The following is a 55,539-nucleotide window of genomic DNA, read 5'->3' on the forward strand; positions in this document are numbered from 1 at the left end:
CTGCCACTGTTGGGGAGGCATAAAGCAACCAGATCCTTAAGTGTTTTATAATAGGAAGGACCTTTTTGCCCAGTCAATGTCCTGGGTCTCCACTGTTCTGATGCCAGTCAGTCATTTTCTACCGCTTATTCCATAGTGGGTCGCGGGGGAGCTGGTGCCTATCTCCAGCAGTCTATGGGCGAGAGGCAGGGTACACCCTGGACAGGTCGCCAGTCCATTGCAGGGCAACACACAAACAACCACGCACACACTCATTCATACACCTAAGGACAATTTAGAGAGACCAGTTAACCTAACAGGCATGTCTTTGGACTGTGGGAGGAAGCCGGAGTACCTGGTGAGATCCCACGCATGCACGGGGAGAACATACAAACTCCATGCAGAAAGAACCCTGGCCGGGAATTGAACCCAGGACCTTCTTGCTGCAAGGCAACAGTGCTACCAACTGCGCCACCTGTTCTGATGCAAAAGTCTGGTTCTAATTAATAATGTTGGGAAGCGTGGTTTTTTTTGTATAGCAAAGCTTTTTGAAAGCAGTTATGGGTTTGTATGAACTGGGAAGGATTTTGTTTTCCAAAGAATGAGTAAACATAGGGTTCAAATTATGACAAAACTGCTTCTAAAATTCACATCTAAATCCATCAGAACCAGCTGCTTTCCTAAGAGCATTTAGTGCCTGTTTAGTGCCCCTTCTGGAAAGAATATGTTCACTAATATTGTGGCATTCTCTGGTTGCTCAGACTTGGCAAACTTTTTATTCATCTTTTTAGAAACAGATCTTGAACCATTTAGAATCTGAGATGGTAACACTACTGTGAAAATCTCCCCTCTTAACAAGATTTGCCTGGTTTATCACCTGACACCTACAGTCTCTGCAAAATTAAGAAAATGTTGTCCTTAAGCAGCAATGTTTTTGGAGAAGTGGCAGTTGCTGAAGCAAATCAGGACTGGGTTTAGACATCAATTGTTTCTCTAAATCAGCCAGACTAGATTCAGGGGAACTAAATCTGTTCCTTTTTATTTTATGCTTTAAATGTTTTTTATTTTTATATTGTCAATGGAACATGTTTCCAGCTTTGATCTGTACTACAACCCCCTTCAGTTTAATGTGGTTCACTTGTTTTTTTTTTCCCACAACAACAAAAGGTCACTTTCATGATGATTGTAGCTTTGCTTTTTTCAGTTGTCTGGATTCAGGGGACGAACTATTGTCTCTATGATAATCTTCCAGCAATATTTTACTAATCGGTTTTAATGCTGGACAAATGAATCACTGATGCCTCTTTAGGTGTGTAGGTAATAAATGTACAGTAAACACAGGTGATGACTGTTTAGTTCAGGGTATTCTGATGTGTATAGATAAGGTAAGTAGAACACAACACTATCTTTCCTCAGTTAAGTTTCACTTTTATTTGACCAGCTGGGGCAGATAAAGCACAGCTCAGTGGATTATATGAGATCATACTGTTGGAGTAGAGTTACAGCCAAGTCCTTGTCATTTATCTTTATGGTTTTTTGTTTTTTTTTCTTAATATCAGAATTCAGCAGTTTGTTGGGAGTTCTCTTAAAGTTGGTGATATGTACAACTAAAACTTTTAATACCAATAAATGTTTTGTAAGGTAAAACTGAATTTGACAAATGAGTATCAGCAGGAAACAGTTTGCTTGTGTCTGAATCTTCCAATAAAATTTTTTTAAAAGTAAAGTTTTTTCCCCCTTTTTGTTCACAGTACAGAGTTGTGGTAAAAAAAAATATACAAGACAATATGCTAACATTCCTGTGACTAAATGTTTGCATACACCCTGAAAAGGTTAATATAAGTGGTGTGACTAATGTGGATAGTGGCGTGATCACTGTTATCAGTGTCTCTGCCCACACCCTCATCACATCCCTGACCTTTGTGTTAAAAACTCAGCAAACACAGGACTTTTACTCCTTTCTTACTCAGACAGCAGCTATTTAATTGGACAGGTGTTCTTTATGGGTTTTTCTTCCTCAGTAACGTTTTACACAACTGAAGGTTCACTACATTGCATCTGAAAACGGGGGAAACATTTGTTTCTTACACAAGCCTAATAGCTACATTTAGTGCTTTATTCACAGCATGTCTGGTAAGCAGCTGACTGGCTATCAGAGCAGATAACCTGACTATTTAAGCAGCTAATATTCTGCACAAGAGTCTTATTTACCTAAAACGACTACATTTTATTTATTCTAGTTTATGGCATTAATTTTATAGAAAGGCAGCTGTAGGAATAATTGTATGTGTTTCATACTCTGAAACTGTGGGGTATGTGCTGAAAGTTGTCATATAATGTGAGGATCTCATAGTGACCCATGTCAACTTCACATGCGCCCCCCTGGAAAAAATAGGTTCAGGGCTGCAGTGCATGTGTGAGCATCTCTTAAAGCAGTGTATGTCATGAATGAGCATAAATGTGTAATAGTTGGTCCGTCTCACCTTCTTAACAAACGTCTGTTGCCAAAGCTGCCGAGTTTATTAAAATCACTAAAAATGACAGGTGGTTTCAGAGGGAATGTTTTAATGGTAGATCATTTCAACAAGACAACAAGGTCAGATTTGCTCAACCTTAGCCAGCCGTCTCAAGGTTTTAGGATATATGAATTTGAACATTTTTCTCTGCACATTTCTACCATTCTTGTAACACTTTTCCATGTAAGAAAATACAGCATTTTAAAACATATTTGGCAATACAGAAGCAAACCCAGTGAGTTTTCCTCCACGAAGAATTTTAATAAACAATTTTCACTGACATGAATCCCTCCAGCCCCTCCACTTTTTTGTTTGTTTTTTACTAAAATAACTCAGTGTTAACAGTCTATACAGCTAAAGGGCAAAATTAATGACTGAACAAAATTACAATCTCATTTGAACAGAGTATTCCTTTGGAACAAACCAGTCTGATCTAGACAAAACCAGGAGAATTACATGGTGGTATTTAGGAATATTAAAACAAACAGTGATTTGACAGGGTACCCAGTCTGGTAATTGGTGAACACATTTGTTATTTTTACTGGCTATTAAATCTTTGGGAATTTCCAATTTCTGTGATTCCATCCTTAGGAAGGCAAGCAGAAGTGCCTGGTGCAGTTCTTACAAGGCTGTTACTGTTGCTTGTCTTTGGCTCAAGGCCAGGTGATCAAACAGAAGGCACATTTGTTGGCATTAGAGATGCAACTAACATGGCAGTTATACTTCAGGGCCTAAATAAATATAAGAATGGAAAATTGATCGCTCTGACATCAGATAATCCAACGACAAAGCGATCTTTTATGCTTCACATTCCTGAATTCATTTCCTCAAAGTCACTTCAAAGACTTAAGTGTAGTGGCTACACACTGCAAGGTCTATGTATACCCCACCAGACCCATATCTGGTTGGAACCAGGAAGAACCTGGCAGCTTAATGTCAGTTTGATTTGGGTTGAGAAAAAGACAGATTTTCTGAAAAAGGAAAACTTTGGACACTTTGATGAGCTCATTCCTTATGAGGATGGAAATGGTTTTACAAACGATGTTCACATAACAAGCAGCAAAAGCAAACTGATGTCAACCTAGAACTATTCTTTTCCAGGCAGCTATTGGTTCCCATACATTTCTGTATGACATGAAAAAGCTGCAAATACATCACAATGTGTCCCAGACACTGCAAAATAGAGATTCTATAAGCAGGCGTGGGCTGGTTATCAGCATCAAGATTTTAAAAAGTTATAATTTTAAAAGTGCTCAAACTTGACATCACACCATTCCTACAGTTTAAAGCCCTTTTACTCCCATACCAGAGACAGTGTCAGAATGGCCCAAATTGTCTCCAGCTGTCTGGGGTATAAACAGACACATCAATCCCCTCCCACACATGTTGCAGTGCACTGCTAGTCAGTTAGCTGAGAGAAGGCTACTATATATCCCTCAATTACAAGAAAGACACATTTAATTTGTTATATTAATTTGGAACCACTTCAAGTTGCAAAATAACGCAGGCAGTCATGGTGTGGTAACTAATCACTCTAAGTAGACGCTTTAAAAAAAAAAAAAAACAGCTGTTGAGCTATGGGCAACTATGCTGCAACTGTGGGCTGGCTACCAGAGCAGATAGCCTGACTAATTAAAAAGCTAATAACTTGTTTTACTTCCAGTGTATAGTGCCCCTGCTATTCATATGACATTTCCAAGTAATTTTATAGATATCTAGACATTTGAGAAAAACCCTTTCACCTAGTTCAATTTAATCTTCTTTTTCCCTCATAAATTATCATAAATCATGAAACAAAGTGCTGAAGCTAGCTTCTGATTTGGCAGCGTGGTAAAGGGCTATTTCCCTATTTTCTTGGCCTCTGGACAGTTAAAATAAATAATACAGAAAAATCAAAATTGGTGATCCTAAATTTAAATCCTTTAAAATCAGTTAGGGATTAGTAACACCTTTATTTAAAAAAAATCTAAACATAAATTGATGTAGATGCCAAAAATTGTGAAATTGCCCTTTTTGATTTTTAAATGTCTGTTTTATCTGGTAATAAAAAAAGACAGTTTTTCATCCTTTTCCAGACTTGGGAAAGGATAAAAATCATATATATAATCGTGTATACTATACTTTTTAAAACTGCTCAAGACACCTGAATAAATAATGTTAATAAACTTTGGTAATAGTAAAATTTACGTTTTAATTTAGAATGTGCTCGTTTGAAGTCAAAGCAACTAAATTATGTTATCTATTGTTTGTTAGGATTTTGGTCTAATTACTGATATTACCATCAGAAACCTATAGCAGCCCGTGCCTTTTCAAAACTAATGATTATGGTCTGCAGAGAAACAAATGTCTGCCTGGAATGTAAAGGAGGAAAATTAGGACTAAAACACATGGTTTGCCTTAGAAAATGGTCAACAATGCAGTGACACAAGCAGTGGGAAGGGGTTCCAACATACCATGACAGATGCATAAGGTATCAACTTAATTCCAGTAGTTTCACAAGTCATCTCTAGAAGCACATCACTGAAAGCATGGTTCAACACTTATCAGCACTCCCTTCATTTACAACAGGAGGATGCAAATTGTACTAAAAAAGGGAACCACAGGCGAGATGGTTTATTACCACAGATTAATCACACCATTACATTTATTACAGTGACTGTTACAGAGCTTTGAAAGTGTAAGACTGTGTTATGGCCATATGAAGAAAAATAATGAATTCTGGATGGAAGAAAACAAATCTCTAAAAGCTACATCTGCTTTCTCCATAAATCAGTCTGGTTTTGCTTTGGCCCGACTGTTAGATCTAAAACCTGGTGCGTTCAAAAACAACAGTGAGGGACTCTGTTGTCTTCTCACAACAAAACACAGAAAACAATCCACAAACGGCTTAACGCAACATTTAGTTCTTTACTAAATCTAACTCCTTGGTTCACATGTGCAGTTCACATCAACAGTGCACTAGTTTGTTTTTTTCCCCCACATGTAACTCATGATCCCTGCGAACGTTCAACCAACACCAAACGTATGCAAAAGCCAGGTGACATGTAGTGTAACCGTGAGTCTAAAGACTCCTCAGCCAGCAGGCCGCTCCACCGCTTGGACAGACAATCACAGTGTAGCAGCCTTTTGCTACCTCGTGAGAAGAGGGAGAAACACTTCTGTGGTATCTTCCAGGCATGGACCGGTTGCCGGGACCAAGGTATACCAGCGTTTTATAAACTCGATTCAATTTCATTTTAAAGTCTTTAATTGCTTAAAGTCCTTGTAATGAGATGTGAGAGAAAGTTCTGATTTGATTGTTTTCCAACCTAGGCTAATGCACGGCGGCTGCGCATTGCCAATCAGCTACCATAAAAAGACAAATTTGGTTGTCTGGAAATATTTCTGGTTGAGAAGAACATGGACAGAGTCGGCGTGGAAGCTAAAGAAGAGGTGAGGAGGAGGGAAGACTTGGCGAGCTATAAGCGGCATTTCTGCCCAGCTGGAACAAGTTTTGTCGTTTCACACAAGAAAAAACGTTTAGCAGCTCTCAGTTGACTGTGGAAAAATAAGGAAGCTGCCAAAACTATGAGAGCGCCGGGCTGCAGCCCTCGCATGCGCCGCCATCTTACCTTATCTACCGCCTCACTAACCAGCTAAAGTCAACTTGCTATACTTGTGTTGTTCTTTAAAGAGCAGAACATCAAAAATGTTTAATGAGCTGCAGAACCTTCTGAAGTAAAACTCAAACCTCATGTCATTCCCATCCTAGGGTCCTATCAATGAGATGCTAGACAAAGTGTCAAGGTGACCAGTTTTCCCTGGCTGTATGGAGGGATGCAGTACTGTTCCTCCCTCACCTGTTGCTGCGCACTGCCAGTCAGCAAGCTGAAAGAAGTCTACTAAACTTGTTAACAAGAAAGACATCTGTTTCAGACAGCCATGGCATTAAGACTAAAGTACCCCAGCCCATAAACCTTAAGATAACACTGTTTAATTCTACAAAACTACGAGTGGTATTTCTGTTTGGAAGCTGACTACACATGGTCTAAAAGGAATCAGAACTGCTAAAGGGGATCATATCATATGCCACAAACACTGCAGAAAGGATGATGCTGTGGTATTTTTAGATGAGGCTGACAGACCGTAAGAATCTTACACCGGCCCATGCCTGGATCTTTCATTAATAAAAAGAGAATAAAGCAATGTTCCCGTGATGATAAAACAATGATGAAAAATTGGTGTCAACATTAAAAAAGTAATTCACCTTAACACTCCTTTAGGCACATAAGTCTCAATGGATCCCACTTGTGTGGTGGTCCGGAATGCTTCTCGCACAACAACAAAAAACAAATAGTAAAAGGTGCCTTTGAGCAAACTGAAAACAATCAGCAGATCTGTGTCTGATGTAATTATTTCCACTTAAAAACAAAGACATCCTTCTGTCTTACATGCTTGAGCAGGTTTATGGAGCAGGAAGAGGTCCCGGGCACATCCACCCAGCCGTGACCTTCCACATCTACTGTCTTCTTCTTACCGCTTATGCTTTGTATGTTGGGTTTCATTTTTGTGTCGACATTTATCACACAATCTAGCCAGTAATATTGCCCGGCAGCTATTTACAGAATTGCAAAAAAACAAAAACAAAAATCTGACTGATCTACACACATTATTTCACATCGTCCCATGTTTATTTTAGTGGTCCTCGTCCAAAAAAAAAAAAAAAAAGACGTAGTACAAAGTGTAAACATGGAAGAAACAAAACAATTGATCCTTTATAAAACAGTAATCATTGCATCATCCTCTTCTCAACCTGCTGTAAAAACTTTTTCTGCTGACTACACGGTATCCAAATGGGCGTTTTGTTTTGACTTGGGGACCGTTTCTCAGCAGTTTTAGTACAGATGATCTCTACACCATTTAATGTCCCATCTCTTCTTCCTCTCTGCGATCCATTTTTGTTCAGATCAATACTGTCCTCCACTGGCGTGTCTTGTGTGGGCCTCCACCTCGACCAGCTAGGGGTGTTGTGTTTCCCATCCAAGCAAACACAGGCAGCTGAGCCCATATGTGAGAGGTTAAACAGGAAGGGGGGGGGGGGTGTGGATTAAAAGAACAAAAACCATCTTTCACTTACAAATCCTTCAGTGTTTGCAAGCATTATTGAGATGTCAGGCCCAACATTTAAGTTAGATTTCTTCATTTTTTTTTTAAAACACACAGCAGAATAAACATTGTTTGGAAGCAAGGTCTTCTGGTGGCAAGTCAAATGTTCAGAGGTCACATTTCTTTTTTTGTTTCGTTGTTGTCATCAGGTTTGTTTATTTTTTTCTTTAATCGTGCCCCTCTCGGCAGCTCAGTCCTGCTTGGCCTGAAGCTGCTGCTTCCAGGCCTCATTCAAGTAAACCAGTCGCTTGTAGTTGAGAACAAAGAGAATGAAGTTCAGCGCATATGTGGTGATGCAGATGATGCAGAAGTCCTTTAGGACAAAGTAGAGGATGTAGCCCAGGTAGAGCGAACCCACCACCGACAAGATGGACGTCGTCATGAGAAAAAGGGCGGCCATTGCGCTGACTGTCATTCCTACGGCGAGAAACACAAACCGAAGCTTAGCCGAGCAGAAAAAGACAACTGTGCAAGCCACAAGCAAAGCTGATGAGTGCGCTTTTTGCCGAGGCTTCAGGCTAAGACAGTTCTCCTTTTATACCGAGCGCCTCCTCGTGATGACATTCACCTTTTACTGCTCAGCAGACTGGTCATGTTATTCTGTTGTCATATGGACTGCAGTCACAGACTTCAGAGAGTTATTGTTTGGGCTTGTAGCAATCATGCAATAGTCTAGTCATTTGCTATATAACCCTGAAGTAAACACTGGTTAGGTGATTTCACTGAAAATGTTCTGGACTCTGATCAATACTGATGTGAACCATACATATTTACAAAGATCCTTCACAGGAGCGGCATAGTGTCCAATTCACTGACATGATCCATATTTAAAGTCATGCTTTGCACATTTTGAATTCACAGTGCCTTGTAAACATATTCATGGCCCTTGAATAAGAATTATTGGAATGTTAGGTGTTTTATGTGACAAACACAGGGTAGTGCATAATTGTGAAGGTTAATGATGCATGGTTTTCAATATTCTTTACAAATACAAATCTGGAAAGTGTGGTGTGCATTTGTATTTAGCCCACTTTAATTTCCCTAAATAAAATCCAAAGCAACCAACTTCCTGCAGATGTCACGTGCAGTATTTGATAAATAGCTGATTTTGCAGGTTTTCCCACTTGCAAAGCACGTAGAAGTCTTTAGTTTTTAATCATAGATACTCTTCAACTGTGAGTGACGGAATCTAAAACAAAAATCTAGAAAATCACTGTGATTTTTTCAGTAATTAATTTGCATTTTATTGCATGACAAGTATTTGATACATCAGAAAAACAAAACTTAATATTTGGTACAGAAACCTTGTGTGCAATTCCAGATATCAGATGTTTCCTGTAGTTCTTGATGCGGTTTGCACACACTGCAGGAGTGATTCTGGACTCCATATAGCTCTTCTCCAGATCCTTCAGGTTTCAGGGCTGTCATTGGCCACTCCTTAGTTGCCCTGGCTGTGTGCTTCAGGTCGCTGTCATGCTGGAAGACCCAGCCACGACCCATCTTCATGCCCTTACTGAGGGAAGGAGGTTGTTGGCTAAGATCTCCTGATACATGGTCCCATCCATCCTCCCCTCAATACGGTGGAGTCATTATGTCCCCTTTGCAGAAAAACAACGATGTTTCCACCTCCATGCTTCACGGTAGGGATGGTGTTCTTGGGGTTGTAGTCATCCTTCTTCCTCCAAACACGGCGAGTGGAGTTCAGACCAAAAAGCTCAATTTTTGTCTCAGACCACATGACCTTCTCCCATTCCTCCTCTGGATCATCCAGATGGTCATTGGCAAACTTCAGATGGGCCTGGAGATGCGCTGGCTTGAGCAGGGAGACCTTGTGTGCGCTGCAGGATGTTAATCCATGGCAGCGTAGTGTGTTACTAGTGGTCTTCTTTAAGACGGTGGTCCCAGCTCTCTTCGGGTCATTGACTAGGTTCTGCCGTGTAGTTCTGGGCTGATCCCTCACTTTCCTCATGATCATTGGTGCCCCACGAGGTGAGCTCTTGCTTGGAGCCCGAGACTGAGGGAGATTGACCATCATCTTGAACTTCTTCCATTTTCTTATAATTGCTCCAACAGTTGTTGCCTTCTCACCAAGCTGCTTGGCTATTTTCCTGTAGTCCATCCCAGCCTTGTGCAGGTCTACTATTTTATCCCTGATGTCCTCACACAGCTCTCTGGTCTTGGACATTGTGGAGAGGTTGGAGTTTGATTGATTGAATGTGTAGACAGGTGTCTTTTATACAGAAAACGAGTTCAAACAGGTGCAGTTACTACAGGTAATGAGTGGAGAACAGGAAGCCATCTTAAAGAAGAACTAACAAGCCTGTGAGAGACGAGATTCTTACTGGTTGTTAGGTGATCAAATACTTATGCAATAAAATGCAAATTAATTACTTACAAATCACACAATGTGATTTTCTGGATTTTACCTCAGAGTACCTCTGATAAGAAAAAATTAAAGACTTCTACATGCTTTGCAAGTGGGAAAACCTGCAAAATCTGCAGTGTATCAAATGCTTGTTCTACCCTCTGTATTTAGTAACTAGAAGTAATTTAACCTCAGCATTAATCCAGCTGTTCTGTGAAGCCCTGACATGTTTTTTTTAGAGAACAAACAAAGACCAATAAACACAGCAGACATGCCAGGGTTAAGCTTATAGAAATGTTTACAAGTAGTGTTAGATATTAAAACAATCTGACAGCCCAGCCAAAGAGAAATTTATCAGAGAAGCAGCCAAGAGGCCTATGGTATCTCTGGAGGAGCTGCATAGATCCATAGCTCTGATAGGAGAATCCATTGTGCATACCACAAATATGGGCTTTATGGAAAAGTGCCAAAAGAAAACCATAAGTCGTCCTGTTAGCAGTTTGCCACAATGTAGGAAACACAGTAAACACATGAAAGAATTTGTTCTGGTGGGATAACGCCAGTTTTGAAGTTGAGGTTTTTGGCTTAGATGTGAGGCAGAAAACTAACACTGTACATGCTGGGGAGATGCTTTTTGCTCAGCAGGGAAAGGGAAGCAGGTCAGCATCGATGGAAAAATGGATGAAGCTAAACCAGGACAATCCTTGAAAAAAAAAAAACAGATAGCCAGGGCAACAATAGAAGGGTTTATTAGCACATTCCTTTGTAATAATGGTTTAGTCAAAGCCCAGACTAATCTAATTAGGAGTCCGCAGCAATACTTGCTGTTCACAAACACTCTTTTTCAATAGGAGCAAGGGCAAAAATGGCAGCTTCTACATGTAAACATCTGGTAGAGACACACCCAAAAGACTTGCAACTCTAATTACAGAACCTTTCAGAATAAAATGTGTAAAGCCATGCATCATTTTCTCCCCCCTTCACACATATGCACTATTTTGTGGTGGTGTATCACTTAAAAACCTAGTCAAATAAATTGAAGTTTATAGGTCTTACATGACAAGATGTCAAAAGGTTAAAAGGGGTGCTGATGCGTTTCCAAGGGAGTTTTTACCTCCAACTAGTGCTGGTCAGGTCAAAGACATGAGAATAATCAAAGGTTTAAAACCAGCCGGTGCTTCCTTTGTTATGGAAAACTTGAGCCACTGTGACAGCTTGGTCTAACTGGGCTGCTGTTGTGTTAGTCAAATGAAAAGTAACTGATGTGGCTTAAAAAGGAGCTCTTGTTCGTGTCTAGCCCAGGTGGCAGAGCAAGTCTACCAGCATAGGTGAGCGAGCAGCACCATGTGTGTGCTGCAACAGGAGGAAGAACTCTTCAAGTTCAAAGAAGTTGTACATATAAATATAAACATCAATATTTTCCTCTAGAGTCTAACATTACGCTACATTTTAACTATACAGGTCCTTCTCAAAATATTAGCATATTGTGATAAAGTTCATTATTTTCCATAATGTCATGATGAAAATTTAACATTCATATATTTTAGATTCATTGCACACTAACTGAAATATTTCAGGTCTTTTATTGTCTTAATACGGATGATTTTGGCATACAGCTCATGAAAACCCAAAATTCCTATCTCACAAAATTAGCATATCATTAAAAGGGTCTCTAAACGAGCTATGAACCTAATCATCTGAATCAACGAGTTAACTCTAAACACCTGCAAAAGATTCCTGGGGCCTTTAAAACTCTCAGCCTGGTTCATCACTCAAAACCCCAATCATGGGTAAGACTGCCGACCTGACTGCTGTCCAGAAGGCCACTATTGACACCCTCAAGCAAGAGGGTAAGACACAGAAAGATATTTCTGAACGAATAGGCTGTTCCCAGAGTGCTGTATCAAGGCACCTCAGTGGGAAGTCTGTGGGAAGGAAAAAGTGTGGCAGAAAACGCTGCACAACGAGAAGAGGTGACCGGACCCTGAGGAAGATTGTGGAGAAGGGCCGATTCCAGACCTTAGGGGATCTGCGGAAGCAGTGGACTGAGTCTGGAGTAGAAACATCCAGAGCCACCGTGCACAGGCGTGTGCAGGAAATGGGCTACAGGTGCCGCATTCCCCAGACCTGGGCTACAGAGAAGCAGCACTGGACTGTTGCTCAGTGGTCCAAAGTACGTTTTTCAGATGAAAGCAAATTCTGCATGTCATTTGGAAATCAAGGTGCCAGAGTCTGGAGGAAGACTGGGGAGAAGGAAATGCCAAAATGCCAGAAGTCCAGTGTCAAGTACCCACAGTCAGTGATGGTCTGGGGTGCCGTGTCAGCTGCTGGTGTTGGTCCACTGTGTTTTATCAAGGGCAGGGTCAATGCAGCTAGCTATCAGGAGATTTTGGAGCACTTCATGCTTCCATCTGCTGAAAAGCTTTATGGAGATGAAGATTTCATTTTTCAGCACGGCCTGGCACCTGCTCACAGTGCCAAAACCACTGGTAAATGGTTTACTGACCATGGTATCACTGTGCTCAATTGGCCTGCCAACTCTCCTGACCAGAACCCCATAGAGAATCTGTGGGATATTGTGAAGAGAACGTTGAGAGACTCAAGACCCAACACTCTGGATGAGCTAAAGGCTGCTATCGAAGCATCCTGGGCCTCCATAAGACCTCAGCAGTGCTACAGGCTGATTGCCTCCATGCCACGCCGCATTGAAGCAGTCATTTCTGCAAAAGGATTCCCGACCAAGTATTGAGTGCATAACTGTACATGATTATTTGAAGGTTGACGTTTTTTGTATTAAAAACACTTTTCTTTTATTGGTCGGATGAAATATGCTAATTTTGTGAGATAGGAATTTTGGGTTTTCATGAGCTGTATGCCAAAATCATCCGTATTAAGACAATAAAAGACCTGAAATATTTCAGTTAGTGTGCAATGAATCTAAAATATATGAATGTTAAATTTTCATCATGACATTATGGAAAATAATGAACCTTATCACAATATGCTAATATTTTGAGAAGGACCTGTATAGTAACATTTCCATATGGTCACCTTATATTGTTCCAGGGTCATGTTTAGTCAGTTTAGCTGGAACATAAGATGGGTATTTAGCCAAGGCAGTGCCTGGAGCTGGAGTAAAAGCTGTGAATATTAGTCTCCAGAATCTGCAGGACTCACAGGTGACGTCTAGTAAAATAGCACCTTACCTAGTAGGAGCTGAAAGGCATAAAAGAGTATCCCGTAGACACTGTTGGGTTGGTTCAGCACACTATCATTCCCAAAAATTGAGCCCAACAGTCCAAATCCACGACCCCACCTAAACCAGGAAAACACCAGCAAAAAACAGACAATTTTATTTAAAGAAAGCAATCCACCAATTCAAGATTTGACTCCTGAGAAAACTCAGTTAAGACTAAATGAGGCAGTAACAAAATGATAAAACATGTCCTTTCAATCAGGGTATGATATCTTTCCCAGGAATTCTTAGTGAGCAAAACTACCGACAGATTTAGTGCTTGGTTGACTGTAGTGGTATAGATCTCCATCTACCACCTCAGTGTTTAATGCCTGTGCCAAACACTGATGCGGCAGTTAAAAAAATATGTTTTTGTTTCCTCCTTTAAAAGGTGGATTTTTCCACCTCCTTCTCAAGGAATTACAGATAGAACTTGTTTCCTGGAAAACTGGGGAGGCCTTGGGCAAGAATGAGATTTTCAATGTAAAGTTGTGCTACAACATGTTTCCAGGTTCAGCCTGGTAAGCTTTATAACCTTGTTAATCAGCACAGTTTCAACACATGAGCCAAGGTTATTTGATCAACTCAAATACGCTCACAGTCTCTCTGTTCACTGATTTTCATCACAGCATTATTTAAAATGCTGTGATGGGGGGCATGGAGTCTTGATCACTCCAATTTAAACAAGACAAATATAATTTTCAAAAGCAACATCTTGGGACATACAAGGCTCTGTAAGTACCAGCGTAACAGTTTAAAACAGCTGGATCTGGACTTTGTTTTCAGATTTTACATAAATGCTGATTGCCGTTTGGTTGAAATAAGCATTGATTTTATCGGTCCACAGAGAACGACAGCCCTTACTAGACTTTGCAGACTTGTTTCTCCTCTACCCAGAACAACCGAATACAAATTCCCTATCTCCCTTCTTTTGCTAGCAAGTTTTACAGAGACGTTTACCACAGCAGCAAGCATTCATTTCCAGTTCACATTTGTCTCCTTAAGTTTCCACGGGGGTTTCTTAAAATATTCTCCAATGCACTTCTCTTTTAAGGAGTTTCCATCTGGAGCCAAGATCAGAATTAGCTGGAACCACTAATCTGTCAGCTGTCTTGGAGTTAGCTTTGTATCGCAGTTCAGCTTACAATAGTTATGTGGAATGACATCGAACCAAACTCAACTTTATGCCAGCTGCCAGTCAGAAAACCAGTGGGCTTTGCTAATTGTTGTGCAAGGGAATCTGGGCTACCTACCATAAGCAAAAGAAGCCGATAATGAATTTCAGAGGATTTTAGTCGGAGGCTGTGGTCACTCATTTATTAAAATAAAAACCATCACAAGAGTAATTCATTAGTATATAGCTAGGCCAGCATTCACCATTCATCATGTTTACCTTTTAACCCTAAAAGAAGTCTGAGTATCACGAGTAGTACATGTACCATAGTTCAAATCCTAGTCAAAGTACTTTTTATTGCTAAACAACTTCATAAACTAGTTCCTAGAATTTCTCCTAATAGAACATTTTTTTCAATTCCATTTGTTTTGTGTCTCCTTATGCCTTACAATATTGTTCATTTTTATTCATAAGAATAAAATTTCATTGAAAACTTGCAATTTTACATTTTTTTAAAACAGCTTCAACTATACCAGACCCTATTTCACAACACCAACCGCCCAACCAGCTTTATTTCAGTTTAGTATAAAAGTCATCTTCCAAAGTACCAAACTCACTACACGTTAGAAAAAAGGCATAACCAGTTATTGTCTATATAAAACATATGCTACATCCCTATCTGGACATTTAATAATATAGCCACAGCTAACTTTAAATAATTTCCTTATGTAAACTACAGTTATTTATGGGCAGCTTTCTGGTATCAAGGTATACCGCTGTTTTAAAACCATTCCAATTTTCCATCATACCGTTCCTATAAAAGGCCAGAAGTTGTTTTTTTCAGTTGCACATTGTTTGCCAACTGGCTAAAAGAAGGCTACTACACTTACCCTTCGCTTACAGAAAACTTAGATTTGGCTGTTTGAAAATACTTGTCATAAAAAAACTACAGTCAAGTCATTTCACCTAAAGGGGAGCCACCCATTACTTTATTAAGGTAAATCTCTTTTAAACTACAAGCAATGAGTGTCACATCTGTCAAGCATCTGACCGCAGGCTAGTATATAACCCAACTAACTGTAAGGGCCAATATCAGCTAGTCAGACTTACAGTGTTATTCCTTAAAAGGTAAAATCAGAAAAAAGTAATAATATTCTACTTAAGTACATGAAAACTACTGAATTCAGCAGGTGCTTATCTACATTTTAGCTAAATATATGCATAAAAACAAATAAAACACAGTTTTCTATACATTACTTTAATCAGAGGAACAAATTATAGTTGTTTTAAATAAAAGCAATTAGAAATTATATCATGAAATTGTGGTATTTTTATTCAATGTTACCATACCATGGGACTCTCACTCCAGATCATCCCTAATGACTTACTTAGATTGAAGTAGTTTTTAAGAATGCTTGGCTGATAACACCATACTTATAGCTGGCATTTGTTTTAGCCTTAAAAAGGGCAGGACTAATTTGACTCAGTTTGCTATACCATCAAACAAATATTTAACAAGTCTTCAACAGCCTGCATTCCTGAGGCATTGTATTTTTATTCAACAGGCAGGTTTTCCTCATTTCATTCAACACTGGTGTGGCAACTTGAGATTGTTTGGTTAGAGATGGCTCCTGACAGATTCTTTCATATTTTAGATATTTGAGAAACATTTACCACGTGGATTTTTGTCATTTGTATGTTCTGCAAAACAACTGAGAACACAGCGGGAAATCTGGCATTAAAACAGGAACTATGTTGTTGCTGTTTATGCATCAGGATCCACTTACATCAAAACCTATAAAACCAAGACTAGTCAAATCTGGATTGCATTATCCTGATTCTTAGTGTACGATCTGTGATCAGTTTTATTTAAATCCAAAAAGTACCATAGTCAATGCTACATTTGGCATGTAAACGAAAATCATCTTTAAAAACCACTGGTGCAGTTTGGAGTCTAGAGGTTAAAAAAAACAAGAGAGATTACCTTTACAAATGTATTTATGAGTTGTATTGGTCTGGAACTAAAATGATCAATAAGTGGCATATAATAAACTGCAATTGTGATGTGGCAAGTCTGGGACCAAGGACTAGATCCAAGGAAGAGACAGATGTAAATAAACATTCATTTTTCAGTAATTCATATTTATCTTTTTAGATAATGGAACAGGAAATAAGATGTTTATATATGCTCTCAGTGTTTGTTTTTATACTTATTAGGATGTTACAATCATCCTGCCCCATCCTATCAAAAACTGCTTTTTATTTGCTATCGCAGTTTTTAGAAATTGGAACAGAACACTGGTGACGTGAAGACTGTAATCTTAAATTAGACAATAGATTAAACGTTCAAAGTCAATCCACACCAATCAGAAACAAAACAAAGTCCAGTCTAAGCAGCACCCCTATCAGCTGCATGTGTAACTGGCACCAGTGTTATGATATGTTCAGAGACTGTTCAGTGTCCAGGATGTGCGCTTTGACCCGTGGGTCAGACTGATAACTGGGGACAGTAGCACGAATGTGCTTGAGTGCCGTCTATTTAACGAAACCCAGCGAGATAAAAAAAAAAAAAAAAGAAAAAACCACAAGAAATCCTAGTTTTAGTCAGGGGTCTTCCAACAGTAGCAACATTTCAATATGCTCAACTATCTCCTCTCCAGTCTTCCCAAGGAGGTGAAGTTTGCGTTGAATGTGTTGGGTCAGTGAATGTTGGTAAACTATAATTCAGAAGTCAGTTATATGACGTCCTCCTCCTAAAAGAAAGTCGACTAAAAGTAACTTAGCCTGTTTGCTAACAGTTAGCAGTGTTAGCTTTCTCGAGCTACATAGCTAATGTTGTGCTTATTAAATACAGACACTGAGCTTATTTCTAGTGGCTCTTTGCTCAATAAGTATATTTCAGCATCCCTGCAGTAAAAACGCAGTTTTATAGCCAAGCCGCAGTGTTCCAGGGCAGCAGTCAAACATTAGCTGAGTGCATTTGACAGTTTTAAAGCGCGCAACCCTCCCAGATTGCCACAATAGCAGCCAGCTTCATTGAGCGCCACAGAAGGCGCTCTTTGCTGAATTCAAATTACCTGGAGCTGAACACTTTCGAGCAGCTGATGGAGCTGCTGAGGTCGCACATGGCTTTGTAACTCGGGTCCCGGCCCTTCTCCCTCTCCACGTGAAAAGCATACAGGGATAACAATATGCCCAGAAAGCAAACAAGAAGCCGAGCTATTCTCTCCCACCGAGGGGTGGACACTCTCAGGACGGGCGCCGCCATCACTCTCTGGCCTAGCTGGAGACACGCATACACACGCAGCTGGTTCGCCTGTGAGGCAGAGCTGCGACGTGGAAAAACGTCAGGACGTGCACACCATGAGGGGCGGGCCGCTGAGCAGAGCGCATCCTAACAGCCGGTTGACTGTTTATTATAACAGCAACATGGCTCTCAAACTTTTTATAAAAACCGCCTCAGAATATTAGAGTTTTCCGGTTACCACCATAGTGACAGGCATTTTAAAATAGTATTCCAACAGGACTTTTTCCGTTTTTTATTATGTCATTACACAAAACAAAGTCATCGATTGGTGCTGCATTAATGAAAACAACGTAATTATGCGTTTTGCTGTTGGAAAAAATATTTCACAACTCCAACCTCAAAATCTAGTATGGCTGCCTTGCATTGATAACCTCAGAGAAAAAATAAATACATTTTTATCTGCACTTTGGTCGATTTGTCTCCAATTAAACTTTTCACATACACAATCTTATAAAGTCTACTATGGTGAACATGTTGCTGCAGTGTTTGAAACTACAAAGTGCAGAGACATACATTATCAGCCTGTATTGCTAATATTATTTTAACTGTTAAAGTTAGGCTGATCAATTAGCAAACAGCCTTCTTTAGTGGTACCACCATAGTTTGAGAACCATGCATATTGACCAGTGGCTTTTAAAACATTTTATAACAAGTGCCACTGCTGTAAAATCATTACATTGTTCTAAGTGCCACAATATCAACAAGGCTTAGTGCAACAGGATATGGACTTTTTTTAGTTTACCGTGTTGTATCATAAAAGCCAAGCAACATGTTCTCTATTAACAGTGCATGACTGATTTAACAATTTAGTTCAATAGATTGAACTTAGAATCTAGTCATTTGCACCATTTAAAGCACTTATATTAGACTCTTATTCAACCAGCCACACTTACGGTTCTCACCCTTTTATTCACCAATACGCAGATCAGTAAAAAACGTTCATTTAACTGCCTTGCCTAAGGACACATTGGCATGTAGTGGCATTCTTAGCACAGATGTGCTGTCATTAAATAACACACAGTTTGACTGTGTTTATGCATAATTTTCTGAAGGCAACTGGTTGCACTGGATTTTAAATGGGTGTATCAGAGTAGGGGGGACTTAATACAAATGTTTTTTGTTTTCATTTTTCTTTTTAGAAATACAAACTAATAAAATCTAAAATATATTATTTGAACCCTGCATTTATATCCTTGTTATTGTTATTTGCAATTTATTTGTTTATTTACAAAGTATGTTGTCCTATCCAGAGGGCTGTGTGTAGGTTGGTGTTGTTGTGTGTGTCTCTACGTTGTTTGATTGCAGGGTGAGCACGGCAGGTGTGTCTTTAAAGAGGAGCGCATTCCCTGGGGCAGATCCCAGATGCTTCCATGGGTGGTAATCAGGCCTTCTTCCTTTTATTTGGTGTTCCTGTGCTTACCTCTTGTCCTTGTTTCAGGAAACCAGTTTTTCAGTTCAAACTCTGTTCTTGGATTCCAGTACTCTGTCTCCTTCCTCTCAGAGTTCATTGGAGAACTCACCTCAAGACTTCCTCTGTGAATCCTCACCGCTCCTCTGGCTGCTCTCCTGGTTGCTCCTCTGGTTCATGCTGCCAGGAACACTCAACAACAATCCACCATTTTTCACCTACCTGTTCACCCTCCAGGACTTCACCACCTCTCACGTCTCCTACTAGAAGAAAGAACAAGGAAATCATTACCACCACCTTCTGATCTCAGCCTCTGTGGGTTAACTCACCTTTCCCCCTTGTAACACCTCCAACAGTAAGCCAACCATCTCACTGAGAGTTTAAATTTATCTCAGTTTTATTCAGGAGCTATGGTGGTAATTCACAACAAAAGTCCCTTTACAACAAGACAAAAAGCTTCAATACAATTAAAATTTACTGTTTAAAACATCTCATTACAATTGTACGAGATCCGAAGCAAATTATAAAAAGTTCCAGGAATCTATTACAGCTTAATTCCTCTCAGCTTTTATGCAATATAATCAGATTCAGAGGATTATACAATGGCAGTTGGTAAAAGGAAACCGACATATTGCATCAATTCTTCACTTTACTGACCCCCCCAGTAAGTAAAGAGGTGGCTTATTCGCATGAACCCTGTAAGTGTACATTTATCACTTCCGCCTATCCAAGCAGACTAACAGCCTCCACTGGTTCCACAAGAAAGGATTCATGCAAATAAAATTTGAGAAATAATTACAGTGATAATTATAGTGATACAATGCATTTGTAATGTTGCATAATACATTTTGTAGTCCCCTTGCGTAAATTTCGATTAGGTTGTGCTTCCTTAAAATGATCAATTGACAGATTTAGAGATATTAGGAAAAGAACGATTTGCATACTTTATATTAATTTATTATAACAAGTTATGTCCTACCTAATAAAGCAGTTGAGCACAGAGGTTTGTGTTAGAATCATGTGCATGGAGTGCTTCACCACCTAATCTTAAAAGTATTTCATTGGGATTTTATGATACAAAGAACTGCACATTTGTGAAGTGGAAGGTAACATTTTTTATAAATCAAAATCAGAAGTGTGATGGGGATTTTTTTATTTAGCTGAATTTACTCTGATACCCTTAAACCACCTTCAGAAATGCTCTCATTGGTAAAAAGAATTCACGTGTCTCTTATTTAATCTCAGTATAAATATAAGTATAAAAAACAAAAAACAGGTCTATTAGAGAACATTAGAGAACAAGCAGCATAATAAAGACCAAGGAACACAGCAGACAGGTCAGGGAGAAAGCTGTGGAGAAGTTTAAAGCAAGCTTAGGTTATAAAACAATATCCTGAGCTTTGACCGTTCACCTAAACTGACTGGCTGGGCAAGGAGGTCATTAATTAGAGAAGCAGCCAACAGGACCATGGTAACTATGGAGATCCACATCTTGGGTGGGAGAACCTATCAACAGCCCAACTATTAGCTGTGTACTCAACTTTTATAGATGAGACTCGAGAGGAAAGCTCTTGTTAAAAGAAAGTTGAAAGAAGTCTTGTTTCCGTTTCCCACACAGCGAACATATGAAGGCAGGTACTCTGATCAGACCTAAATGTAACTTTCTGGCTTTTGGAGGAAAACTAGCTGTGTACATCACCCTAAACACATCATCCCCACAGTGAAACCTGGTGGTGGTGGCAGCATCATACTGTGGGGATATTTTCATTCAACCAGAAGAAGAAAGCTGGTCAGTTTGATGTTCGTATACACTCTTGGTCCAATATGACAAACCTTGAGCTGTGGTGCAAAGAACAGGCAAACATTTCAGTCTCTAGTTGAGCAAAACTAGGAAAGACAGAAGTCTAAAAGTCAACAGAAAATTATGGATGGATGCAAACTACACTTTTCATTTATTCGTGAATAAAATCACTCTTTGTGCTAGTCTAGAAATTTCAACAAAATACATTGAATTTTATGTTTATTAACAACAAACTGTGAAACAGTTGAGGAGCCTTAAATATTTGTAGAGTCTTAGATGCAATATTTTACAGCTGATCCCTTTTAAAACCCAACAGCTGTTTAAATCCGACTGCATTTCTTTTAAAAACCAATTCGATAAAAGTGCAGCAATCGGATATCACATTTGCACACACCAGTAGTAACTACCACAGAGAACGCAGCGTGGCGTGATGACGTGACTCTACGTATATAAACACAGAGTGACCTCATCTGTTTACTTGCTCCCAGATCCGTCTGCAAAGAAAATAGCCACTGCTCCCCGTCCCCAAATGGCAACAGATATGGAAAGACTGACTTCTTTTGAGGAAGCCTATTACGATCAGTATGACTATTACAACCTGGACGAATACTCCTGCCACGCCGGCGGCAAGGGAAGGACCAAGAGGGAGATCGAGTTGAACACGAACCGCCATATCCCCGCGGGACACGAGAGGAAAATCGCTGAAAAATATCACAACAGCCAGATGAAACGCAGGAGAACCAAGAGCGCGTCTTCGTGATGACCTTTCCTGATGCTTACAGGTGAGACTCATAGTAGAAAACATGACCTCTAACAATCTAAGTCGATGAGTAATGTTTTTCCAAGCGACTAAATTGTGCTGACTAGTCAAGCTGTAGAGACTGCATGGCTGAGCTGACCTCTACAGTCACCCCCATCAGAGAACACAGTTGGCCTTTGTTTTGCCACTTTAAATTCGAATATTTGATATTTAATATGTTGACTTCGTGATTTTATGACCTGTTAGTTAAACAGTTCGCATGTTCTGTGAAAGATCAAATGACACAGATTTAAATATGAAACATCTGAGGATGGGAAAATTCTGGCAACATAACAGCTTGAAAAATAAAAAGGTTTTTATTGTTCATGAACCCTATTTTTCATCCCTGGCCTTCCCCCCCCCTTGCTTAGTTATAACCGTGTGAATTATAGTCTCATTCAAGCATTTATTGATCACTGTTTTCCCATTTTTCTGCAGATCAGTTGGATTTCTCATGTTGACCATGGCGAAGTGTCTCTGCCTTTCCTGATCCAGAAAACGGAGGTTGTGACACTGAGGGTTTGCCTGTTAATCAGTCAAGAGACAACACTCCATTCCTAACCTGACCTGTAACAGGACCCACCTCTCATGTTACAGCTGTGCAAGAATATTTAGTGTTGAGCTATATAGGTCAGTTGTGTGTGCTTGATTAACTTTGCTGTATGAATATGGTCATGTCTGTGGGTGCAGATGTTATTATACTGTATTTTAATTAAATAAAAATTGTCTTAATAAAAAAAAAAAAATTGTTGCTTTATTTTTGTTTTTCAAAGGTGCTGTAAAAGCTTTGAGCTTTATCTCAGCCAGACTGGGTGGAGAGCATCTGTGAACATCAATTTTTAAATCTTGCCTCAGATTCTCAATTGGATCTGAGTCTGAACTAAGGCTGGGCCATTTAACACAAGAAATGTGCTTGTCTTTCCATTTGTGCTGGAAGTCAAACCTCTGCCCCAGTCTCAAGTCCTCTGAAGCATGACAGGTTTTCTTCCAGGATTGCCTTGTCTTTAGCTCTATCGGTCGTCCCATCCTCCTTATGCAGCTTACCTGTGTCCTGAAGGATGTCGTTGTAATGTGAAAAAGTTCTGGGGGTATTAATACTTTTGCAAGATCCTGTAAGACACTGGATGCAGAAGCATTTATATTGAGATGTGTTGTGCCATAAAATAACCTTTCTGACAGGCTTTCAAGACTACATGAGCAGTCCCCTTATTCAGAGAATGGGATCAATTACCTGCATTGACTGCATAGTTTGAAAGATCCAACACCACACATAACCCAGTTGCTTCCACTGTCCCACATATGTATAATCATTAGTTCACATACAGGTCCTTCTCAAAATATTAGCATATTGTGATAAAGTTCATTATTTTCCATAATGTAATGATGAAAATGTAACATTCATATATTTTACATTCATTGCACACTAACTGAAATATTTCAGGTCTTTTATTGTCTTAATACGGATGATTTTGGCATACAGCTCATGAAAACCCAAAATTCCTATCTCACAAAATTAGCATATCATTAAAAGGGTCTCTAAACGAGCTATGAACCTAATCATCTGAATCAACAAGTTAACTCTAAACACCTGCAAAAGATTCCTGAGGCCTTTAAAACTCCCAGCCTGGTTCATCACTCAAAACCCCAATCATGGGTAAGACTGCCGACCTGACTGCTGTCCAGAAGGCCACTATTGACACCCTCAAGCAAGAGGGTAAGACACAGAAAGACATTTCTGAACGAATAGGCTGTTCCCAGAGTGCTGTATCAAGGCACCTCAGTGGGAAGTCTGTGGGAAGGAAAAAGTGTGGCAGAAAACGCTGCACAACGAGAAGAGGTGACCAGACCCTGAGGAAGATTGTGGAGAAGGGCCGATTCCAGACCTTGGGGGACCTGCGGAAGCAGTGGACTGAGTCTGGAGTAGAAACATCCAGAGCCACCGTGCACAGGAGTGTGCAGGAAATGGGCTACAGGTGCCGCATTCCCCAGGTCAAGCCACTTTTGAACCAGAAACAGCGGCAGAAGCGCCTGACCTGGGCTACAGAGAAGCAGCACTGGACTGTTGTGGTCCAAAGTACTTTTTTCAGATGAAAGCAAATTCTGCATGTCATTCAGAAATCAAGGTGCCAGAGTCTGGAGGAAGACTGGGGAGAAGGAAATGCCAAAATGCCAGAAGTCCAGTGTCAAGTACCCACAGTCAGTGATGGTCTGGGGTGCCGTGTCAGCTGCTGGTGTTGGTCCACTGTGTTTTATCAAGGGCAGGGTCAATGCAGCTAGCTATCAGGAGATTTTGGAGCACTTCATGCTTCCATCTGCTGAAAAGCTTTATGGAGATGAAGATTTCATTTTTCAGCACGACCTGGCACCTGCTCACAGTGCCAAAACCACTGGTAAATGGTTTACTGACCATGGTATCACTGTGCTCAATTGGCCTGCCAACTCTCCTGACCTGAACCCCATAGAGAATCTGTGGGATATTGTGAAGAGAACGTTGAGAGACTCAAGACCCAACACTCTGGATGAGCTAAAGGCAGCTATCGAAGCATCCTGGGCCTCCATAAGACCTCAGCAGTGCCACAGGCTGATTGCCTCCATGCCACGCCGCATTGAAGCAGTCATTTCTGCCAAAGGATTCCCGACCAAGTATTGAGTGCATAACTGTACATGATTATTTGAAGGTTGACGTTTTTTGTATTAAAAACACTTTTATTTTATTGGTCGGATGAAATATGCTAATTTTGTAAGATAGGAATTTTGGGTTTTCATGAGCTGTATGCCAAAATCATCCGTATTAAGAGAATAAAAGACCTGAAATATTTCAGTTAGTGTGCAATGAATCTAAAATATATGAATGTTAAATTTTCATCATTACATTATGGAAAATAATGAACTTTATCACAATATGCTAATATTTTGAGAAGGACCTGTAGATTTGTTATTAGCTTGTGTCCAGCAGGAGCTGCAAAATAATGGCCCCAGGCAACCCGTTCTGGGTCCAATGCTCCTATCATATTTAGGAGCTGAACACACACAGCAGGGATTATAATGAGGACAAGTATTTAAATATGAATAACAAGATGTTCAAATGTACTAGAACTGAGTAAGAAGCTCAGTAACATTTTAAGTCAAACACTTTTATTTTTTTCCCTCCAACGGAACTCAATGCTTTTATTGTGAATCTTAACCGGAATTACTATTTATTCGCGGCCAGTGGTCAAACCAAAGCAATAAAGTTCGTATTTTTGTTATCTGAGTTCTGCATGCCGGCCGGAACAATGCAAATATGCAGCGTATGTAGCGAACAGACTCCAAAATACAGATGTCCGAGCTGCAAAATACGATAGTAAGTAAACGCGTTAAAATGCTTACAAGGCTAGTCTATCCCGTGTTAGCTTATTTGTTTAGCAGTAATACATTTAAACTTAGATTATCAGTTATTTATGTTTATGATTATTAGCATATATCTTGTAATATAACTTTACGTTTTTCTGTTAAAGAAAAAAAGAGGCAGTTTGCCACATGTGAGAAAACTAAGGATGACAACAAGGGTAAACGTTAGCTGTGAATGCGGTTTGTAATTTCAAACATATAACCAAACAAACGTTTCGGTATTAATATGTTGGGTCACCGTCATATATGGTTGTTCTTTTTTTTTCTCTACCTGTAATGTTTTATCGTAATGAAAGACAACCTAACACAAAAACGTCAACACATGGGACAGAAGCCTGTTTGGGTCAAACTTAGTTGCTACTAGAAACCCCCCTCCTACCGGCCACTGTGGAACTTCTTTTTCTTTGTTTATTGTTTTCTATTTGAAATTGGTAGACAGGATTCTAATATCAATAATGATTTTGTGTAAAGTGTGTCAGATTTTCCAGATAACTTACTGTTTTCTTTTTTTGGTGTTGTAATCTTTTGTTCAGTTGTTCACTCGGCTGTTACAAGAAGCACAAAGGTAAGGAAGTTAGGTTTTTTTTGTTTTTTGGACTGTGTATTTAAGCCTAATTTTAACAGTTGTCATCATGTATTCATAGACACCTGCCTTCCTATTGAGAAGCCTGCTTCACCAAACCCTGAATCTGAAGATGCTGCTGGATCTGGTAATGATGTTACAGTGTTAATATGGTTCTTATTCTTTGAAATACCCAATAATTATTTATAACAGCCAACAACACACACAAAGTCACAACTACTGTGTGTGGAAAAAATACTTTGGAAAATTACTTTTAATTACAATAAATGTACTACATTATTTTTGCTACATTCACATCCGTTACAGGTACATCTAAAAAATGTGAATATTGGGACAAAGAAAGCACAACTTATATAATATATACATTCATTACACTTAGAGGGCGTGCAATGCCTCTTCTCTCGTCTTCTCTGCGGTCAGATAGAGCCCAGCCCTGCCGACAGGCCGGCTAACCATCCAGGTAACAAACACAACAAAATGTATTTGCTTCCTAAACTTCAGATGAAAAACTTCTCTTGTCTCCGTTTTATCTAAACAGAACAGGCCAATCAATGACATACCTTTACCCGCTATGTCTTCTATGGCCGCCACCAGGCGCCAGGAGATCGTTTACGATTTAACCCTTAGATTAAATTACAAAAGATAAATAAATTCCAATGTATCTCATAGATGTAGTCACTACATTTGCTATTATGGTCCCTGATGACATCTATTTGACTCATGTTTTATAATGGCAAATTCAGTAGACAAGATAAATATTTTGTTTAAATACACATAAGGACATACATTTTGGGGGAGGGTCCCTATTGATGTGACGGTCCCTATTAGCCATTATACATGGCTAATAGGGACCATAATAACTGTCAATATGTGTCAATATTAGGCTGAAATCATGGAAGTGGTTGGAAGAAATACCACGGCTAACATAAAAGTAAAATCAAAGGTTCAAAAGTGAGCACAATTAACCCAATGTGAAGGCCTACCAGCTTCATGGGCGGTTATTTCCAGTCATTGGAAGGCTTCTTTCCATACTGGATCAATGCCAGACCTCAGTTTCTTCTTCTTGTGAAGCCCTCCAGCAGCCGAGATGACATCCTTGTCTATGACTGACGCAGTGCTAGTACTGGCGGCAGGCCCGTGATTTTGCTCCTCGCCATTAGTCACCTGATTTGTACTTAGCAGCTAGAACACGTGATATTACACCGTTTATACCCACCCTTCGAAGCTGACATGATTTTAGAAAGCTTTACCGTTAGGAGTCGCACAGGGTCATAGGGTGAAAGGAAGCTGGAACAGATTCCGCATTTGCTTTAGCCGACATAAAAACCACACGGAGAGGGAGCCCAGATGTCAGTCAAAGGGCCGATACGCTCATAAAAAATTATCGTAGCGTCCTATCTTCAGCATAACAGTGACAACTTTCAGCGTAGCAGAACTTTGTGCAGAACCTAGCTGGCAGTACCGCGGAACTAAACGCCAATAATGAACTAACAATATGAACACCAACGCTCGTATTGTATTCCCAGCACTACTCCTGTCTTATTCACACAAGGTGCTTTTTGTCCACTTGAGCACCTGGAATATTTATTTATAAAATATGTTAAATGTAGTAGTTAATTTAATTAATTAATTTCCCTTTGGGATTAATAAAGTATTTTTGAATTGAATTATGTACAAAAATGATAAGCTAGCTTTCTTCAAAGGCTCATCTAGGTTTAGCAACTCAAGTTTTATTTAGTAGGAGCGAGACTGAAAATGGCTCTTTGGATTGTGAAGGTTTCTGACCTCTGGTCTAAATGTTTGACTCATCTGAGTGGGAACAAGCAGCACTTTTGCTACAGTCAGGGTTCATTTTCCTTCTAAGAGAAGTTTTATAATCATTGTGTCAGCTGACGGGCCTTTTGTTGGGACCAGGTTTCCCGTCAGTCAGCCACTCATTATGGTCGACAAGCGCTCTCGTTTAACCAGACTCATTGAACCACAAATTACTGTGTGATTCTAGACTTTTCCTGTACTTTATCTAAGAAAAGATGTGCCATTAAACACAACAGTATCAGGTCATCTTTTGAGGCAGGTTTTTCATAGCCTACAAAGTACAAAAACTGAACACCCCTCAAGAAGCTGTCAGACTGATGTTAGTGCAATCCTTTTTGCACCAGACAACCAGTGTTTGAATTTATCGATTTGTAATGTTTTGTTCTGTGAATTCCCAGCTGAGCCTTGGAGTGTGGATGATCTTCTGCATGAAGACGACATCATTGACAAAGTGCCACTGCAGAGGCTTCAGTTATTGGGTATTAATCCAGTTTTATATTTCTGTCTTCAGCAGCTGGAGTTCAGAAAGGGTTGGGTTGTCCAGCTTTTTATTTCACCTGTTTTTTCCTACCTACAGGTCAGTCAGCAGAACTGAGAGATCTTCTCTGCAACCCCCACTTGAGACGGTTACTGTGCTCCGTTGACGACGCAGAAAGCAAAGAAGCTGCGATTAAGGCAGCTATGCAAGAACCTTTGTTTGTTGAGTTTGCAGATCAGTGTTTAAAAGTTGTTGAAAATGAAGGCAGTGCATAAACTTCCAATGATTGATTTGTGGTTTTGGATTTCTACTTCGTACATGCCACGCATGCTGCAGTTTGATTTACATCTTGTGCAACAATATGTATTTAATGTTCAAATAAAGATTTTTTGTAAACTAATGATTCTACACAGAACTAAGGATTTAAATTGCACAATTGATTTATTGACATTTAACAGTTTTAATAACAGTTGTCTTACTGTACTGTAAAAGCTGCACAGGTAAGATTCAAAGCTTCTCAGATCCTGATCTATCCTAGCATCATTAAGCTCGGATCTATGTGAATTACAGACGTACTACATCCGTGCAGCTCGTTGCTATGTGACTGGAATTCAAGTTAATATACATGGATTCCTTCTAATCACTGACAAAAACCGCTAGTCGGACTAACTTATACTCACAGGACGATACATTGCCATGAAAAAACAAATTCTACATAGTATGAGCCAAAGCTGTCCCTGAATGTTTTATACTGGTTAAAAACTGGAAAGTGAAATACAGACATAAACCTTTTTCAGACAGAAATCCATAAAAAAAAAGACCATCCATCGTCTATAACCATGCATGCATGGTTGTTTCAAACGGGTCTCATGTAAACAAGATCTTGGATGTCAACCTGTATAATTAAAAGGTTAAATAAAACACTCATACCTAAGTTGACCTAATAGTCATGATTTTGGACTATGAGAGGAAGCTGGAGTATCAAGAGAGAACCCATGCATGCACAGGGAGAACATGCAAACCCCATGTAGAAAGACCCCAGGCTGTGATTTGAACCCAGGGCCTTCTTGCTGTCAGTCAACAATGCTACCCAACTGTGCCACAGTGCATACTTTGGTATATTATGCTGTTGGATATTTAATGGCAGGTCAGGTTTAGTTGCTCTATTATACAACCTATGAACGACTGTTTCCAAGAGCAGCAACATTAACAAACCTGGTAAATTCAGTTTTACTGTTTCAAGCAAGAGCCATACAGTGAATTGTGTTTTCATATCCCTTGAACTTTACTGTATTTAGTCACAATGCAGCAAAATTCTGTGAATTTCTGATAATGATGCATGATTTGAAAAATACAAATTAAAAAGGAGGATGGACATATTTATCTAAACCCATTTACGCTGATACCGCTAAATAAATCCAGTGCAGCCTACTGCCTTCAGAAGTTGCCCAGTAGGGTCCAGAGTGCCACTGAGGTCTACAGCTAAGGTAGAATAATCTACAATATGCTGATGAATGAGAAAAAAAACAACTAAACTGGGGAGAATGCCTGAGATTTCATCTGTCAAAAACGTACAGTTCAGTTTTAAGCGTGATACCCAGTCAGTTTCAAACCAGTTCACACCTTCACAGCACTAACGACATCCTGTCAGGAGAGTGTAATCCACCTGCATGTGAATTTAGATATGCAAAACACCCTGAACAGCTTAAAAGCTTGGAACTGCTCCCTGCCTTGCTCCAAAGAAAGCTCTCCGAATGAAAAGCAAAATGTTTTCAACTACAAGAACTGAAGGGCAGTTTTGCTTTTCAACCTTTTTTTAATCTATTGACAAGCTTTAGTGATGCCCTTCAATGTGAAGAAACGTCACAAGCATGGAAGGGGGACAAGGTCAAGATGTGGAAGAAAAGTGATTCTACATTACTGACCTGGAGTGAAAACAAATACGGGCCATCATTTTCAGATTTTGTTTTGCAAAAAGTATGTAGGAGGTTCCTTTTCAACATACTGCACGTATTTTATTAAAACTGAATTTCATAATGTCTAACAGCTAGAATATCAGACAAATCAAAAAGACTGATATATTATTTAGGTCATTTACTGACTGATCAGGCCTTTTGTTATGTTGGTCAACCTATGAAGGACCATGTTTCTAAAACCAGCAACATCAACAAGCCTGGTAAATGAAATTTAATGTAGGCTTCTTGTTCAGCTCGTTTTGCTGTACATCACCTGCTGTGCACTTTTAATGTGCTGAAATATGAAACACATATTTCCAAATGTTTAATTCCTAACATGATTGCTTATTCTTTAAAATTGAAATTATTAAATTAATAAATATCTGTGACAAGAGCAGCATTTCCAAAAGGCACTCTATAAGGCCTAATGATTCCAGAAATAATCTCATGCAGGCAGCAGTAAGAAAAAACCCTGCAGCTCTTTGACTCTATAAGGTGCTAAAATTGTGCCATCTTCAGTACATCTTAGGTACTGCAATAAGATTTGTTTTTGGAGTCGTGTAAGAAATGCTGCAATAAATATAGTCATGATTAATATATTTTAGATAGGCATGGCACATATAAACACTGCAAGAAAAATTATTTTAAATGCACAGATGATTTTTCATTTAACGCAGCGTTATCTTTCTGGACCATCTGTTCAAGCAGAATCGTACAAAAATTGACCTTTTGGCAAAGAAACGTTGGATTTAGTGTTTAAATTAAGATGCAGAGAAGCATAAAGTAGCAGGTTTTAGTTTTCTTTGTGTGAGATCAAGAAAACAGCTTCTTTACTTTTCCAGATGGTGATATGTTTCCATGAAATCATTCTGCAGAGAGCATGTTTCTATAAAGTCTTCTCTAGCAGGATCTCATTGAACCCGGTCACGTCGCTCTTCAGGTCCGGCTGCATGTCAGCATACAGTAGGGGAGATCGCTGATAGTGCAGCTTGACTGATCCCTGTTTGTGAGAAGAGAAAAACAACCATAATCAAGAATCATGATAAAATTTCTCAGCTGATGAAATCCATTTGAGGAACGAATTGTGTTCTCACCCTGGGTTGAGCACGTATGGAGGCGAGCCCCTGCTTGTACTGGTTGGTCTCCACTTTGTACACTCCTCTCCTGGATGGCAGATTGAGCGAAGTCATTACAGATATCATCTTTTGGAAGCCCGTGGCTGTCAAAGAAACAGTGATAGATGGTGCCGAGGCCAGAGCCAGGCCCATTGGCCACCCGCACACAGGGACAGGCTCCTGGAAGCTGGAAAGCTGCACAGAGCCCCGCTGCGCGACAACAGGCTTCAATGCCGGGGTGTCTTCCTCCACAAGGTCCATTGCATCATCGAGTTCTGATTCAGCCAAGGATTTCAACAGTGCCTACAAGAGTATTAAAACAGTAATTTATGTGCCACGTTCAAGTTTGCATAAAGAAAATGAGAGGAAAACGATGAATGGAAGAGTTAAGTCTGACCCTCCATTTCTTCCAGGCGTTTTGAATCAGTGTGGCTGCTCTGTTCCACCTCTGGATCCGCTTCCTGACTAGCCAGGACCTCACAGCTGCACACAATAAAAAAATCTGTGAACAACTATCTCACTCACTCATTCATGAAGATTAGGGTGTGTGTCATCGTACACAGAAATGTTACACATTCATCTCAGAGTTGCACCCAAAGAACATCTGCCTGTAACACAAACCTAAGTAATGCTATAACATGTGGCGTGCCCTACTTCTAAGAAGACAACCTGTCTGAAAACACCATGTGCAGACACCTCAAGCTGTTCCCCATTCATCAGGTAAGAGCCAGCAGACACACACAGTGGGATCGAGTCCACGTTGCTCTGGCTAATTCCAGTCAGCTTCACCTGTCTGGAGCAGCATCTGCTTACCTGCTTGGATTAAAGTGGCAGACTGTCGGCGTGCGAGGAGTCTGCGCCGCTGATATTGCAGCCAGCAGCACTGAATGGTAAAGGCACATCGACACATGATCTTCTTTCTGAGATCCTCCAGCAAATCTAGCTGTGGGAAGAGTCGGGGCAAGTCAGTTTAAAAGATCTACTAAGACCTGATTGACTCCAAACGTCACAACAACAAAGTCCTGGCAGTAGTTTGTGGTCAATGTATCTCATGTTTGTGGTTACAGTGCCTTAAAAATAGTATTCCCACCACTTGAACCTTTTCATGTTTTATCCTAATACAACCACAAACGTATTTTAAAGTATTTTAAGTGTTAGACCAGCAAAGTAGCACATACTGTAACGTTTTAAGGAAAAGGGTGGTTTTCTTTTTCAATTTTACAAATAAAAATCTGAAAAGTGAGGCATGCATTCAGCTCTCTATTCTGATACACTTAAAAAAAATCTATTGCAAACTGCATAAGAAGTCACCTAATTTGTAAACAGCCAATCTGTTTGCAATTTAATCTCAGTATAAATCCAGCTGTTCTTCACCTTTGTCAGCGCATATACAGCTGTTGATAAACATCACTAACCACTGAAATAATCTGGTGGGAAACATTGAATATAGCAGAAAATATAGTAAAATGTGGAGGACAGTGCCTTGCAAACGTATTCATACCACCTAAATTATTTTGTTTTGTCAGCTTACAACCACAAAATTTTACGTATTTTACTGGGATTTCATGTCATACACCAGCACATTAATTGTTCATTAATTGTCACCTCGTAAACAGAGTTTACTTCTGTGTAATTTAATCTCAATATAAATTCGGACAGGTCAAGGAGGAAGTCGTGAAGATCTTTAAAGCAAGGTTATGGTTTAAAACAATGTCCCAGAGCTTTGAATGTCTCACAGAGCTCTGTTCAATCCATCATCTGAAGATGGAAAGATTTAAACATAACAAACCTAGCAAGACATGGCCGTCCACCTAAACTCACTCACAAGGAGAGCATTAATTAGTGAAGTAGCTGAGAGGAAAGTTGAATGCATATTGATGAGAGTCAGAGAAATAAACCCCTAATATTTTCTATTAAAACAACCCATACCAGCTGCTTCTGGTCACAGGTTGTGGCCCCAAAGAGAGCCCCACAGTGATCCTTTTGAACCTGCACTATTGTGAAGTGTTGATGATTCTGTCCAATGCTGGAGTCCAGTAAACTGTCCTGTTTTGGAGCATTTCTACATAATATGTGAATGTGTTAAAAGCACATGGTGATGTCTGATTATTAACTCTAGGGGAGCTGCAGAGATCAAATTTAGGTCAAATGTAGGGTATACAGCAGCGAAGTAAAGAAGGGAAATTGGTTACCATGGATTTTATTTCAGAGAGTCAGGGTAAAGGTCACACCACACTTTTCAAATTTTCGCTTGTAAAAAAATTGGAATACCATGTATTATGCAGCACTTTGTGTTGGTCTGCTCCAGAAAATCCAAATGAAATAGACTGAAGTTGATTTATGTAACATCACAAAATGTGAATAAGTTCAAGGGACGTGAATACTTTTGCAAGCCACTGTAGTTACTGACCATTGGCCGGGTGAGAAAAACTTTAGTCCTTCCACGGTGCACCAACGACCTGCGTTCATCACAGGACACATGTTGGAGCACCGCACCGAGGAGCCTCTCCACCTCCTGCTGAAGAATGATGGTGCTGTCGGCGTCAGAATCTAAAAAAAAAAAGGAATTAAAATGAGCAGAGATCCGGAGGTTCAGTCCAACAGCCCATCGAACAACTGCACCACGTCTGTGACAGTGTGGGGAATATTGTGAGTTCAGTGAATGCAACCTGATAACATTTAAGTGCTTAAAACTCAGAGCAGTTAGGGGGGTTATGGCAGCATTAAAGGTGAGTAAGAAGGCAAAGTGTCAACAAACATGGCAGACACACTGTGAGGCTGAAACTGCTAATATGATCCCCAAAGATCTGCATTACAAATTCAGCTTAGTTACTGTTCTGGTCAAAAGTTTACATGCACTCTGGTGTAATTCTGGCTGGATATTTGACCACTCAACTAAACTGGATGGTTTCTTTGCACAGACCTGGCTTTTCAGCATAGTCCAAAAAATTTCAGTATTGTTGAGGTCAGGGCTTTGCAAAGGCTTAAGATTAACCTAATGTCCCCCATTCTAGTACTAGTTTTAATTATTGGGTTTGGGGAAGACCCAATTATATCCAGGTTTCAACAATCTGACCTTAACTTTCCCCTCAGGAAGGAAGAAAACTGATTATGATATTCAGTCCAGGAACCACCAGCTAACCCGCCATGAATTGGAAACATCAGTGTTGCCTTCCACATTAAGAGATGTTTGGACAGCATGCTAACAAGTTCATGTGACATTCAGGCCCTTGGTGAATGCATGTTAACATTTGACTGCAACTAGAGCAGTGGAGCCAATCAGTTATCACTCCAAGATTTACCCTTTTTGTTTTAATTTCAAGGAAAAGTTACTTCAGCTGACATCTATGGACTAAATACATTATTATCCTGTAAAATCTTGGAACATACTTTTACTATAACTATATATGCTGAGAAGCACTTGAAGATCTGCAGGAGATTTTTGTGCATTCCTTCCATTATTGTTTTAAAATACCCTTACAGCCAAATGGTGTTAAGCAAAAAGTGAAGAATCAAAAGGTAATGGTCTCATTTGGACGTAATTTGGTACAAATGCAGATCAGGGATGTAAATTTGTAAGGAGCTGTCTTAACAAAAATCTGTTAAAAAACATTCACAGACAAATGTAAGCAAGCATTTTAACCCAAAGATAAAATATAATAAAAAATGAGGTATAGGACACTGTACATTACTGTACAGTACAGTTCCTGTACCATGGGATATGTAAAAGATGCATTAGACCAAGGGTTCCTATGCACTTTTCATGTCAAAATTCAATTAATTTTCCAGACTGAAAGTCTCAATTTAAAAACATAAATTTACTATGAATTTATGGCAAATATTTCTAGAGTGGTCCGGTTTCAAATATTTTCTCCATACTTATGTTTTCTTTTTTCACACTAATCCAAACCTGACAAAGACATCAAACAAACTCCAGTTTGCGCAGGAAGTCAGTAGACAGCATTACCTGCCCTTTGACAAAGGGTTACTGACAGGTGTGCTCTTTACAGCATAGGTGTTAGCATGTGTAAGACGACAGACAACACATGTAGGCGCCCTCGGGAAGCTGCTAGTTCCAACATCGGGCCACTCTGGCCCACATGGCGGATAACTGCATGATGCAACCACCTGGCTTCATGTGAACTTCTCAGCACGGCCTTCTGGGTGTTACCTTGGCATGTGGTCCGTGAGTTTAGAGTAGATTACTGAAATCCACGTCAACGGTAAATTCAATAACAATCGGTGTTAAACTTGTTTGTGTGTTTTGATGTGAAGCACAGAAGTAGCCCGATGCTTTGGAAAACCTCCATTATTATCAAAAGGGTAACATTGTGTAGAAGGCTAAAAGGAGCCAGACAGTTGTTTTAAAATGAATAAAAGTGTGGAACACAACAGCAAAGAGAGGAGGGGGGCATGCAGAGAAGGCTGTGGCAGACTCATGCATTTACCTGTAAAGTTTAGAAGATGTTAAAAAGTCTTTCTCTTAAACACCAAACTGAAAAGTCCCAAGGAGAGTAGATAAATGAGCATCACATTTTACTAAAAGGAAGAAGGAAGGGTAAAGAGAACAAACCTCCAGTTCTAAGTAGAGGAAATTATATCAGTTTGCCTACTAACCAGATTACCAGAAACAGGTTCAACAATAAGACGGACTCACCAACATGGAGACGCCCTGATGTTGAATATTTGGTGATTAGTCCATAACGCTGGAGGAAGCTTTTGAAAGGAATTCTGTGCAACAAAAATCAATTTAAATCAACCTAAAGCAAAGAGAAGTAGAGCTGAAATAAGTGAGTCTCAAGAAGAAGAATGCTGCACCTTATTGGAAAGCCTGCAGCACTGATGTGAATGGTCTCCACGATGCCACAGGCCTCCAACTGTAAAATAACCTGACAGAAGAAAATATAACATGTTCCTTCAGTGGATGTGGACACTGATAAACAAAGCAGCATGATGAATATGTGTGAGCAGATCATCTACCTCCTCCTTGCTGAAGGTCAGCGGCCTACAGTCTGAGTTGGGTTTGATGCAGCGAGTGTAATGAGGAGCTGTGGTCAGGAGGACCTTCATCAGGTTCTCCAGTGAGTTCTACAGTAAATCATATCAATTAATCATCATTTCACTGTACAAGAATCCTGCATAACATTATAACCACTGACAGAGGGTGACGTTGATTGTCCCCTTATTATGGTACCTGTTAGTCAGTGGGATACAGTGGACATTTTGTCGTCAAAGTTCATATGTTAGAAGCAGGAAAAATGGAGAAGAGTAATGATTCGAGCAAATCTGACATTAGCAAAAAAATCCTGTTTGGTCTGATTAAACAGACAAGCTGTTATAAGTGTAATTTGCACCAATTTAACATGTTGATTCTGGTAAACATGTCAGAATACAGTGAGTTTCATAAGAAAACCCACTACAGACCAAATACCTGGATTTATTTTCTTGCATTTCCCAACATTTTGGGAAATTAAGTACCAAGAATTAACCTAGAACCTACCTGAACAGTAGTTGGGTCTTATATTAAAATTGGCTTTATGGGTGTGGTATGAGATCATTTCACTGCTTTTGTCTGTAGTAGCTGTGAGGTTTGTTGAGTATCGGGCTGCACAGCTGCAGATTCAGGATCAATACTTCATTTCCAGATTCCACAGACTTCAATCCTATCAAGCATCTGTGGGATGTGATGGACACACGAGTCCAACCCACAAAGGCCTCGTCTCACAACTTATTGGACTTGGTGCCATACACCAAAGCGCATCTTCAAGGGTCTAATGGGGTCCTAACCTCGACTGATCCGAGGTTGTTTTGGCAGCAAAACAGGGACCATCACCTCCTCAGCTCCCTTTACTATCCTCTGCAGGGCCCTCATGGCTGCCATGTTGCAACCGGAGTAGAAAAGCTGAGATGCAGCATGTCAACACCCACACAGATTTACAGCTCCATGTGTACATCATGAGAACCATAACTAATCTTTTTCAGGAGAAACTATACAAACCACAACAAGCAGACAGACGTAAAACGCTTGGGTTTGCTCCTACCTTAAACTTGGAAACCACGGTAACTTTACTCAGCCCCTTGTTATTTGGGTTCTCAGTTTCCTTGTCGATGAAGATCTCATGAAGGAGGAGATTATCAGATTTCTGAAGCAGGCCGATGAGCTCTGGTGGGACCGGGTCCTGAGGGAGAAAACTCTTGAACATGAACAGATAGATGTCAGGTCAGTCTGCTTGAACATGGGTTGAAAGAACCTCTTACCTTGTTTTTTTCCACCATGCCTTCTATCTGGTAGCTAACTTTGCCCGCATAATGGGTCACAATAAAATGTGGCACCTTGCTGAACTTGTCCCAGACGATGTTGCCATTGCAACCCAGCTCCTTCTCCAAACGAACCCTCAGCATTTTTGAGTCTGAGGCTCGGTTCAGACGACTCTCCTTTAGAAGAAGGACATAAAATTCAACAGAACATTTGTGCACCAGAATACATCCCGTCGGCTGGAGATTTACAAAATGCATTTGCAAACTATACAACCAATAAGGTCATTTGCCTCCTTTCAAAATGGCTTTTATGCAACAAGAATTTGTATACGATAACCTGAGATGCACCGATTAGGTTTTGTTTCATTTTGAATTCTACGAAAACCGAAGGAAAACTCTTCACATGACTGTTATTCTGTGGACTGAGTACATGCCGTTTGTTGATGAGTTTAGTCTAAAACCAGGGGTTCCCAAACATTTGAGCCTATGACCCCCAAAATAACTCCGCCAGAGACTGTCGACCCACTAAAAATACATAAAACTATTTCACTCTATCAGGGGTCACATCACAATGATTTTGAAAATCATCTTGCTACCCCCTACTTGGGTTCTCGCACCCAAGGGGGTTACCAACGCCCACTTTGGGACCCCCTGATCTAAATATTGGTGGCAGCTCTCAGCTTAGAAATAAATAGTAAATTGGGAAAATAATTTGAATTTTTTTTTTTAGATTTAACCTTCTGATCACAGGCCATTAAGCGATAATTGGACACTTCTGATATCTGGCCAGTTGATTGGTTCATCTCTAATTACAAACAAAGAAAGTCTCAGTAGAGCAAAGATAACTGAAACCATACCTCATTAAGGAGAGAAAACACACTGATAGGGTTTCCCTCTAAAAGCTCGAGACAGCTCTGGTTGTCTTCATATTTAACAAAGGACCACTCCATACCTTCCGACACATACTCTTCCTAAGAAAGGAAACAAATAACACTGATCTTTAAATACCAACGTTTCAAAATGCTCGACGAGCTGCTGTCGGTTATCAGATCATATATTTAAACAAAGAATGTCTGAGGCCTACAGATACAGGTCCTTCTCAAAATATTAGCATATTGTGATAAAGTTCATTATTTTCCATAATGTCATGATGAAAATTTAACATTCATATATTTTAGATTCATTGGACACTAACTGAAATATTTCAGGTCTTTTATTGTCTTAATACGGATGATTTTGGCATACAGCTCATGAAAACCCAAAATTCCTATCTCACAAAATTAGCATATCATTAAAAGGGTCTCTAAACGAGCTATGAACCTAATCATCTGAATCAACGAGTTAACTCTAAACACCTGCAAAAGACTCCTGAGGCCTTTAAAACTCCCAGCCTGGTTCATCACTCAAAACCCCAATCATGGGTAAGACTGCCGACCTGACTGCTGTCCAGAAGGCCACTATTGACACCCTCAAGCAAGAGGGTAAGACACAGAAAGACATTTCTGAACGAATAGGCTGTTCCCAGAGTCCTGTATCAAGGCACCTCAGTGCCGCATTCCCCAGGTCAAGCCACTTTTGAACCAGAAACAGCGGCAGAAGCGCCTGACCTGGGCTACAGAGAAGCAGCACTGGACTGTTGCTCAGTGGTCCAAAGTACTTTTTTCGGATGAAAGCAAATTCTGCATGTCATTCAGAAATCAAGGAGCCAGAGTCTGGAGGAAGACTGGGGAGAAGGAAATGCCAAAATGCCAGAAGTCCAGTGTCAAGTACCGACAGTCAGTGATGGTCTGGGTAGCCGTGTCAGCTGCTGGTGTTGGTCCACTGTGTTTTATCAAGGGCAGGGTCAATGCAGCTAGCTATCAGGAGATTTTGGAGCACTTCATGCTTCCATCTGCTGAAAAGCTTTATGGAGATGAAGATTTCATTTTTCAGCACGACCTGGCACCTGCTCACAGTGCCAAAACCACTGGTAAATGGTTTACTGACCATGGTATCACTGTGCTCAATTGGCCTGCCAACTCTCCTGACCTGAACCCCATAGAGAATCTGTGGGATATTGTGAAGAGAACGTTGAGAGACTCAAGACCCAACACTCTGGATGAGCTAAAGGCCGCTATCGAAGCATCCTGGGCCTCCATAAGACCTCAGCAGTGCCACAGGCTGATTGCCTCCATGCCACGCCGCATTGAAGCAGTCATTTCTGTAAAAGGATTCCCGACCAAGTATTGAGTGCATAACTGTACATGATTATTTGAAGGTTGACGTTTTTTGTATTAAAAACACTTTTCTTTTATTGGTCGGATGAAATATGCTAATTTTGTGAGATAGGAATTTTGGGTTTTCATGAGCTGTATGCCAAAATCATCCGTATTAAGACAATAAAAGACCTGAAATATTTCAGTTAGTGTGCAATGAATATAAAATATATGAATGTAAAATTTTCATCATGACATTATGGAAAATAATGAACTTTATCACAATATGCTAATATTTTGAGAAGGACCTGTACATCAGCATTCGTAGTATGATGTTGGGGAAACTGAATGACTACCTGCTGAGCTCTGAGGTAATGGGCCACAAAGTGCTGCTGGAGTTTCTCATTGGCGTAGTTGATGCACAGCTGCTCCAAGTTATTGATCTGAAAACACTCGAAGCCGTACACATCTAGGACTCCTGCAGGTTACAGACAACAACACTGTCAGATATTGTGTGGAGAAACTGGAGGTTATTTGCATTCTGCTTGAGGAAATAAAACCTTTACCTATGAAGTTGCACCATTTGGATTTGTCAGCGCATATACAGCTGTTGATGAACATCACTAACCACTGAAATAATCTGGTGGGAAACATTGAATATAGCATATTATATGTTAAAATGAGGAGGAGTACACTGCCTTGCATACTTATTCGTACCACTTAAATTAGTTTACATTTTGTCAACTTACAACCACAAACGTTAGTGTATTTTAATGGGATTTTATGTGTTACACCCCACACATTGTTCAATGGGAGCAAAATGACATGGTTTTCAACATTTTTACATCTAAAAATGTGACATGCACTTGTGTTCAGCTTTCCTCCTAGGTGACCTCAGAAGTCACCAAATAAACAGTTTACTTCAGTGTAATTAAATCTCATAAATTTAGATGTTCTGTTTCTGGCAACAGAGGCTTTAGAGAACATTGGAGGACAAATAGCACCATGAAGACCAAGGAACACAGCAGAGAGGTCAACAGTGTAGAGAAGCATCACATGGCCGCCCACTTAAAATGACAAGCCGGGTAAGGAGGTAGCCAATGGGCCGATGGTAACTGGAAGAGCTGTGGAGATCCACAGCTCATGTGGGAGAAGACTGGTTTAATGGAAGCGTGGCACGAAGGAAGCCTTTAGGTTTGTCGTTTTACACAGAACCCATGTATGGGACACAGGGCACGTGTAAAAAAAAAAAAGTGCTTTGGTGAGATGAAAAACAAAACACACTAACCCGTTCAGCTTCATAAAAAAATCTATATGTGGCAGAAAACTAACACCGAATATTACCCTGAACACATCATCACCACAGTGAAACATGGTGGTGGCAGCATGATGCTTCAGGGATGTTTTTCTCCAGCAGGGACAGGGAAGGACAAGGAAGCTGGTTATTTCTATTTGAGAATCCAATCTGACAGAGCGTGAGCTATTTTGCAAAGAGGAATGGGCAAAAACATCTCTAGATGTGCAACGCTGGCAGAGGCATATCCTAAAATATTGCAGCTGAAATTGTAGCAAAACGTGGCTCTAAAAGTATTGAGTAATAGGGGCGCTGACCAAAAATGCAAAGCACACGTTTCAGATTTTATTTTTACAATATGTTTTGAAACACCTGTATATCCATCAACCCCTTCACAGGTATGCACTACTTTTTGTTTGTCTATTACATAGATTTCTAAGATGACTGATTTCAAGAGGTATGATACTTTTGCAAGGAACTACGTTTACAAAAACAGTCTCATTCCCCACTAGCCTTCAGAACAAAATATCGCACACAGCTGAATAATTGCTATTTCTTATTGATCAGCTTGTAGCTCTTACTGGCCGTAAATGACCTTGGCCAGGCAGTCCCGTCTCACTCCGCACTCTGCTTGGGAACAGGGCTTTAGCACATTTTGCTTCCCTGCCTTCAGAGTCCTCACTCTTAGAAGTGTTTGGAGCTCCTCTGAAGGGACACCCAGCAGCTCGGCAGCTCTCTGTAAGAAGTCTAGAAAGATGGGGTTCATGTTTACTAACGGTTTCCTGTCAGAAAGCAGAGATTTTACTGAACTTATTTGTTAAATCAAACGTGATGATCAACAGACTCCATTATGAGCTTTCAAAGCACTTATCAGTTAGTTGCATTGTTCCTGATTTACAGTCTTATGCATATTTATAAGATTTGGTGATCAACCTACAGAATCAAAGTTACCTTCAGAGTGTTCATCAAGGTCGCAGGGCTGTGATTCATTTGCTGAAGAGCAGAAACTCACATTCCCCAGCTGCAGAATACCTACTAAAATCTGTAGTGAAAAAAACAGTCATTATTATTAATGTGCAGTTTAACAAATGAAAGCAGCTCTTACAAAACCAAGTTAATTCATATTGAAACTTATTCCAATGTTTAATAGAGGAGAAGACGTTAGCCTCACCCTAAATATTTGTCTTTGCCTTTCCTCATTAATGCCAAGATGAACCATTGCCTGAACGGTTTCATGGAAACTATCCTCTATAAAACAATAAAGTGATTTGTACAAAGGGCATTACACGTTTCTTAAAGAAATGCAAAATGAGGCCTTCAAACATAAAAAAATTAAACACCAACCCTCAATTTGTTTTTCACATTTTGGCAACCACGCAAAACACCGATTGTGTGGCAACTTCCAGTCTTTTCTCTGCTCCTCTGTGGCTCCTTTCATCATCTATAGAACAGCACACAGCTTTGTAAATACATCATGAGAAAGATTACACGGTCATCAGGTGTTTGGGCTCACCTGGTAGAAGATGTGGAAGTTCCTCTCATTGGCTGGCTGACAGGCCACCCTGGTCTTCTCCAACAAATACGTTTGCACTGAAGCGCCTACTAACAGCTGACCCCTTGACGTGACAGAAGGACAACGGGGTCAGCTAACCCACTGATGTAATCTGAAGTTATGACAAGTGAAAGGTGGCATAGGTACCTGTCCAGCTGCAGCTGGATGTACTTTCCAAAGCGGCTGCTGTTATTGTTACGCAGCGTGCAAGCGTTGCCTGCAGGGAGACACTGCTAATGAGTGACTGCTCATACCAGTATATTTCTCATTAAAAAAAATAAAATGTGCCTTGCTGAAGAATTTATTCCCCCTTAAACTTTTTCCCATTTTCTCACATATAACTGCAAACCTTTTGACCAACACAAAGTTGTGAATTATTGGGAGGTGGAAGGAAAATGGTAATGTTTTCAATTTTTTCACCAATAAAAATCTGACGTGTGCTGTGGATTTAGTGTTTGTGTTGGTTTAGGTGTGTTGGTCAGGACTTTAACTGGATCACTGTAACCCTAACGCTGCCACCACTATGTTTCACTGTGCGGTTGGTGTGTCTGGTGTGATGAGCAGTGTTCGTTTTCATCCACACATGCCCTACATGGCTTGTGGCAGCCTTTAAAGAGGACTTCCAATGGTTTTATTTCAACCATGCCTTTCCTCTTGTCCTTCTTCTAAAACAAGGACATAGTAGTGGACAGCATACCTAATAGTTGTCTTCCTCACAGATTTTTCCACCTGAGCTGTGGATATCAGCAGCTCTTCCACTCGGCATCATGATTAAGGCTTGCTTGCTCAGCCTGTCAGTTTAGCTAGACAGCCATCATGGTAGATTTGCAGTTGTGCCATACTGCTTTTGTTTTTGAAACAGGTTTTGAACAGCAAACCATTAGATGCTGAAAGCCTGGAATATAATGTTTTGACTTACTTTTGACTCAGCTTTTTCCCTGACCTGTCTGCTGCCTTTCTTGGTCTTCATGTTGCTGTTTGTTCACTAATATTCTTTTAACAAACCTCTGAGGCCTTGAGAGAGTAGCTGGGTTTATACTGAGATTACATTACAAACATGTAGACATTGATGCAATTTTATCATAGACCCCGATATCATTTTTCTTTCACTTCACAATTACATACTTTCTTTTTTTAGTCCATCCCCTCAACATCCTGAGAGAATACAATAAAATCTGCGGTGGCAACATGACTATATCTGAAAAAAACTGTAGATATGAACGAAAGACGTCTGAATAGTTTTGTAAGGGGCTGTATTTATACTCTGTTGTCTTACCAAAAGCTTCCATCAGAGGATTAGAGTCCAACACTCTCTTCTCTATTCTCTCCACTGTGTCCTGGCTCCAAGCAGCTGGGGAAGAGGCTGCCACAGTGGCGTAGTATTTCATCAGGCAACGAGACGTCCATGTCTATAAATGAATCATTGACAGACCTTCAGCAACTCAAAACACCTGAAAACCAGCACCATATTGGCAGGTGACTTCCAAGCAATTAAATCAAAAAGGAAAATCTAAACTGATAGGGTAGCGTTAACATTATTTGTGTTAAGCATGACACACTGCCATCTCTATGGATTTACCTTTCCAGCTCCACTCTCACCACTAACAACCAACGACTGGTTCACTGGCTCCAGCTGACCCTGAACATTCCTGTAAGCTTCCTCCGCCACAATGAAGATATGTGGTTTAAACTCCTGTTTACAAAAACACACAGAGTAATTAAAAGAATCACTACTTTTAGCTTTATTTGCTGAAAGATTATTGTGAAGTCCAGATTTAAATAACAATGAAAAGGTCAATAATGATACAAAGCTTTTGATTTGAGAATGTAAATACCTGAGGCTGAGTTGCGTAGTGATACTCCCTCATCACATCCACAGAGTAAAGGTCTGGAACGGGCTGGAAAGGGTTAAGAGCCACCAGGGTGCAGCCAGCATTGGTGTAAAAGACCTTCAAACTGTACCTGGCCTGCAGGCATTTTAGCACTACAAGAAAAACAATACATAACAAGCATTAAAAGGTGAGGCTTGACTAGGCCAAAGTTGAGCTCACTTCATTCCCTGGCTAAAGTTTTCTTGATTATATAAAATAATGTGATCCAGAAAACTATCCAGATGCTGAAAGGGTCACTGCAGGGTCCTGCATCTGTTTTAGAGCTGCTGCTCGAAACATTGTCAGAAACTCCTGGTTTAATGGTAAGAACACAAGAAAAGGATGACATTATCCCTTCTATTCACAACTAAAGTGATCTGACAGCAGATAAAGTAATAACATGTTATTACAGTTAGAGATCGTATACAACATTGATTTATTGTTATTTGGATACACAGGGTTAAACAAAAGTATAAAGTAAACCCTTGATAAATGAAGCTGAAGTTTTCAAAAGCTTATTGTGTAATATTTAGAGCTGGGTAACATGGATTTAAAAAAATGACCACAATATAGTTTCATATTAAAAGCCTTGTCTGTTTTAATACAGACTTAGAGAATAAAGCAAAATAAGTAATACAATTTTAATAACTAACAAGATTTATTTTCAGAAATTGTTATAAACTAAACATTAAATTCCCGTAAGAATTTTAGAACTTTATACAATAGATTAATAACGACGCTTTCTCAACAAGCCTTTTATTGATGTATTTGAAGTACTGTTGAAAAGTGCAAACATGTTTGAATGCAACCAGAAAATAAGGCAAATCAAGACCACACTACTGTTTGCAATCTCTTCTCCATCTAGTAAAAATGCTGACCCTACATACTGCCAGCTAGGCTGCATGTCTCGTCTATCTTACTGAAGTCTAAGTCTACGTTACCGATTCTGTTTCTATTGAAACTGTTTTATTGCCCACCATTTTCATTTATTCTACGTTTTTACCACTCTGGCCTCTACTAAGTATTGCTACTATAATAAGCTGGTACTAGTTATAGTTTTAAAACAGTGTCACCTTCATCAGAGTGATGACACCTCTTTAGTTTCCAAATCATGACTGCCTATACTATTTAGGGAAATATTAACAGAAATATTTATGGAACATAATAGAATACAATCTCCTTTACTGTCATTTTCACAAGTACAAAAAAACACTATCTGATCTGTGTAGAGAGCATTAAATAATTTATGTAAAACAGAAGAGAATAAGCAGTTTGTAAAAAAGCTATAACACATGTACACACATTTATACTAATTGCACATTCCCACTATTGCCTCTCCCTTACATTCTGGCTGTGTTGAGTTTAGCTATTGCTGTTAGATAGAAACTGTTATTGAATCTGCTTGTCCTCGCTTTAATTGATCTGTAGCATCTGCCAGATGGTAACAGATCAAACGGAGCGTGACCCGGGTGAGAAGTGTCGTTTATGATGTGAACTGTGAGAATTCTTCAAGTTTGGGGAGAGAGCAGACAACAATCTGCGTTAATGACCCTCTGGAGCCCTTTCCTCTGAGCCACAGCTGGTGTACCACGCACAGATGCAGCAGGTCATTATGCTCTCAATAAAGCACTGATAAAAGGACACCAGCAGTCTCCGTGTGATGTTATTTTTCCTAAGCACCCTCAGCAAGCTCAGTCTCTGCTGGACCTTTTTCTGCAGCTCAGAGGTGATCACACTCCAGGTCTTCCTCGATGTGGACTACCTGGGCAGCAGACGTTAGCCGCCTTTTCAACACAGTCCCTGCTGATGATCAGTGGCGAAATGTCCCTTCTCTTTTTCCTATAGTCCACTATTATCCGGTCTTGGAGCTGTTGAGCACCGAGTTGTTCTCTGTGCACCACGCTGTGTTGTTGTGATGAGCGGGGGTGCAGTTGTAGGTGTAGAGGAGGGGTCTCAAAACACAACCCTGTGGAGAGCCGAAGTTAAGGCTGAGGGCCAAAGACGTATGCTGACCCAGTCTGGACCTCTGGCTGTGACCCAACAGCAAGCTGCGGATCCACATGCAGGTGGAGTGTGGCAATCCAATGTCCCTCAATTTGTCCAGCAGTCTGTGGGGGGTGGAGGTGTTGAATGCTGTCCACAAAATGCAGCCGCACATAGCTCCCCTGCTGTTCTAGGTGGGACAGTGCATTATGGAGGGCTGTGGCTACTGCATCCTCAGTGGATCTATTAGCCCTGTAGGAAAACTGGTGGGGGTCGAAACTCTTGGGGAGACGTGATGTGATGTGAGTCCTGACCAGACATTCAAAGTATATCATGACCACTGATGTCAGTGAAACTGGCTTGTAGTCAAGGCTGGAAATGTGGAGTTTTCTCTACAGCAACAGGTAAGGGAGGTGCGGCTCTATGTTAACCTTGGCCCAATGCAGTCTACAGCTACACAATATATTGAATTGCAATTGTCTTTTGCAATATCATTGTGCACAATATCACAATTACAAAGCACTGCTTAGGTGCAATACTTTGTAGGATATACTAGTTTCAGTGTCAGGCATGCAAATGCAAATTCTGGATGCCAGTTTTTATTTGGCTGGTTAGACAGGCCTTCAATGTCATCAATGTCCACATTTAAAGTATGTTTTTAATGCCCAACCCCAAGGGGGTGGGGGGTAATTATGATGATATTCACATTACAGTCAGATACGGCCTTGACTGACCAGCAGCAGCAGATGAGGCTGGGGAGCATCTTCTCCCACACTAGAACCATCAGCACCAGCACCCCCGCAGGGGTGTGTTCTCTCCCCACTCTTCTTCTCTCTGTGCACAAATGCTTTCACCTTAGCGAATACGTCTGTGAAACTCCCGAAGTTTGCAGATGACACGACTGTCATTGGTCTGATCCAGGAGAGTGATGAGTGTGCATACAGACAAGAGGTGGATCGGCTAGAACCATCTGGAGCTTAACCCATAAAGACAGTGAGATGACTGGACGTCGGAGAACACCCCACACAGTCCCTCCCCATACCATCCTCACAACACTACTAATGTGGATCACTTCCGGTTCTTATGAACCTGAGATGGTCCTCACACAGACACTTCAGAAGAAGGTTCAACAGAGACTGTACTTCCTGCAGTAACTCAAAAAGTACAACCTTCCACAGGAGCTATTGGTCATCTTCTACCCTGCCATTATTCAGTCCTGTGTTTGTCCATCACAGTGTGGTTTGGTGCATCCACAAAAAGGGCAGGTCCAGACTGCAATGAACCATCAGAGCTGCAGAAACTATCTTCAAGACTGACCTCCCCTCCATCCTGGACTTGCACAGGTCTAGGATCAGGAAAAAGGGCAGCAAACATCTCTGCAGACCCCACATATCCTGGTCACAAACTGTTTAGACTTACCTTCAGGCCAGAGCAACAGAACAGTTTTCCCAAAAACCAGCTGCCACAGACACAGTTTCTTCCTAAAGTTTATATTCCTATAATTAATGTTGGTATGATGTGAGCACTGGAAACCAAAATCAAATGCCCTGTTTGTGCACAAACACTTGGCCATATTATTGCGAAACTAATGTAATTATTATTCTAGTTAGAATCATGTTTTATACGAAACATATTTATTGTTGTTTAGATTTGGATAAGGGAAATCACCTGTTAAGAAACACCTGCTAAATTTAGTAGTAGAATACTGTCCTGTATCATGTATTATTAATACATAGTATTTTTTCTCTTTAGTGAAACACTAGGAGTATAACAAGCTGATATCTGCTGGTTTTATCAGTCATACTATCAGTTCTGTCCTTTTAAACTTGAACCAGCCTTTGTTCAGTCAGCTGAGCTGCAGTGTGCAGGATCTTATTTAAAGACTTTCAACCTTGGAAAGAATGTGATCTTTAGGGGTCTACCCATTACCCCCATTTACACCATTAAATGATGCAGAAACTGTAATGGAGCATTTTGACATTTTACATCTGGTACCTGTTGTTGGAGTCACTGGGTTGACTTTGGTGAGGTCATCAAAAGTGTGCAGTTGGTCTTCATCACTAAGGAAGGCTTGAACATCTCCCTCCAATAAATCATTTAGGCATGGGTTAGAAACGTGGGCTTTCTGGGTGAATCCCTTCACCTGTGTGGAAAGATTATGTGAATAAATTATGTGAGTAAATTATGCATCTGAAGCCTAAAGGATTATGGTTGTGGTTTTGTACACATTGTGTTTGTTAGTCCCACAACATAGGGGACATATTTAAAACATAAACACCTCTCTGCAGAAATAAAAAACAAGGACTTGTGTCCAAACCGCTGACATCTTCAAGACATTCACGCATCCTACCAGTTTTCCATCTTAAAATCCTTTCAATTCAAGACAGTTTCTTTGGACTTTTTTCTGACACTAAAATACTAAATTAGTTGGGTTTTTATCATCCTTTTTTCTCTGACAAATCATCAATTAACATAGTGCTAAATCTGGCTTTATGGTAAAGGACAATGTCATTTGTTTACATCAGGACAAACCTAAATCAGTTAAAATGTATAAGAATTAGAACAAATTATTTTAAAAGAAATTCCAATGCCTAGAACTGACTGAAGGATTTGTGGACTAAAATAATGGCAGTTCTAAGTTTTGATGCATTTAATTAATAGGAAAAAACTTATCTTTCTGCATTTGAGCTGCTAATCACTGATGAGAGCCAACATGGCATTGGCCTATTCCGATCTGTGGCTAATTGATGCATCTCTAAAGCAATCTGATTACTGTTTTTGCTCACTATCTACCCTGACATTTCAATGGTTTTTAGAGTAAACAATAAGACAGAAAAACAACTGCATTTAAAGTTTGTGAACTCAGTTACAAATACTTGGCCCTCACTTATGGACGCCTGCCATATGACCTGAACCTGCAGCCTTCCTGAAGGCTGCCAGCTGTCCAAGGCACTGTGTCCAGACACACCTAATCCTATAGTAGGTAGCCTACATCCCAACATTTTTAGACCGTGAGAATGATCTGGTCGTTTATTTAGTAAACATAACACAACTAGTAATTATCAGTACACATAACGTGATGAATACCAAGCTATGCAATGTCTAGTCTAAATGAGTGGTAGGTTTTTACTGTGCAGTGGTGAAAGTAAGTCACTTTTTATTTGCTGTGAGGCATTGTTTCACAGGTAGATACTGCAACATAAAGCGCTGTCCATTTATATCCACCATGGGAACTATTATTAATCAGGCGCAGAACGGTCACAGGTATCTACAAATATATGTCCCCTTGAATTAACTTAAAACTACATAAACCATAAGCCTGTCATTCATCAGCAAGGTAGGGTAAGAACTGCTACTTTTAATGTTAGAATAAGCGTATTAAAAGTTTGTACATTCAGAAAGATAAAGAGAAAAAAATCTCAGAGCTCTTAGTTAAAAAATCTTCCTAACTTACCGCTGCCCCTTCATTCCTGGGTCCCACAGCAACATTACGCCGGTCGGTGGAAGAACTCATTTATTATTTGATCCTCTTTCTGTATCTGTCCTAAACCTCAATCGAAAAAGGCCCCTAGATGGTTGGGCCTTATTTCCGAGTCCTATTCTACAATAAAAACGTTATTTCAATTATCCCAATGCTGTGAGCAACGCCTCAAGGACGAATTCTACTGGTTGTCCCGCTGCTTCCCAGACCAGACTCCCAAACCGCACGTCATTCCCGCCCTCTTCCTGTCCATTCAATGGCTGCTCTGAACTGGTGGAGCAAAGTCAAAGTTGGTAAAAAAAAACAAAAACTTTCACTTACTTCATCGGTGTATTATTCTAAATGGACACAGGTTCAGTTTTAAGGTGTATATTGAATGTGGCATTCCACAACGGCCTTCTAAATTTGCACAGTGTGACATTTTATCTGTTACGTATCTCAAAGTCTTCCGCATTATTGACCATATACATTTAGTTTACGAGTTGCTTTATGTATTATTACAACTTCCCGGATAATTTATAAAATTGCAACCAAGGGTAGCCTACTCTATTTGAAACCTAATGCCTAATATTTTTGAAGAAGTGCCAGAAATCCCAGGCTTCTCAAACGCACCATGGGTCGCAAACACGGAAGTGAGGTAACGAGTCACCACTGCTCATGGGTAGGTACCCCACTCCCAGCAAAATAACTATGCTGTTAAACAGGTACTTCTTCATCCTCCACGTTTAACAGACAAAATCGCGGTAAGCGCTGGTCAAAAGACACATAGCTAATTCTGACGTTAGCAAAAAATATGAAGCAAAATATTTTGTTGTCTGTAGTCGCTTGCTTGTGGTATGTTTCATTATTATTGCATTATACGCGCAAATTTACGTGTGGACATGTTCTGTTTCTGCGCGTGTTTGCAGATAAGCTAAGGTTTGTGCACAGAGAGCTGTAATTCGGTACATTAGGATATGGACAGATCGGCTCAGTACGGGACACCTTTCTTTATGTATTACGAAGTGGTTTCATTTACTGTACATTTCACACCAACTGCTATAATGTTTCAGGATTACCACTGTGTTTTGTCTGTTTCTGAATATGTTATTGAAGGGTACATTGTGAAAGTTGAAGATGCTGCTTAGGGTATTTGTAGGCAATGTCTCCTAAACGTTGTCCAAATGAAAGCTGCAAATAACGTCAACTGAGTCTTTAGAAAATATTTTCTAATAGTTTCCAAAGGTTACCACTCAATGTTGAAACTACCTTTGAGGGAAAGTTTAGGGGACCTTTCTACAAGATTATCTGAAGGGATCATAAGAGTTGTAGTAATCTTTAGGAAATATCCGTCGGTTCCCTAAAGGTTATATCACAAAAGTTGTAGAGAAACTCAAGGGAACTTTGGAAGGTATTTCCTGATAGTTCCCTAAAGGTCGCGATCTCAGTGTTGAAACTAACCCATAAAGAACCTGCAGGAAATACATTTTCTAAGGTTTTCACTCTGAACGCTACAGATAACCTTTAGAAAGTGTTCCCGGATGGTTTGCATAAGATTGCATCATAAAAGTTGTAGATAGCCTATAAGGAACCTTTAGAGAACATCCCTCAATAGTTTCCAATTCCATTGTTGAAACTAATCTTCAGAGAAGCTTTAAAGAACATTCGACAAAGGTTCTCTAAAAGTAACATCATGAAAGTTGTAGAAAATCTTTAGAAAATGCTCCCCAAAGTTTCTCTAAATGTTACACTGTGAAAGTTAAAGATAACTTATAGGAAAATTTTCCTTGAGGCTTCCTTTAAAGGTTACACGGTGAAAGTTGTAGATAAACGTTATGGAAAGTTGGTGTTTGCTGGGTGCTCCATGCATCCTTTAATAAACTGATTGTTTTTTTAAATGTTTGCAGGCTATGGCTCAAAGGGAAGTGAAGCAGGCGTTTGTCAGTAATCTCAACGGGACCAGTTTGGGAGAGGTGGCACTTGGATCATTTCTCGCTCCAGTATGCCTCATCCTCAGGGCGTTCATTTTAGTCCTCTACTACCAGGCCAAAGGGACTCTGCCATTGCCACTTCCTCTGACTTCCCATCTACTCCTTGACTTTTCTGTACTTGTTATTCCCCTCGTTTTATCATGTACACTTCTTAGCAGCATTCTTCTTCAGGTCATTGTGTGCCTAACTTTAATGTCAGCTTGTGTGTTTTGCTACATCTATCGTACTAGCTTCCTGTCCTCTGTTGTGTGGCCACAGAAGATTGTCAACTTGCTTCAGAGTCATGTTCAGTTCCAACAGGTTCCTTTTGTGACTCTCTTCAGAGTATTCGTAAATGTGAAAACAGCCATTAGCATCCTTGCTGTAGACTTTAGTGTCTTTCCAAGACGTTATGCTAAAACAGAAACCTATGGGACAGGTGTTATGGACTTTGGAGTTGGGGCGTTTATTTTTGCAAATGCTCTCGTCAGTCCTGAGGCACGGAGGAGGAGCGTCTCAGGATCCAAGATGAGCCATATTACAAAGCAGATCCTGTCTGTTTGGCCCCTGCTTGCTCTTGGTATGGCAAGGCTGGTGAGCATCAAAATGACCGGCTATCATGAGCATGTAACAGAATATGGCATCCATTGGAATTTCTTCTTCACGCTGGCCATCGTCAGAGTTCTGGCTTCTGTTCTTTTGGTTGTTTTACCAGCTGGACAACTGTGGCTTTTTGCCCTTCTGATCAGTGGGTTTTATCAGTTTGCTCTGGAGACATCTGAGCTAAAGACCTTTCTAATGCACAATAGGGACAGAGAGAAGGACTTTGTGCATGCTAACAAGGAGGGTATATTCTCCATAGCAGGCTATGTTGCCATCTACCTAACAGGAGTTCAGATTGGACTCTATGTAATGCAACCAAGATCTCAAGTTAAAGATTGTCTCAAAATGCTTTTTATCCTTTTTCTAGGTAGTTTGCTGTTGTATGCTGCTTTGTTCATATGTCAGACACTCGTGGAGCCAGTCTCTCGTCGCTCAGCGAATTTACCCTTCGTTATCTGGAGTGTTGCTCAGTCTTTATTTTTCATGTCCTGTCTTGGTCTGGCTGATATGGTTATACTCTTCTCAAAAGGAGCATGCTGCTGTCGTTTTCTACCGTCGTCAATGAATTTTGAGGAAAAGAAACTCACCCCTCTGGCTTACAAAAAGAAAGGTGAAATAGAGAGACTCTGCCTCATTCAGGCTGTCAGCAGGAATCAGCTGTTATTTTTCCTGCTCGCCAACCTCATGACAGGAGTAACCAACTCTGTTGTGGACACGCTCAGCTGTAGTAATTTATTTTCAGTGTGTGTTTTACTGTTGTACATGTTCGTGAACTGCCTTGTTATATATGTTTTACATATCTGTGGAATTACAGTAAAATTCTGGTGAACATTGTATTTGTAATCTCACCATCTTCATGTCTTTATTTTTTTATAATTTATATGAAGCTGGATTAACTCACCCTGAAACTCAAAACAATGGGAAGAGTTAAAGATGTAAGAAAATGTCATCTGTATGGAGATTTTTTTATATTTTTGCTTGTTCATGTTAATATTGACCTAAATTGCTTTTTGTATATGCATTGTTAGGGGATTTGGAATATAAATCCATGTGAGACTAAACTCTTTTTACTTTTATTGACAAGTCAAAGCCCTGTCTGGGACAATTTGTCAGAGCCGGCCCAAGGCAAAGCAAACTAATGCCCCTTATCCACTGGCTCTATTTTGGCTGCGCAGCTCCACTCCACTTCCCTACTCAATCTCTTTCTTGGTTTGGCTCCAGCCGTCTGTGTAGTGCACTGTGCTGCTATTAAAGTCATCTGTGGGAAACCATAATAATAAATGACTTGAAAATAAATACAAAACATTTTTGTATTATTGTATATGCAAGATTGTCTTTCATGTGTTTTTTTTTCCATGTATAAAATAATCCACTGAGATAATTATCTGGCCCACAGCCCAGCCAGAACGTATAAGGCTCAGAGGTTCTGATGTGACAGGGGAGAAGCAGAGAGGAGAGATGCTGCTGTTTGGACTGATAATGCTCCACAGTTGGACTGAAGAAGTGATTTGGGCTTTATGAGGAAGTTTTTGTTTCAGCCATGGCAATAACATGAGCAAGAAAAGTAAAGGGCAAAACTGCGGAGAAGTTAGTTTTAGTTTGGATATTGGTTATCCGTGTTCCACGGATTCAGTGGGACTTCCTCCTGTTTGATCCTGCACTACCTCTTTGAAAACCTTCTCATTTCTCCTGGTCCCACGACCAATCAGTGAACAGCAGTCTGTTCACGTAACATGTAGTCCCTACTCAGCTCTGGTAGTACCTGTTCAGGAAGAAAAAAGTAGGTACCGGTACAGAAAAACACAGTAATCGCAAAGTGAGCCGAGTGGAGTGGAGCCGGGCTAAATAGAGCCAGTGGAAAAGGGGCATACGCTCATCAGGTGCCTCCAACAAATTGTTGAATTGTAACAGACCATAGATATAAAATTCTTATATGTATTTATTGAGAATGAATACTATTGAATTTGATTTCAGCATAAATCAATTATTTTAAATTATCAGGATTTCAAGGAATTGGAAAGTTTACTTTGTGAAACTACAGAGAATGATCTTCATTAATGGTTGCGTTAACGTAGATACAAGGTGCTGCTATGAGTTTAGTCTTTTCTTTGTGTTTGAGCTCAGTTGGTTCACAAATGCATCTCTGCAAATAAAAAACAATTATCTGTGATTGCTTTTAAGCTCAGCCAATTAAATCTCTTTCAGATTTCACCCACTCTGTATTGAAATGCTATTGGTGGTGGTGATGTTCCTTACAGGAAAAGTGCCCCAATCAAATTCTGCTGAAGGCCAAATACAACCTTGGGCCAGCCCTGGGTTTAAACAAACCTTGTGACAGCTTAGGGCCCTCACGAGACTAGGGACCCCAGGAGTAATAAATTCACGAAAGACAGGTTTACAAATACATCAGTTACTAATTATTTCAACAGTCATAATTGAATGTTAATCATTTCTGCAGCTTGCTTCTTGGTGGGATCATATATTTCATGCACACTGTGACTGCTTGTGAGTAAATCAATGAGTAATCTCTCTCCTCCATGTAGCTGCTTCTGAATAAATTTAACTTTGCTGCTGCCTCGCAGCTTTCCCCAAATATTTAAGACTAGGGCATTCTAATGACATTAGGCCCCCAAATCAAATTTAGTTTTAACCTGAAATTAACCTAAAGACCTGCTGATTCACACTGAAATCCTTTGTGATATGATGCTCTGGATGGAGAGAAATTTGCTCATCCATATGAATCTGTCTCTCACCACACTTAAGCAGTTTGATTTTATCTCATGTTTATTGGTAAATTTGAGGTCACCTGTTTGAAATTGAAAAAAAAAATAGAGTTAGGACAAACACTAAATTTAGCTATTTTTAGCTTTAATTTTTAAACATAAACTTGAAATGTAACAATAACTGAAGCAATATTGATTAGACAAAACATACAGAACCTTGCTAAAGTATTGTCACACATTTTGTCACTACTGTCAACTTTGAGAGATTGTGGGATTTCATGTGTTAGACCAACACAAAGTAGAGTATTGTAGTGAAGCAGAAGAAGAATGAAGCACAATTCTTTAACAAATAAAAATCACAACAGGATTGTGGGCATTTATATTAAGCCCCCTTGAAACGATATTTCATTATAAGTCACATTGGACGGAAAGCATCTTTGAACGTCACTTTTCAAGTATTGCCTCAGATTCTCAATTGGATTTAGGGCTGGACTGTGGCTCTCACTACATGTTTCGTTACATTGTCCTGCTGGAAGGTGAACCTCCCCAGTTGTGCTTTCTTATTGGATCCATCCATCCCCCATCAACACTGACCAGCTTCTTTTTCCCTTTAGTAGAAAAGCAC

The 55,539-nt window shown here is 40.0% G+C and overlaps 4 protein-coding genes across 8 annotated transcripts; 2 read left to right on the forward strand and 2 right to left on the reverse strand.

Annotated features, from left to right (window-relative positions):
• Nucleotides 1-1,084: 1,084 nt before the first annotated feature.
• On the reverse strand, nucleotides 1,085-17,822 carry vkorc1l1 (vitamin K epoxide reductase complex, subunit 1-like 1). The gene is made up of 3 exons (XM_047378927.1): nucleotides 17,432-17,822; nucleotides 13,212-13,321; nucleotides 1,085-8,057 (listed from the first exon to the last, which is right to left on the reverse strand). The coding sequence occupies exons 1-3, from the start codon at nucleotides 17,620-17,622 to the stop codon at nucleotides 7,831-7,833; spliced, it is 528 nt and encodes a 175-aa protein (XP_047234883.1). The 5' UTR covers nucleotides 17,623-17,822; the 3' UTR covers nucleotides 1,085-7,830.
• A 7,010-nt stretch (nucleotides 17,823-24,832) lies between these two features.
• Nucleotides 24,833-28,335, forward strand: znhit3 (zinc finger, HIT-type containing 3). 2 transcript variants are annotated; one of them, XM_047379145.1, is made up of 6 exons: nucleotides 24,833-25,012; nucleotides 25,593-25,624; nucleotides 25,704-25,769; nucleotides 26,022-26,102; nucleotides 27,856-27,936; nucleotides 28,035-28,335. In XM_047379145.1, exons 1-6 carry the CDS (start codon nucleotides 24,930-24,932, stop codon nucleotides 28,208-28,210), a joined length of 519 nt encoding a protein of 172 aa, XP_047235101.1. In that variant the 5' UTR covers nucleotides 24,833-24,929; the 3' UTR covers nucleotides 28,211-28,335. The 2 variants fall into 2 exon arrangements, with proteins under 2 accessions (XP_047235101.1, XP_047235102.1); XM_047379146.1 differs by lacking the exon at nucleotides 26,022-26,102 and having other exon boundaries at nucleotides 24,840-25,012.
• A 16-nt stretch (nucleotides 28,336-28,351) lies between these two features.
• Nucleotides 28,352-49,971, reverse strand: LOC124876414 (unconventional myosin-XIX). Of its 2 annotated transcripts, XM_047379143.1 has the most exons (24): nucleotides 49,613-49,913; nucleotides 48,154-48,301; nucleotides 44,140-44,288; nucleotides 43,884-43,997; nucleotides 43,581-43,713; nucleotides 42,452-42,521; nucleotides 42,266-42,368; nucleotides 42,097-42,193; nucleotides 41,924-42,000; nucleotides 41,704-41,794; nucleotides 41,334-41,499; nucleotides 40,025-40,098; nucleotides 39,815-39,936; nucleotides 38,121-38,234; nucleotides 37,264-37,440; nucleotides 37,047-37,184; nucleotides 35,986-36,093; nucleotides 35,824-35,894; nucleotides 35,663-35,736; nucleotides 33,416-33,555; nucleotides 31,819-31,948; nucleotides 31,403-31,488; nucleotides 30,985-31,308; nucleotides 28,352-30,890 (listed from the first exon to the last, which is right to left on the reverse strand). In XM_047379143.1, exons 1-24 carry the CDS (start codon nucleotides 49,670-49,672, stop codon nucleotides 30,777-30,779), a joined length of 2,880 nt encoding a protein of 959 aa, XP_047235099.1. In that variant the 5' UTR covers nucleotides 49,673-49,913; the 3' UTR covers nucleotides 28,352-30,776. The 2 variants fall into 2 exon arrangements, with proteins under 2 accessions (XP_047235099.1, XP_047235100.1); XM_047379144.1 differs by lacking the exons at nucleotides 28,352-30,890; nucleotides 30,985-31,308; nucleotides 31,403-31,488; nucleotides 31,819-31,948 and adding an exon at nucleotides 35,454-35,500 and having other exon boundaries at nucleotides 33,419-33,555; nucleotides 49,613-49,971.
• Nucleotides 49,972-50,237: 266 nt separating this feature from the next.
• pigw (phosphatidylinositol glycan anchor biosynthesis, class W) lies at nucleotides 50,238-53,487 on the forward strand. Of its 3 annotated transcripts, none has more exons than XM_047378292.1 (2): nucleotides 50,238-50,300; nucleotides 51,526-53,487. In XM_047378292.1, exons 1-2 carry the CDS (start codon nucleotides 50,253-50,255, stop codon nucleotides 53,017-53,019), a joined length of 1,542 nt encoding a protein of 513 aa, XP_047234248.1. In that variant the 5' UTR covers nucleotides 50,238-50,252; the 3' UTR covers nucleotides 53,020-53,487. The 3 variants fall into 3 exon arrangements, with proteins under 3 accessions (XP_047234248.1, XP_047234249.1, XP_047234250.1); XM_047378293.1 differs by having other exon boundaries at nucleotides 50,289-50,382; XM_047378294.1 differs by lacking the exon at nucleotides 50,238-50,300 and adding an exon at nucleotides 50,327-50,343.
• The last annotated feature ends 2,052 nt before the right edge of the window (nucleotides 53,488-55,539 follow it).

Source organism: Girardinichthys multiradiatus, chromosome 11 (assembly GCF_021462225.1).
Source record: "Girardinichthys multiradiatus isolate DD_20200921_A chromosome 11, DD_fGirMul_XY1, whole genome shotgun sequence".
Classification (NCBI taxonomy): Eukaryota; Metazoa; Chordata; class Actinopteri; order Cyprinodontiformes; family Goodeidae; genus Girardinichthys; species Girardinichthys multiradiatus.

Coding starts and splice junctions, on each gene's coding strand:
- znhit3 (XM_047379145.1), top strand. CDS start 24,930: ATGCCGGCCGGAACAATGCAAATATGCAGCGTATGTAGCGAACAGACT. Junction 25,013..25,592: donor CCGAGCTGCAAAATACGATA/GTAAGTAAACGC, acceptor TCTTTTGTTCAG/TTGTTCACTCGGCTGTTACA. Junction 25,770..26,021: donor TGAAGATGCTGCTGGATCTG/GTAATGATGTTA, acceptor CATTACACTTAG/AGGGCGTGCAATGCCTCTTC.
- vkorc1l1 (XM_047378927.1), bottom strand. CDS start 17,622: ATGGCGGCGCCCGTCCTGAGAGTGTCCACCCCTCGGTGGGAGAGAATA. Junction 13,322..17,431: donor TCGAAAGTGTTCAGCTCCAG/GTAATTTGAATT, acceptor TTCCTGGTTTAG/GTGGGGTCGTGGATTTGGAC. Junction 8,058..13,211: donor TGCCTTTCAGCTCCTACTAG/GTAAGGTGCTAT, acceptor TTCTCGCCGTAG/GAATGACAGTCAGCGCAATG.
- LOC124876414 (XM_047379143.1), bottom strand. CDS start 49,672: ATGAGTTCTTCCACCGACCGGCGTAATGTTGCTGTGGGACCCAGGAAT. Junction 42,194..42,265: donor ACTTCCACATCTTCTACCAG/GTGAGCCCAAAC, acceptor GCTGTTCTATAG/ATGATGAAAGGAGCCACAGA. Junction 41,795..41,923: donor GGCAAAGACAAATATTTAGG/GTGAGGCTAACG, acceptor TTTTCACTACAG/ATTTTAGTAGGTATTCTGCA.
- pigw (XM_047378292.1), top strand. CDS start 50,253: ATGGGTCGCAAACACGGAAGTGAGGTAACGAGTCACCACTGCTCATGG. Junction 50,301..51,525: donor CGAGTCACCACTGCTCATGG/GTAGGTACCCCA, acceptor AAATGTTTGCAG/GCTATGGCTCAAAGGGAAGT.